This window comes from Somniosus microcephalus, chromosome 4 (assembly GCF_052327205.1).
Source record: "Somniosus microcephalus isolate GS21.2 chromosome 4, FLI_Smic_1.0, whole genome shotgun sequence".
In the NCBI taxonomy this organism is placed as follows: domain Eukaryota; kingdom Metazoa; phylum Chordata; class Chondrichthyes; order Squaliformes; family Somniosidae; genus Somniosus; species Somniosus microcephalus.
In genome coordinates, this window is record NC_140990.1 from 197,658,007 (window position 1) to 197,730,095 (window position 72,089).

The following is a 72,089-nucleotide window of genomic DNA, read 5'->3' on the forward strand; positions in this document are numbered from 1 at the left end:
AGCTCCTGTCATGGCGCGGGTGATGCGTGTGTGCTTGCGGTCCCTCGCTCGGATGATGACATAGTCCAGCAGATGCCAGTGCTTGGAGCGAGGGTGCTGCCATGAAGCCTTGTACTTGTCTCTCTGCCGGAACAAGGTGTTGGTTATGACAAGGCCATGTTCTAAGCATTTCATCAGGAGACGGGTACCATTGGAGTTGGCTTTCCCTACCCCCTCTCTGCCGATCACACCTCCCCAGAGGTCTGTGTCCTTTCCAACTCTGGCGTTAAAGTCACCAAGGAGGATCAGCTTGTTGCCCATTGGGACTCGGGACAGGGATTGTTCGAGGCTGGAGTAGAATTCCTCTTTGGTCTCGTCTGTGGCTTCCAGTGTTGGGGCGTACGCACTGATGACCGTAGCACACTGGTTCCGGGCTAGGGTGAGCCGAAGAGTCATGAGGCGCTCGTTTATACCGTTAGGGGAGTCTATGAGATGCCCAACTAGTTCATTTTTTATGGCGCAGCCTACCCCATGGAGGCGGCAAATGTAGCAATAGCAGCAGCTCCTCGCAGGTACATCCTGGGAGTCTGGAAATATCTGCACTCTGGTTCAAGACCGTTGTTGCTTCACAGTGTGAGACTCAGACTGGTCAGAAACACTAACATACACTCGCCACTTGGCACATAACCAGGTCACCATGGCCGAACTGTTGTAGAACTACTGGTATATACAACAGACCCTGAGGTTGCTGCAGTGATATATGTCTGTGGAAATACTGCAAAGAAACTCTTTATACTTTCCCTGAGTTTGTCAACAGAAATACATCATATCTCATTTGATGTTTGTTACACTATGCTAAAAAAGGAGATATTTGGAGAGGCGAATAAAAGCTTGGTGGAAAAGGTGGGTTTTAAGGAGGGTTTTAAAGGACCAGAGGAAGGTGGAGAGACAGAACAGTTTAGGGAGGGAATAAGTTTGTTTCGCTTGCCAAATTTAATAAAACACAAAACACACCACTGCAATGCATTATGCTGTTTGATCCTCCTGTGTTCCTGATTTCCAGTCCAGTAACCTGATTAAATAGACATCCAGAACCAAGACCTGGGGCTTCCCAAAGGGGAGACAAAATCAGACTGATATTCACCTTTGGCCTACTTTTGCTCAGTTCCTAGTAGTTAGTTCAGAGTGGAATCAACAGCCATTTGGGAGTGGGGTACCAGGCCATCTAATCAACCATGTGTTGTCTGGGAAGAATAGAACTGAAGAAAATAAGGAGAATTTACCCTTCAAAAAGTGACAAATCATCTCTGGTTATACTTACAAATCTGAACTTTCTTACTCTTCACTTGTATTTTCTTCCCCTCCAACACTTCTTTTCTCTTCTTTTTTTGAAGTATTTTATTAAATACATTTCAGCCAGTGAAAGCAACAACTTACATTTATGCAGCAGCTGTAACATAGACAAAGCATGCCAAGTTGCTTCACAGAGACTTAATAAAAAATGGGAGAAAAGCTTGATGAAAAGGTGGGTTTTAGAGAGGCTCTTAAAGGAATGAAAGAGAGAGGCAGTGAGGTTTAGGGAAGGAATTCCAGAGTATGGGACCTAGGCGGCTGAAAGCACGAATGCCAATGGAGAAGGCAGATGGGGATGGACAAAAGGCCAGAGTCAGAGGAACGGAGAGTTCTGGGGTGGCAGGGGTAGGGGTGGGGGTTTGATTGGAAGAGGTTACAAGCAAGTCCTGGACATCAATTTTGCGGCCAGCAGTTGAAAATCGGCCACTATGGGGGGCATTTTAAGCAAAAGAAACAAATGGGATGGGGTCACGTGGGTGGTTAAAGAGCTAAAAAGCTGAATCCCGACCCCAACCTGTCCACTTCCTAGCCAGGAAGGAATTAGCTGATTGCACAGTGTGGATCCTGACTGCATCAAACTCGGAGTTTTTCCAGCATTTTCTGTTGTTATTTCGGATTTCCAGCATCTGCAGTATTTTGCTATCCTCCTTAAGCTTCTCTATTTCTGCCTTCAAGACCCTATTTTCAGCCTGGGTCTGAGCACGCTTCCTCCACAATGCGCCTATACCCAGACAAAGCCCTTGAAATTGGTCTGTTCTCTGTCTCCTTTCATTTTGTTTCTGCTGAAACAGGAACATTTTCTGTCGACCGTCTTTTTGTCTCTGCAGACACACATTCTCCAGTGCCTGCTCAATCTCCTCCCAGCTCCCATTTAAAATTTCCTTGAAAAATCTGTAAGGACGGCCCCCCCCCCTTTTAATCCAGTCAGAAATTTTCAAAGGAACCAACTTGTTCGAGAAACCGACCATTTTGTCTGATTCCATCCTATTCCCTAGATTGCGATTCCCAGGAGCTAGTTATACCCACTATCGATGTTAAATCATACTCACTGTCCGTGTATTCATTGAACGAGTTCACGGCATGTGATGAAATAACTCTGTGTTCTGGCATTTGTATTGTAGTTGTTGTTGTTGTTGTACATGTTAATGTCTGGAATGTTCCACCGGTGTAACCACTAATGCTCCTCCCTGGCCCCGCCCCTCTTCTGGAATGTTTTACCAAGGGCTAGGTCAGTGATGAATGATGGTTGCCCTGTGTTAACTTGATGCCATGTTCTTACTTAATAAAAGCCTTTAGTTTTAAGCTTTAACCTCATGGATTCATATTTGGCACATCAATTTTATTAAGTAACAACTTTTGGAAGATGGATCGATTTTTGAAACCAGAGCGTTTGGATATCGATCACCATTCGGCAGACGGGTCGAAGAAATTTACGCATTGGCTTCGATGTTTTGAACACTTCATCGCATCGGTCGATTCAACGGTTAACAAGTTAGGTCTTCTAACCAACTTGGTAAGTCATTAAGCTTACTCGATAATTGAAGATATTACTGCATATGAAGAGGCCCTTACAGCCCTTAAGGCCCAGTACCTTAAGTCGGTTAACGAAGTATACGCCAGGTATCTTTTGTCTACTCGCAGGCAATTACCCAAGGAATCCCTGGACGATTTCCTGCAGGACCTTAAGGCTTTGGCTAAGGATTGCAACTACAAGGCTGTCTCTGCCATAGTGTATCAGGAAGAAGCCATCTGCGATTCTTTCATATCTGGCCTCCGATCTAATTATATTAGACAGAGACTCCTCGAGAACGACTCGTTAGTTTTAAAAACGGTCGTCGCTACTGCTCGATCGTTAGATGTAGCCCAGAAGAATTTAGAAGCGTATGCATCAGCCCATGCATCTCTCTCAGCCTCGTGTGTTCCGAATATGGAGGCATCCATAACACCAATGGAGCCTCCACTTAATCCTATTGTTGCGGCTGTACCCCATGGGTCTAAGTGTTATTTTTGTGGCCAATCTAAACACCCCAGGCAAAGATGCCCAGCCAGAGAGGCTACCTGTTATAAATGTAAGAAACGGGGACATTTTAGTAAAGTGTGTAAGGGTAATCCTGTACCCGATGTCTTCTCTGCTGCCGCCTATCGTTTTACTCTAGCCTCGGCTACGGTTGACCAGACCATACCGTGTTCCTTGTTGAAATCTATGATGGACATCAAGATTAATGGTCATCCTACTGGGTGTTTGATAGACTGTGGCAGTACTGAAAGTTTTATACACCCCAACCTTGTTAACTCCTGTTCATTGAAGGTGTATCCTACTCGAAGTAAAATTGTGATGGCATCCAAGTCCCTTACTTTGGAGGTAACTGGATATTGTAAAGTCACATTAACCATTAAGGATACGGAGTATAAGGATGTTAAACTCTTCATATAACCTCAGTTGTGTGTGAACTTAATTTTAGGCTTGGACTTCCAGTGTCAGCATGAGAACATTAGCCTTAAGTATGGTGGATCTCAGCCTCCACTCACAGTCTGCGGCCTTTCTACTTTAAAAGTTAGTCCACCTTCTTTGTTCATGAACCTTGCTCCTAATTGTAGACCTATAGCGACTAAGAGTCAACGGTATAGTTCAGAAGATAAAACATTTATAAAAGAGGAAGTGGAAAGGCTTCAACGGGAGGGAATCATCGAACACAGTAATAGCCCGTGGTGTGCCCAGGTGGTGGTGGTTAAAACTAATGAAAAGAAAAGACTTGTGGTCGATTATAGCCAGACTATAAACTTGTATACCCAATTAGACGCCTATCCTTTGCCTCGTATTTCTGAGATGGTGAACCAGATAGCTCAGTATCGCGTGTTCTCCACCATTGATTTAACGTTTGCCTACCATCAACTCCCCATTAAAATAGAAGACCGACCTTATACAGCCTTCGAAGCTAATGGGCACCTGTACCAATTCCTTAGGGTGCCCTTTGGAGTGACGAATGGGGTATCCATCTTCCAACGGGAGATGGATCGTATGGTGGATGAATACACGTTGGAAGCAACAGTCCCGTACCTGGACAATGTTACTATCTGTGGGCGCGACCAACGGGAGCATGATCAAAATCTCACGAAGTTCCTAGAGACTGCAAAGAAGTTAAACCTGACCTACAACAAAAACAAGTGTACCTTCAATACTACACGTTTGTGTATTCTTGGTTGCGTTGTGGAGAATGGGGTAATCGGGCCAGATCCTGAAAGATTACGCCCACTTAAGGAATTACCTTTACCTCACACTGTAAAAGCTTTAAGAAGGTGGCTGGGATTCTTCTCGTACTATGCCCAGTGGGTGGCTATGTAAGAATTCGCAATAATTTACAGTTCTGAAGATCAATTTTTTTGATTAAAGAATCCCTGGGCGTTGTGCTTTTAAATTTCCAGGGATAAAAATGGCTGTCACCACATGACCGAAGACAAAGGACTTGGAAAGCAGCTTCCTGTGTCTGGAAGTAAGGTTCAATGGAGACAAAACGTTACCACAGGACAATGCTTTGTTTACAAAGCAATCGAATGCTATTAGCATTTGTTTGTATATCGAGTGGATACATCTAAACTGCAGAAGAGACTTTTGTATCTTGAATGGGAACCGTTTAAGAACTGAATGGGTTTAAATCACCTAGCATTCTCGACAATAGAGCAGTTGTATTTCCCTTTTGTTTCAGCCCAGGGAGCTCCGGAAGACACATTAACCCAGTCCAACCACTCTGAGTTAGCCAATCACAGATTTCTCTTGTGTATTGGACCCTTTGGGCGGGGAAGTTTGCACACAGCCCTTGCAGGGCAGAACGGTAGGACCTCACCAGGTATAAAAGATAGCTGCTGAGAAGCTATCACTCTCTTTACTTCGCTGGACCACAGGTGAGCAGGGTGTTCTGACTCCTCGGCAAGGCAACCTAGCAGGAGTTAGGGTTGGTGATTTGAGGGTAATTGCTAAGATTGTTTAAGTAACATTGGAGCCATTTTATCCCTCGTTTTTGCTGTCTGCAACCCCGTTATATAGTTTTACTGTAATTACTGTGTTCGTGTGGTATAGTTTATTCTTTTGATTGTAGTTTATTTAGGTAATAAAACTTGATTTTTCTCTCATCCAAACCACTTGTCCGTTTTAATATCATTAATTATAAGTTCCTCCAATCAGAACCGAAGGAGGGGTAGCGATTCGAAACTTGCTGTTTGTAAATTGGTTTAGAGTGCAGCAGCAAAAGCCTGCTGGCCAGGTGAATTACCGTAAACCAGGTAAAAGGTTGGAATTGGTCAGAGCTCAGAGGCACAGGCTGCTGGCCAGGTGAATTACCATAAACCAGTTAAAAGATGCCCCCCTTACAAATGGCGAGCCAGGTAGGAGTGGAGGCAGTTTTTGATTTAATAAGTGGTCTGGATCTGGAGAAAGTATCAGCTCTTGTTTTTCTCGTTGTTTTCAGTATGTGGGTAGCCCTGCGGATGTTAGCAGCAGTGTGTAGGCTGACCTATCATGGTATAGGTGGCTGGGTTAAGGAGGGTGAGAAGAGGGTGCAGGAGGAGGTTAAAGATGCCAAGAATCGGGAGTCCCAGCTTGAAAAATGCCAGGCGGAGGTAGAACGCCTCAGAGAGGTGTATGAGGCCAGAGCTAGTGGTATGAGGGTGCGGGAAGAGATTGCACGCCTCACACTAGAGGTCACGAAATGCCAGGCATTTATAGAGCGCCTTGTGCAGGAAGTCACAGAGGCGAGGGACAGAGAGATGAGGCTACAAGAGGAGAATGCACACCTCACCCAAGAAGCTAGCGAGGGAGAGAGCCATGCGAGAAACGAGATAGAATTCCGAAAGTACCAAATCACTGAGGCCAGGGAAAATGAGATGAGACTGCGGGAAGAGAATGCCAGGTTTGGTGAAGCAGATCATGGCCCCTGTAGGGCAGAGATAGAAAGCCTTAACATGGCTTTAAAGGCATCAAAGGGGATGATTTGTCTGATCAGCCCGAAGGCAGGTCAGCTGGACTTTACTGGCAGCCCAAGTAGAACCATCCCACAGGCAGCACCCAGAACGGTGCTGGATTGGGAATTAGAGACCCCAAGACCGCAGCCCACAGCTCTGAGTCTTGAGGAGCTCTGGCAGCGAGGAGGGGTGGACAATGGGGTGGTAGGAAAACACCAGCAGGTCCCGCTAGGCAAGCAGGGACCAGGATCAGTGTGCCCCCTCCAACAACGGAGGTACGGTCTGCCCGTGAGGAGTGAGCCTGAGAATAGGAATCCTCAGCCCACAGCAAGTTCGAGTTCACAGGCAAGCACTGTGGCTTGTGTGGGGGGAGGAGCCATTCATGTTCAGAGTAAGCTGTTTAAGCCAGGGAACAGGGAAGGAGAGTCCTGGGACCCCTGTAGAGCAGGTCCAGTAGCAGAAATCTGGGACAAGGGAGGCACACAGGGGATAGTTTTGGCCCCAGAAAAAAGGCAGGTCCAAAATTCCCCAGTTAAAGCCACCTGGGTGAGGGAACATGAGTTTGCTGTCCATGCAAGTTCAAGTTCACCGCCTGTAAAGACAGGCACTGTGGCCTGATTAAAGGGACCAGCTTCTCAGCCAGCTTCTAGAGTGGTCCCCCCCATGATGTGGGACCCTGGGGGGGCAGGGATAGCAATCCCTCTTGCAGGAGACATAGGGGGGGGAGCTGACACCAGGTTTTAAACATGGGGAGGAAAATTTCCAGCCACCAGCAGCGGGTGGTGAGAGTATACCTGCCCCCAGCACAGGAGTGGGCAGGGAAGAGCAGACAAACCCAGAGAGAGATTTGCACCGGCAGGCTGCCAGGTACATTATACAGTGCGGGCTATTTGGACATGGGGGAGAAGGTTCCCAGCCAGCTGGGGCTGTGACCCAAGCTCAGGGTCCACCAGCCAAAGTTTCCCCCATAGAGACACCCCTCAGAAGGTCTCAGCGGGTGCCCCAGCCTAAGAAAGCATGGTCACCCACTTTACAGTGGAGTACGGCGGACTCCCGAGCCAGGGAGAAGCCAGAGAACAGAGGCCCCCACTCAACAGCCATAAGCTGCAAGGGACCAGAGACAGGAGGCAGTCCAGCTTCGCTGCAGCCAGCAGCAATCTGCGACAGTGCCAGAGATTAGCCTGGCCGTCCGGAGACGGGCGGCATTTGTATTATAGCTATGTGTGTGTATATAGCTTGCTTTAAGGTGTAAATTTTAGTTTCATATAACCAGTTTGAAGTTTAAGTTTAAAGAGTTTAAGTTTACATGTGTGCCGAATGTTTGTATTTTGGGCCGAGGTCAAGGGACCCGACCATGTCTCCACCTAAGGCAGCAGGTCCATGAGACCTGGCTGCATGTCCTTTTAAGTTTTTACAGGAGATTGGAAAATGAAGCAGCCATGTTCGCCCAGCCTGAGCTGGGCATCGAATGAAGTTATGGAGACAGAATGTTGGGGATCACCTCGCCACTGGACGAATCCAGAGGGAAACCCCACAGCGATCTTCGGGAAAAACCGGACAGGGTCCGGAGGAACTTGCCTACTCCTCCTACGGGGAGGAGATGGCCCCAGCTGGGTGGGGCACGGCCCCCAACCCAGCACTATCCTGACCGAAGTTCACTTGCGGGAGACCTTGCTGTTGAGGAGTCACGATGGGGAAGCACGGGCGCCTGGTCATAGGGACGCGTTCCCCGGGAGTGGGTGGTGATGGCCCGGGAAAGATTGTATAGGGGAGGGGGAGACCCAAGAGTCGCATGGGTGCGTTCGGGGAAGGGAGGAACTCACCCGGGGGCCCACGGGCAAAGTTAAAGGGTAAGTGTGGCTGGGAAGGATGAGTGGGTGGCCGGATCGGGGATCCAAGCTTGTGTGGGGCCAAGGAGAGCCGCCACACAGGCACCCATCATCTTTCAGCAGCCAGTCGAGGGAAGATGGGAGGGGGAGGGACTGGGAGTCATGAGCCCATACTCCCCGGTCTCGGTCTGTGCCAAGGTAATTTTATACATGAGGGGTACCCCGCCTCCACAAAAGGACAAGGGAACGGCTCGGGGCTGGCGGAGCAGGCTGGTCTGTAAATCCATTCTGCCTGTTTTAAAGTTTAAGACAATCAAAGGGGGGTGGAAGGTACTTTTACTGCCCGAGTGGGAGGAGCAATACCCACTCAAATTTCGTGACCCATCATCGGCACATGATGATCGGGGTTTATTTAAGCATGTTGTTTCAAATGTTTAATGATTTTTTGTATTTTGTGTTGCAGCCCCAGGTTGAGCAGAGGCGTAGGATCCTCCCCGTGCTTGGGACCATTTTGTGACAACCCCAAGTTGAGCAGAGGCGTAGGGCCCTCTCCGTGCTTGGGATCATTTTGATTACATTGTGTAACTAAGATTGCAACATTTTGTAATAAGTTATGATGTAAAAAAGTGATTGTAAATTTGGTTTACATTGTATAATTTTACAAGCGTGGAGGGGTATGAGACCCCTTATTGAAAACTGAAGTATCTGTAAGATGCCTACCATACCATGGTTTTTTTTCTTGAATTTAAGGGGAATAGATGGGACGGGGATCAGTGGCAGATAGCTATTAGGTAAATACAGGGGATGGTTGTTTGTGAGGGGTCAGAAATTATTGCTCATTTCTTCAAGAGGATACTACAAGCAAGCTGGAAGTATCCAAGGGCGGACTGTAAGAATTCGCAATAATTTACAGTTCTGAAGATCAATTTTTTTGATTAAAAAATCCCTGGGCGTTGTGCTTTTAAATTTCCAGGGATAAAAATGGCTGTCACCACATGACCGAAGACAAAGGACTTGGAAAGCAGCTTCCTGTGTCTGGAAGTAAGGTTCAATGGAGACAAAACGTTACCACAGGACAATGCTTTGTTTACAAAGCAATCGAATGCTATTAGCATTTGTTTGTATATTGAGTGGATACATCTAAACTGCAGAAGAGACTTTTGTATCTTGAATGGGAACCGTTTAAGAACTGAATGGGTTTAAATCACCTAGCATTCTGGACAATAGAGCAGTTGTATTTCCCTTTTGTTTCAGCCCAGGGAGCTCCCGAAGACACATTAACCCAGTCCAACCACTCTGAGTTAGCCAATCACCGCTTTCTCTTGTGTATTGGACCCTTTGGGCGGGGAAGTTTGCACACAGCCCTTGCAGGGCAGAACGGTAGGACCTCACCAGGTATAAAAGATAGCTGCTGAGAAGCTATCACTCTCTTTACTTCGCTGGACCACAGGTGAGCAGGGTGTTCTGACTTCTCAGCAAGGCAACCGAGCAGGAGTTTGGGGTGGTGATTTAAGGGTAATTGCTAAGATTGTTTAAGTAATATTGGAGCCATTTTATCCCTCGTTTTCGCCGTCTGCAACCTCGTTATATAGTTTTACTGTAATTACTGTGTTCGTGTGGTATAGTTTATTCTTTTGATTGTAGTTTATTTAGGTAATAAAACTTGATTTTTCTCTCATCCAAACCACTTGTCCATTTTAATATCATTAATTATAAGTTCCTCCACTCAGAACTGAAGGAGGGGTAGTGATTCGAAACTTGCTGTTTGTAAATTGGTTTAGAGTGCAGCAGCAAAAGGCTGCTGGCCATGTGAATTACCGTAAACCAGGTAAAAGGTTGGAATTGGTCAGAGCTCAGACGCAAAGGCTGCTGGCCAGGTAAATTACCATAAACCAGTTAAAAGATGCCCCCCTTACAGCTAACTACTCAAATAAAGTCCGACCTCTTATTAAGTCGACATCTTTTCCGCTATCGGCGGAAGCTCAGGAGGTTTTCCTTAATATCAAACGGGACATTGAGAAGGCAGTGGTATGTGCCATGGATGAGAAGATCCCTTTTCAAGTGGAAAGTGATGCATCTGATTTTGCGTTGGCAGCAACTCTTAACCAAGCTGGTAGACCAGTAGCTTTTTTCTCGTACATTGCAAGGACCAGAAGTTCGACATTCTTCAGTGGAAAAGGAGCACAGGCGATTATCGAAGCAGTCAGGTATTGGAGACATTATCTCGCTGGCCAAAGTTTTACACTCATTACTGACCAGCGATCCGTGGCCTTTATGTTCAACACTAAGCAGAGAGGCAAGATCAAAAATGATAAGATTTTAAGATGGCGAATAGAACTGTCAACATATGACTATGATATTCAGTACAGGCCTGGAGTATTTAATGAGCCATCGGATGCTTTGTCACGAGGAATATGTGCTAGTCTAGGTACAGATAAGCTTCAAAGTCTCCACGATGCACTCTGCCACCCTGAGGTTACCAGAATCAACCACTTCATTAAGTCCCACAATCTACCCTACTCTATTGAGGAGGTCTGGACAATGACCAGAACCTGTCGTGTTTGTGCTGAATGCAAACCCCGCTTCTATAAGCCATCCGAGCCAGCTCATCTTATTAAAGCAACTCGACCATTTGAGCGTTTGAGTCTCGATTTTAAAGGTCCCCTTCCATCGAGCGACTGTAATGTCTATTTTCTTAATATTATAGACGAGTACTCTCGGTTCCCTTTTGTTATCCCCTGTCCGGATATGACTAGTGCTGTTGTAATTAAATGCCTCTGCCAACTGTTTTCCTTGTTTGGCATGCCTAACTATATACATAGTGATAGGGGTTCTTTATGAGCGAAGAATTGTGACAGTTTTTGCTATCGAAAGGGATTGCAACGAGTAAAACTACCAGCTATAACCCTCGTGGTAATGGGCAGGTCGAGAAAGAAAATGCGACAGTGTGGAAGGCTATCATACTGTCTCTGAAGTCGCGAGGCCTGCCGACCTCTCACTGGCAGGATGTCCTGCCAGACGTGCTGCATTCCATAAGGTCTCTTTTGTGTACAGCGATGAATGCCACCCCTCATGAAAGGATGTTTAGTTTTCCAAGAAAAGCTACTAATGGAGTAATGTTACCCACATGGTTGATAACCATGGGCCCTGTGTTGTTGCGCAGACATGTGAGAGGCCACAAGACTGATCCACTGGTGGAGGAAGTACAACTCCTCCATGCTAATCCCCAGTATGCGTATATTCAATATTCGGATGGGCGAGAGGATACGGTCTCTATTAAAGATCTTGCACCTGCTGGAGCTCGAAAAGAGTTCAACTCTGAGAGTAGAGTTTTCAATCGTGGTATTGGACCTTCAGAGACACAAACCCTCAGTGTGGAAAATACTGATGATTCTAGGAATTCAAATGAACCGGAGTTAGTACTCCAGGAGGAGCCTCAGCAAGAGTTACGTCATTCCCAGAGGATTATCAGACCTCCTGACAGACTGAATCTATAGCAGGGGGTGAATGTGATGAAATAACTCTGTGTTCTGGCATTTGTATTGTTGTTGTACTTGTTAATGTCTGGAATGTTCCACCGGTGTAACCACTAATGCTCCTCACTAGCCCCGCCCCTCTTCTGGAATGTTCTACCAAGGGCTGGGTCGGTGATGAATGATGGTTGCCCTGTGTTAACTTGATGCCATCTTCTTACTTAATAAAAGCCTTTAGTTTTAAGCTTTAACCTCATGGATTCAGGCAGTTATTTGGCACATCATGGCACCAAATGTTAAGCCACCTCCGTTCTCCTCTGGTTCACAACAACACGTTTCAAGTAAGCATGAGACTTCGTAGTGGAGTATACGCCACAGATTTCATTGATACACAAAAAGGTGATTGACCTTTAACTGTATACAGAGAGTGACTTTACTGGTTTCTGTATCTTTCGAGTACACTCTGATAAACTGTTGAAAACCATGCTCATTTATACACCATATATATTTTGACTACATCAAAGGAAATGTCAAAATGACGTATCTATTTCCCAAATCCTCTGAAAATAGACTATCAATGTAAACAGTTTGCAATTTTTTACCTCAGAACCATTTCCTTTACACAAAGCTTCCTTTATCTACTGTTATCTTTAGCAAAAGGATCGCTACTCCTGTTTTATTACCCCACACTTATTTCCTTACAAAAGCACTTTACATATCAGAAGACAAACCATGTGGGCAGGAAACAGTGATTCTAAATGCTAATCAAGCTCTGCCATTAAATTCCCAGATTTTCCAACCACTTTCCAACACCCCCGCTCCCTGCCCACCTCCAAATTAAAATTACGGCCAATGTCTCTGGATGATGTTGCAGGGACAACATGTAGATCAGGAAGAGGGAATGGCAAAGGATGGATCCTTGCGGGACTTTGGAAGTGTCAGGGTGGGAAGAGAGGCCATTGCAAGAGATGCACTGGCTATGGATAAGCAAGAGTGGAACCAAGTGAAGGGAGTCATACTGAGCTGGACCATGAACATAGGCTTTGTAGAAGCCTCACAGATATGTCAAAGGTTGCAGAGAGGTTGAAGAGGACAAGAAGAGATAATGCACCACAACACAGTTACAGAGAATGTCGTTTGTGACTTTGATCATGGACATTTCAGTGTCATGTGAGGGATGGAAACCTGATTGGAGAGATTTAAACTGAGTGTTGCAGGAGAGATGGGTGCAAATCTGCGAGGTGACAACACTTTCAAGGACTTTGGAGAGTAAGCAAAGGTTGAAGGCAGTAATTCACAAGGGCAGTGGTTGAGGGTGGGTTTTTGAAGAGGGAGAGATGACTGTGGTTTTGAAAGGGAGGGGGACAGTATCTGTCTGCTAGCATGGGGTGAGGAAAGGAAGTTTAGCAATAATGGGGCCAAGCAAACAAGTGGTTTGTCCCATGGATGAGTTAAGTTCAAAGAAGACATGAAGAAGATGGGAAAAAAGCTAGAGAGAGATGTGAAATCACAGCTAGGGTTGGGGGAGCTGGGGGAATGGTTTTCCAGGTGCACAAGGGGAAGAGGGCAAGCAACAAAGATAGCTCTATCTCTTTCTTGATGATAAAGAAATTCGTGAGTTCCTTGCAGTTGTTGTTAGAGGTGGGGGTGGAGGGGCAGGGGAGAGGGATTTAAGGAGGTGGTTGATAGTAGAGAAAATGGGCCTGGGTTGTCTTTGCTCTCTGGGGTAATCCTGGAGTAATCAACAGTTTTGGCAGAGGAGAACCAGGCCTGAGAGTGCTTGATGTAGTCCAGCCAGATTGGGCAAGAGATGACTAAGCCAGTAGTGTGGCAGGTATGTTCAACTTGCGTATCTTGACTTGGGACCAGAAATGGGGGCAGTACTGGAGGAACAACAAGAATGGGAGACAGTAAAGGGAATGAAGGTGGTGGTGAGGGAATAGTTGAACAAGTCAACAGCTGTAGAGTATATTTCGATCCTGAAGCTAGGTGGTTGGGAGTTTGAGAGTGCCTTGGGTAAGTCACTTGGGGAACAATTGTTTTCCAGACGTGAATGTTGTGTTGGAAAATGGTAGGGGGGTGTGGGTGTGAGGGCAGCCTCATCAGTCACTGAGACCATGGGACTAGAAAGGCCATGGGGGATCTAGGGGTGACATGAATAAGAGTAAGAGAGTTTCTATGGAGGGAAAGATTTATGAAGGACAGGAGGACAGAGAATTTGGAGGGGAGAGGTGATGGAAAACTGAAATGAAGATTCAAGTTACTGAGGATGAAAAATAATTCAGTGCAGAGGATATAGGAGGATATCAGAGAGAATGTCAGGGAGAAACACAGGGTGAGTTTTGAGGGGTGGGAGACAATGAGGTTTATAAAGGACAGGCAAGGGAGAGGAACCGAGCAAGATGCTTAAGAGGTTATGCTAGAGGATTAGGGGGAGAAGCTGAGCTATGAGTTGATGATGAGCGCCACTCTGCCAATGGTTTAGGTGGGGTAGGAAGTGGAAGGTATAGCCAGATAGGAAAGTTTCAGTAAGGAGCAAAGTGTCACCAACTATGCATCAAGTTTCAATCCAAGCCAGGATACCAATAATGTCATGGATGGCAAGAGTCTCAGAGGGAAATATGGAGAGGGGCAATAATGTTGTTCTGGAGCAGAGTCCAAGGGTGGGTGAGCAGGATGGGAAGGAAGCTTAGCCTCCACCAGGTAGGCTGGGTGGGACGATCAGCAGAAGAGGATGATGGGATAGTTTGTAGTACTGCTCATAAGGAGACCGCACAATAGCTATAATGGACCCATTGGAGAATGCTGAGGGAGGCTCCTGGGATAACCATGGGCTCATTCAAGGGGAAATTCAAGCCTGGGATGGAAGCCGGAAAGAAAGAAGGAAGAGGGATAGCATTAGGATAGGGAGCAAAGTACCTCAGAGGGAAGAGATGAAAGGTGGCATCATAGCCAGGCGACGGGAAGGATGTACCTGCCGGGATTGTGACATAATATGTGTGTTTTCTCCAGGAAGTGATCTCAAAATTATATATTATTCCATTTAGCATTAAATTCAACCAAACACCTGTGAATTATGTCCCAGCTGTTTGCCTATGATGATCCACCATTTTCATCTGATGATCCACTATTTTCATCTGATGATCTGCTGTTTTCCTCTGATGATGAATTTGGTGTTGGTGTTGTTGATGTTGGCACTGGTGATGTTGATGTTGGTGTTGGTGTTGGTGTTGCTGTTGAAGTTGACATTGGCATTGTTGATGTTGACATTTGTGTTGTTGATGTTGGCACCGGTGATGTCGATGTTGGCACTGATGATGTCGATGTTGGCACTGATGATGTCGATGTTGGCACTGATGGTGTTGGTGTTGGCGTTGAAGTTGACATTGGCATTGTTGATGTTGCCGTTGTTAGTTCACTGGTTACAGTGGCTGTGGTTGTTGTCAAGTTGTTCCTATTGCATTGTATCACAACACTTGTGATCACATCAGCTCTTAATGTGATCTGGCTCGTGCAAGTAGCAGTCACCTACAGATATAAAGCATGGTATATTAATTCAGTAGCAGCTTTCCAAACCAGTGCAGATTTTGTAATCGTGAGTGAACATTAACAGCAGAATATTGACCTGATGATTACAGGTGTGGGTAGATTTTGACTTTGTACGATAGTGTAAAATGGGTGATAGCAAATTCGCAACCTGTTTTACATCTCATCGGGAGAGATGTAAAATGGGCTACCGATTCACTATCACCCATTTTATACTATCGCACTAAGTCAAAATCTACCCAAGGGGCTTTATTATCACAGGTCATTGCTTTATCATCAACGACAATAACGTGCACTTATTTAGCATCATTAAAGTAAAAAAGCATGTCAATGTGCTTCACAGAGCAGTGTAGGGAAAATGGCTGCTGAGCCAGGAAGTGAGAGTTTAGCCAGGGTGAATAAAAGCTTTGTAAAAAAAAAAGGGTTTTGAAAAGGTTTTAGGAAGTGGAGAAGCAGGAATGTTTAGGCGGTAGGACCCAGGCAGCTGAAGACTCTGGGCAAAGGGAGAGTGGAGGTACAAAAGCTAAGAGTCAGAGGGAATGGAATGCTCAGTGGGGAAATAGGGATGGGGGAGATTGCAGACAGAGGGGGATGGTTATGGATGGAGGAAGATGAGAGGCCAAAAATGAAAGCATTAGAGCAAATAAGACTGGAGGTAACAGAAGGTGGAAAGGAGTTGGGGGGGCAAATAGTGGGATATCATTACACAGGAGGGGGGCAGACAGTCGGATACCGTTACACGGGAGGGGAGCAGATAGTGGGATATCATTACATGGGAGGGGGTCAGACAGTGGGATATCATTACACAGGAGGGGGGCAGATAGTGGGATATCATTACACGGGAGGGGGGCAGACAGTGGGATATCATTACATGGGAGGGGGGCAGATAGTGGGATATCATTACATGGGAGGGGAGCAGACAGTGGGATATCATTACACAGGAGGGGAGCAGAAAGTGGGATATCATTACATGGGAGGGGAGCAGACAGTGGGATATCATTACATGGGAGGGGAGCAGATAGTGGGATATCATTACACAGGAGGGGGGCAGATAGTGGGATATCATTACAAAGGAGGGGGGCAGATAGTGGGATATCATTACACGGGAGGGGGCAGATAGTGGGATATCATTACATCGGAGGGGGCAGATAGTGGGATATCATTACACGGGAGGGGAGCAGATAGTGGGATATCATTACATGGGAGGGGGCAGATAGTGGGATATCATTACATGGGAGGGGGGCAGACAGTGGGATATCATTACACGGGAGGGGGGCAGACAGTGGGATATCACTAGATGGGAGGGGGGCAGACAGTGGGATATCATTAGTTGGGAGGGGGGCAGACAGTGGGATATCATTACACGGGAGGGGGCAGACAGTGGGATATCATTAGATGGGAGGGGGGCAGATAGCGGGATATCATTACACAGGAGGGGGGCAGACAGTGGGATATCATTACACAGGAGGGGGGCAGACAGTGGGATACCGTTACACGGGAGGGGAGCAGATAGTGGGATATCATTACATGGGAGGGGAGCAGACAGTGGGATATCATTACATGGGAGGGGAGCAGACAGTGGGATATCATTACACAGGAGGGAGGCAGATAGTGGGATATCATTACACAGGAGGGGGGCAGACAGTGGGATATCATTACATGGGGGGGGCAGATAGTGGGATATCATTACACGGGAGGGCAGCAGATAGTGGGATATCATTACATGGGAGGGGGCAGACAGTGGGATATCATTACATGGGAGGGGAGCAGACAGTGGGATATCATTACATGGGAGGGGGTCAGACAGTGGGATATCATTACATGGGAGGGGGGCAGACAGTGGGATATCATTACACAGGAGGGGGGCAGACAGTGGGATATCATTACACGGGAGGGGGGCAGATAGTGGGATATCATTACACGGGAGGGCAGCAGATAGTGGGATATCATTACATGGGAGGGGGCAGACAGTGGGATATCATTACATGGGAGGGGAGCAGACAGTGGGATATCATTACATGGGAGGGGAGAAGATAGTGGGATATCATTACATGGGAGGGGAGCAGATAGTGGGATATCATTACATGGGAGGGGAGCAGATAGTGGGATATCATTACATGGGAGGGGGGCAGATAGTGGGATATCATTACATGGGAGGGGGCAGATAGTGGGATATCATTACACGGGAGGGGAGCAGATAGTGGGATATCATTACATGGGAGGGGAGCAGACAGTGGGATATCATTACACAGGAGGGGAGCAGACAGTGGGATATCATTACACGGGAGGGGAGCAGATAGTGGGATATCATTACACGGGAGGGGAGCAGATAGTGGGATATCATTACATGGGAGGGGGGCAGATAGTGCGATATCATTACATGGGAGGGGAGCAGATAGTGGGATATCATTACACGGGAGGGGAGCAGATAGTGGGATATCATTACATGGGAGGGGAGCAGATAGTGGGATATCATTACACGGGAGGGGGGCAGACAGTGGGATATCATTACATGGGAGGGGAGCAGATAGTGGGATATCATTACACGGGAGGGGAGCAGATAGTGGGATGTCATTACATGGGAGGGGAGCAGATAGTGGGATATCATTACACGGGAGGGGAGCAGATAGTGGGATATCATTACACGGGAGGGGGCAGATAGTGGGATATCATTACACGGAAGGGGGGCAGATAGTGGGATATCATTACACGGGAGGGGAGCAGATAGTGGGATATCATTACACGGGAGGGGAGCAGATAGTGGGATATCATTACATGGGAGGGGAGCAGACAGTGGGGTATCATTACATGGGAGGGGCAGATAGTGGGATATCATTACACGGGAGGGGGCAGACAGTGGGATATCATTACACGGGAGGGGAGCAGACAGTGGGATATCATTACATGGGAGGGGAGCAGATAGTGTGATATCATTACATGGGAGGGGAGCAGATAGTGGGATATCATTACACGGGAGGGGAGCAGATAGTGGGATATCATTACACGGGAGGGGGGCAGATAGTGGGATATCATTACATGGGAGGGGGCAGATAGTGGGATATCATTACATGGGAGGGGAGCAGATAGTGGTATATCATTACATGGGAGGGGAGCAGATAGTGGGATATCATTACACGGGAGGGGAGCAGATAGTGGGATATCATTACACGGGAGGGGAGCAGACAGTGGGATATCATTACATGGGAGGGGAGCAGACAGTGGGATATCATTACATGGGAGGGGAGCAGATAGTGGGATATCATTACATGGGAGGGGAGAAGATAGTGGGATATCATTACATGGGAGGGGGCAGACAGTGGGATATCATTACATGGGAGGGGAGAAGATAGTGGGATATCATTACATGGGAGGGGAGCAGACAGTGGGATATCATTACATGGGAGGGGAGAAGATAGTGGGATATCATTACACGGGAGGGGAGCAGATAGTGGGATATCATTACATGGGAGGGGAGCAGACAGTGGGATATCATTACACGGGAGGGGAGCAGATAGTGGGATATCATTACATGGGAGGGGGCAGATAGTGGGATATCATTACATGGGAGGGGGCAGATAGTGGGATATCATTACACGGGAGGGGGCAGATAGTGGGATATCATTACATGGGAGGGGGGCAGATAGTGGGATATCATTACATGGGAGGGGAGCAGATAGTGGGATATCATTACATGGGAGGGGAGAAGATAGTGGGATATCATTACATGGGAGGGGGGCAGACAGTGGGATATCATTACATGGGAGGGGAGAAGATAGTGGGATATCATTACATGGGAGGGGAGCAGACAGTGGGATATCATTACATGGGAGGGGAGAAGATAGTGGGATATCATTACACGGGAGGGGAGCAGATAGTGGGATATCATTACATGGGAGGGGAGCAGACAGTGCGATATCATTACACGGGAGGGGAGCAGATAGTGGGATATCATTACATGGGAGGGGGGCAGATAGTGGGATATCATTACATGGGAGGGGGGCAGATAGTGGGATATCATTACATGGGAGGGGAGCAGATAGTGGGATATCATTACACGGGAGGGGAGCAGATAGTGGGATATCATTACACAGGAGGGGGCAGACAGTGGGATATCATTACACGGGAGGGGAGCAGACAGTGGGATATCATTACACGGGAGGGGAGCAGATAGTGGGATATCATTACACGGGAGGGGGCAGATAGTGGGATATCATTACACGGGAGGGGGGCAGATAGTGGGATATCATTACACGGGAGGGGAGCAGATAGTGGGATATCATTACACGGGAGGGGAGCAGATAGTGGGATATCATTACATGGGAGGGGAGCAGACAGTGGGATATCATTACACGGGAGGGGAGCAGATAGTGGGATATCATTACATGGGAGGGGGGCAGATAGTGGGATATCATTACATGGGAGGGGGGCAGATAGTGGGATATCATTACATGGGAGGGGAGCAGATAGTGGGATATCATTACACGGGAGGGGAGCAGATAGTGGGATATCATTACACAGGAGGGGGCAGACAGTGGGATATCATTACACGGGAGGGGAGCAGACAGTGGGATATCATTACACGGGAGGGGAGCAGATAGTGGGATATCATTACACGGGAGGGGGCAGATAGTGGGATATCATTACACGGGAGGGGGGCAGATAGTGGGATATCATTACACGGGGGGAGCAGATAGTGGGATATCATTACACGGGGGGAGCAGATAGTGGGATATCATTACACGGGAGGGGAGCAGATAGTGGGATATCATTACATGGGAGGGGAGCAGACAGTGGGATATCATTACATGGGAGGGGCAGATAGTGGGATATCATTACATGGGAGGGGGCAGACAGTGGGATATCATTACACGGGAGGGGAGCAGACAGTGGGATATCATTACATGGGAGGGGAGCAGATAGTGGGATATCATTACATGGGAGGGGAGCAGATAGTGGGATATCATTACACGGGAGGGGAGCAGATAGTGGGATATCATTACACGGGAGGGGGGCAGATAGTGGGATATCATTACATGGGAGGGGGCAGATAGTGGGATATCATTACATGGGAGGGGAGCAGATAGTGGTATATCATTACATGGGAGGGGAGCAGATAGTGGGATATCATTACACGGGAGGGGAGCAGATAGTGGGATATCATTACACGGGAGGGGAGCAGACAGTGGGATATCATTACATGGGAGGGGAGCAGATAGTGGGATATCATTACATGGGAGGGGAGCAGATAGTGGGATATCATTACATGGGAGGGGAGAAGATAGTGGGATATCATTACATGGGAGGGGGGCAGACAGTGGGATATCATTACATGGGAGGGGAGAAGATAGTGGGATATCATTACATGGGAGGGGAGCAGACAGTGGGATATCATTACATGGGAGGGGAGAAGTTAGTGGGATATCATTACACGGGAGGGGAGCAGATAGTGGGATATCATTACATGGGAGGGGAGCAGACAGTGGGATATCATTACACGGGAGGGGAGCAGATGGTGGGATATCATTACATGGGAGGGGGGCAGATAGTGGGATATCATTACATGGGAGGGGGCAGATAGTGGGATATCATTACACGGGAGGGGGGCAGATAGTGGGATATCATTACATGGGAGGGGGGCAGATAGTGGGATATCATTACATGGGAGGGGAGCAGATAGTGGGATATCATTACATGGGAGGGGAGAAGATAGTGGGATATCATTACATGGGAGGGGGCAGACAGTGGGATATCATTACATGGGAGGGGAGAAGATAGTGGGATATCATTACATGGGAGGGGAGCAGACAGTGGGATATCATTACATGGGAGGGGAGAAGATAGTGGGATATCATTACACGGGAGGGGAGCAGATAGTGGGATATCATTACATGGGAGGGGAGCAGACAGTGGGATATCATTACACGGGAGGGGAGCAGATAGTGGGATATCATTACATGGGAGGGGGCAGATAGTGGGATATCATTACATGGGAGGGGGCAGATAGTGGGATATCATTACACGGGAGGGGGCAGATAGTGGGATATCATTACATGGGAGGGGGGCAGATAGTGGGATATCATTACATGGGAGGGGAGCAGATAGTGGGATATCATTACATGGGAGGGGAGAAGATAGTGGGATATCATTACATGGGAGGGGGGCAGACAGTGGGATATCATTACATGGGAGGGGAGAAGATAGTGGGATATCATTACATGGGAGGGGAGCAGACAGTGGGATATCATTACATGGGAGGGGAGAAGATAGTGGGATATCATTACACGGGAGGGGAGCAGATAGTGGGATATCATTACATGGGAGGGGAGCAGACAGTGCGATATCATTACACGGGAGGGGAGCAGATAGTGGGATATCATTACATGGGAGGGGGGCAGATAGTGGGATATCATTACATGGGAGGGGGGCAGATAGTGGGATATCATTACATGGGAGGGGAGCAGATAGTGGGATATCATTACACGGGAGGGGAGCAGATAGTGGGATATCATTACACAGGAGGGGGCAGACAGTGGGATATCATTACACGGGAGGGGAGCAGACAGTGGGATATCATTACACGGGAGGGGAGCAGATAGTGGGATATCATTACACGGGAGGGGGCAGATAGTGGGATATCATTACACGGGAGGGGGGCAGATAGTGGGATATCATTACACGGGAGGGGAGCAGATAGTGGGATATCATTACACGGGAGGGGAGCAGATAGTGGGATATCATTACATGGGAGGGGAGCAGACAGTGGGATATCATTACACGGGAGGGGAGCAGATAGTGGGATATCATTACACGGGAGGGGAGCAGATAGTGGGATATCATTACATGGGAGGGGAGCAGACAGTGCGATATCATTACACGGGAGGGGAGCAGATAGTGGGATATCATTACATGGGAGGGGGGCAGATAGTGGGATATCATTACATGGGAGGGGGGCAGATAGTGGGATATCATTACATGGGAGGGGAGCAGATAGTGGGATATCATTACACGGGAGGGGAGCAGATAGTGGGATATCATTACACAGGAGGGGGCAGACAGTGGGATATCATTACACGGGAGGGGAGCAGACAGTGGGATATCATTACACGGGAGGGGAGCAGATAGTGGGATATCATTACACGGGAGGGGGCAGATAGTGGGATATCATTACACGGGAGGGGGGCAGATAGTGGGATATCATTACACGGGAGGGGAGCAGATAGTGGGATATCATTACACGGGAGGGGAGCAGATAGTGGGATATCATTACATGGGAGGGGAGCAGACAGTGGGATATCATTACACGGGAGGGGAGCAGATAGTGGGATATCATTACATGGGAGGGGGGCAGATAGTGGGATATCATTACATGGGAGGGGGGCAGATAGTGGGATATCATTACATGGGAGGGGAGCAGATAGTGGGATATCATTACACGGGAGGGGAGCAGATAGTGGGATATCATTACACAGGAGGGGGCAGACAGTGGGATATCATTACACGGGAGGGGAGCAGACAGTGGGATATCATTACACGGGAGGGGAGCAGATAGTGGGATATCATTACACGGGAGGGGGCAGATAGTGGGATATCATTACACGGGAGGGGGGCAGATAGTGGGATATCATTACACGGGGGGAGCAGATAGTGGGATATCATTACACGGGGGGAGCAGATAGTGGGATATCATTACACGGGAGGGGAGCAGATAGTGGGATATCATTACATGGGAGGGGAGCAGACAGTGGGATATCATTACATGGGAGGGGCAGATAGTGGGATATCATTACATGGGAGGGGGCAGACAGTGGGATATCATTACACGGGAGGGGAGCAGACAGTGGGATATCATTACATGGGAGGGGAGCAGATAGTGGGATATCATTACATGGGAGGGGAGCAGATAGTGGGATATCATTACACGGGAGGGGAGCAGATAGTGGGATATCATTACATGGGAGGGGAGAAGATAGTGGGATATCATTACATGGGAGGGGGGCAGACAGTGGGATATCATTACATGGGAGGGGAGAAGATAGTGGGATATCATTACATGGGAGGGGAGCAGACAGTGGGATATCATTACATGGGAGGGGAGAAGATAGTGGGATATCATTACACGGGAGGGGAGCAGATAGTGGGATATCATTACATGGGAGGGGAGCAGACAGTGGGATATCATTACACGGGAGGGGAGCAGATAGTGGGATATCATTACATGGGAGGGGGGCAGATAGTGGGATATCATTACATGGGAGGGGGGCAGATAGTGGGATATCATTACACGGGAGGGGAGCAGATAGTGGGATATCATTACACGGGAGGGGAGCAGATAGTGGGATATCATTACACAGGAGGGGGCAGACAGTGGGATATCATTACACGGGAGGGGAGCAGACAGTGGGATATCATTACACGGGAGGGGAGCAGATAGTGGGATATCATTACATGGGAGGGGAGCAGATAGTGGGATATCATTACATGGGAGGGGGGCAGATAGTGGGATATCATTACACAGGAGGGGAGCAGATAGTGGGATATCATTACACGGGAGGGGAGCAGACAGTGGGATATCATTACATGGGAGGAGGGCAGATAGTGGGATATCATTACATGGGAGGGGAGCAGATAGTGGGATATCATTACATGGGAGGGGGGCAGATAGTGGGATATCATTACATGGGAGGGGAGCAGATAGTGGGATATCATTACATGGGAGGGGAGCAGATAGTGGGATATCATTACATGGGAGGGGGGCAGACAGTGGGATATCATTACATGGGTGGGGGGCAGACAGTGGGATATCATTACACGGGAGGGGAGCAGATAGTGGGATATCATTACACAGGAGGGGGGCAGACAGTGGGATATCATTACATGGGAGGGGAGCAGATAGTGGGATATCATTACACGGGAGAGGGGCAGATAGTGGGATATCATTACACGGGAGGGGAGCAGATAGTGGGATATCATTACACAGGAGGGGGGCAGACAGTGGGATATCATTACACGGGAGGGGAGCAGATTGTGGGATATCATTACACGGGAGGGGAGCAGATAGTGGGATATCATTACACGGGAGGGGAGCAGATAGTGGGATATCATTTCACGGGAGGGGGGCAGATAGTGGGATATCATTACACGGGAGGGGGGCAGATAGTGGGATATCATTACACGGGAGGGGAGCAGATAGTGGGATATCATTACATGGGAGGGGAGCAGATAGTGGGATATCTTTACATGGGAGGGGGGCAGACAGTGGGATATCATTACACGGGAGGGGAGCAGATAGTGGGATATCATTACATGGGAGGGGGGCAGATAGTGGGATATCATTACACGGGAGGGGAGCAGATAGTGGGATATCATTACACAGGAGGGACGACGACAGAAGGACATCATTATACGGGAGGGGGGACAAACAGATGGACATTATTACACAGGAGGGGGGACAGACAGTGGGAGCGGAGAGAGCGAGCCTGAGGGGAAACAGTGCGAGAGGACAAAGTTAGAGTCAGAGCGTGAGCTGAACACGGAAAACTGAAAAAGAAATGTAAAAGGGACGTCACTGCCGCGGAGGGAGCGGTTTGGTGGGTAACAGATAAGTGTTAGTTTGTTTTATTAAATTGTTCATTTTTTCACTGTTGAAATTCACTTGATGGTAGTTTCCTTTGTGCTTTCGATTTATAGATATGGGGGGAATTTTAACCCCAAAAAACAGTTGGGTTGGGGTCAGGTGGGAAGGTGAGGCGTTAAAAAACTGAATCCCAACCAGAACCCACCTCCAATCCGCCAACTTCCGGTTTTAACGGAGGAGGGACAGCCAACCGCTCCCGGGAGGCGGGTCACCCATTTAAATATTATACTGAGGCTGGCATGCCTCAGATTTAACCATCATTTCAAATTTAACTTTGGCTGGTTGGGTTTCTCAGGCCTTGGGGAATCTGCCAGCTAAAGTAAGGCGAGGGCTGCTGGATCCAGGAGGTAATTGCCTTTACACTTAGCTCCTGGATCCAGCGTCCCTGCCTCACCCAGCCCCCATGATCGGACAACTCCCACGAGGCCTCTGACCCTCCCGACGAGACCTCTGACCAACGTCCCCGCTGAGCTGCAGGGCCGTGCAGCTGTCTGCAGATCCGGCCCAGGCCCCTTACCAGCTTTAGAAAGGTTTTTGAATGAGTCGTGTAGCCCACTATAGAGATCGTGCACCCACAAAGGAAATTAGGGGGAACATTGCCTTCGATCACCCCCCTTGCCCCTGATCACTGACCCTACGTCCCCCTCCTCCCAGCCCCGATCCTCCGACCACAATTCTGCCCCCTCCCAATGCTCCTCCGGCCCCGAACCTTTGACCCCAATCCTCCCCCCTCCCAATGCTTCTCCGGCCCCAATCCTCCGGCTCCAATCCTCTGGCCCCAATCACGCACCCCCCCCGCCCCCACGAAGCTCCTCCGGCCAAATCCACCAGCCCCGATCCTTCTCCAGCCCCCAACCACCCCCCACCTGATCTGGGGGTGCTAACGAGTGGCGCAAACCAACCCAATTTTTCCCCCTTAGGGCTTTATAGGTCAGTGCCTTAGACATCAGTGTCTTAGGTTTTTAGAGTTCAGTGTCAAGTGTTTTAGTGGTCAGGGCCTCAGTGATTTAGAGGTCAGTGGAGTGACTACCATGGCAGGCAAACGGGTCCCAATGCATGCACATCCTGTTCTTTGTGGGAACTCCTGAACACTTCATGCATCCTGGCTAACCATGTGTGCAGGAAATGTAGCCAGTTGCTCGAGCTCAAGCTCCCAGCGCAGGAATTCCCCAAGCCAGTGGCTCTCACTAACCAGTTGTCAGTGATGTGCCTCAATAATTCCGAGACTCGAAGGTAGCAGAACAAAACAAGGCTTTTATTAACTTAGAACGAAACACATAAGCGAGAGAGATGTCGTCCTTCTGGAGACTGGGGCTAGACTGAAGCTAGCTTACAAACGGGGCCAGGTATGGGCGGAGCCCTACACACAGCACATTCCAGCACATTCCAGTATACAATACAGCACATTCCAGTACACAATACAATGAGGTCTGGGGGAAGGGAAATGACACTGAAACCGATCTCAGTCACAGGCAGTGATGAATGGAAATATTTCATCACAGTCAGTTTTGAATACCGGGGACGCTGACGACTCCTGGGAGGAATGCAGTAAGAATCAAACCCCCGACACCACGGGAGATTTGACTGCACACAGGGGAAAAAGAAAGAGTAGAAATTCAGTAGTCATAGGGGATTCGATAGTTAGGGGCATAGGCAGGTGTTTCTGTAACAGCAAACGTGATTCCCGAATGGTATGTTGCCTCCCTAGTGCCAGGGTAAAGGATATCACCGAGTGGGTGCAGGACATTCTGCGAGGATAAGGGGAACAGCCAGAAGTCTTGGTCCATGTTTGAAACAATGACATAGGTAGAAAAATTGTTGAGGACATTCAGGCAGAGTTTCAGGAGCTAGGAAAGAGATTTAAAAAAGGACCTCATAGGTAGTGATCTCAGGATTACTCCCAGTGCCAGGTGCTAGTGAGTATAAAAACAGGAAGATAATGCAGGTAAATGCATGATTGGAGAAGTGGTGCAGTGGCGAGGGAGGGTTTCAGATCCTTGGGGCATTGGGACCGGTTCTGGGGAAATGGCACCTGTACAAGATCAACGGATTGCACCTGAACAAATCCGGGACCAATGTTCTCACTGAGAGGTTAACTAGTATTATTGGGGGGTGGGGGGTGGTTAAATTAATGTGGCAGGGGGAGGGGAACCAGAAAATAGCAGAAAGGAGCAGAAAGAAGATCAGAGGAGAGAAAGATATAAACAGCAGTAAAATTAGAAATATCCCAAAAATTGCAGGGACCAGATTGAAGAAAATAGCAAAAGTGATGAAGGAGGTATTAAATTGTATGTACAATACATCAATATCCGTAGTGTAACTAATAAGATTGCTGAGCTGCTGACAGAGATTGCAACATGGGATTATGACGTGGCTACATTAACAGAGACATGGCTCAAGCAAGGCCAGGAATGGTTCTTAATATTCCTGGTTACCAAGTATTCAGGAATGATAGAGAAGGAAAAAGAGGCGGGGGTGTGGCAGTATTGATTAAGGATGATGTTACAATTCTAAATAGAAAGGAGATACTAGAAGGCTCTAGGACTGATCTATTTGGCTTGAGTTGAGGAACAGACGGGGAACTGTTTCACTATTGGAAGTTTTTTATTGAGCTCAAAACAGTGAGAAGGAGCTAGATGAGCAAATTTGTCGGCAAATTTCAATGGTGTATAACAAAAATAGGGTAGAAATATTAGGCGAACTTAATTACACTAATATAGACTGGGGAAAACATAGTGCTAAGGATGGGGAAGGAGAGGAATTTCTGATATGTGCACAGGAGAACTTTCTTGATCAATGGCCCAGTAATTCCGGGCCCAACGCGTGAGTATGGACAGGGTACTCACGCGTGGGCCCGATGGAAGTGTCGGTTTTCAGCATGCACAGCGCATGCGCGGAAAACCGGCATTTCCTTTCCTCTGAACCAAGGGGTTCAGAGGTCGAACGCGTGCGCGTGCGCGCTGAAATTCCTTCTTTTTTTAAGCTTTGCCCGTGCATGAAGGCCTCCGGTTTATACGCGTGAAAAAAGCAGACGTAAGGACTTAGTTTTAAAAGGTAAGTGGTCTATTAATTAAAGTTAGAATTTTTTTTCCACAGGTTTATTATTTTTAAAGAATTTACAGTAAGGTAAGTGTATTTTTAGACCCGATTTTTAAAAAAATTAGTTTTTTCAAAAATTTGAATAATTGTTTAAATTAGTTTTTTAGAGTTATTAATAGTTCATTAGTGGGATTTTTTAAAACTTTTATTTGAAGTTTAAGTACTGTTTTGGGCGCCCGGAGTTTTCATGAGTTTGACAGTTCTTACTATCAAACTCATGAATGAACTTTTGCAACCTCCGATTGGTTGCCCAGTGCGCACGTGATCCCAGCCGGCTCATCGAACTAACTACGCCACTGGATCACGCAAGCACAGCGCGCCGGGAGCTGAACCGGGCCACTGACAGGAAATCCACGCAGGGCCAGGCTTCAACTGTCGGCACGCTAGTTAAGTGTAGGTCGGGGGCTTGCACCCGCGGGAAGCCCCCGACACCAATTTCTGGGCCAATATGTCTCCAGTCCAACGAGGAAGGAAGCAGAAATAAAAACAGAAAATGCTGGAAATACTCAGCAGGTCAGGCAGCATCTGTGGAGAGAGAAACAGAGTTAACGTTTCAGGTCGATGACCCTTCGTCAGAACTGGCGATGGGGTCATCGGCCTGAAACGTTAACTCTGTTTCTCTCTCCACAGATGCTGCCTGACCGGCTGAGTATTTCCAGCATTTTCTGTTTTATTTCAGATTTCCAGCATCCGCAGTATTTTGCTTTTGTAAGGAAGGAAGCAGTGTTGGATCTGGTTCTGGGAAATGAAGTAGGACAAGTGGAGGGTGTTACAGTAGGAGGTCATCTAACTAACAGTGACCACAACATAATTTGGATTAAAGTAATTATGGAAAGAGACCAGAAATATCAAAGGTAAAATGTTCAACTGGATAAGAGCTGATTTATGTGATTTACGAAGGGATCGCGCACAGGTAGATTGGAAAAGGTGGTTGCAGGGTAAAGCAGTAACAGAGCAATGAAAGGCATTCAGGGAAGAGGTAGTTCAGGTACAAACTAGACATAGTCCTTTGAAGGGAAAAGGTAGAGCATCCAAAGCTAATGCGCCCTGGATCAATGTTCCATTTAAGCTGCATGGCTACGCGGCTGCATGCTTCAATGCTCTGGAGGTCCCGCGCTGCTGGTGAGCTGGCTTTTAAATGGAAAAACCGCACATGCGTGGAATTTTGAATGGGTCATGTAGTGCCTTAAAGGGGCCATGCGGCTCCCAAAAAATTAGAGGGAACATTGTCCTGGATGACAAAGGAAATAAAAGTTAAAATAAAACAGAAAAAGGAGGCTTATGAGAAATGTCAGGAGCAAGATTTAGTTAATAACCAGGAAGATTATGGAAAGTACAGGAGGGAATTGAAAAAGTTAATACAGGAGGCAAAGAGAGGTTACGAGAAAAGATTAGCAGGCAACATTAAATTGAAACCTAAAACATTTTATAAACATATAAAGTGTATAAGGTTGCTAGGGAAAAGGTTGGGCCAATTAAGGACCCATGTAAAGTCAGAGGACATGGCTAAAGAATTAAATGAGGACTTTGCATCTGTCTTCACAAAGGAAGCAGATGATGTGAAGGTTACACTATAAGAGGAGAAGGAAGTTATGGACAGGGTAGTAATAGATAGAGAAGACGCACTAAAAAGATTAGCATTACTGAAAGTTGGTGAGTCACCGGGTCCAGATGGAATGCATCCTAGGTTGCTGAAAGAAGCAAAGGTAGAAATAGCAGAGGTACTGGTCACAATCTTTCAATCCTCATTGGATACAGGAGCAGTGCTGGAGGACTGGAGGGTTGCTAATGTTACACCACTATTCATGAAAGGGGAGAGGGATAAACCCGGAAACTACAGGCCAGTCAGCCTGACATTGGTGCTGGGAAATTTATGGAAACCATTATCAGGGACAACATAAACTTTCATTTGGAAAGGCATGGGTTAATCAAGGAGACCCAGCATTGGATTTGTTAAAGGCAAATCATGTCTGACTAACTTGATTGAATTCTTTGATAAGATAACAGAGAAGGTTGATCAAGATAGTGCAGTAGATGTTGTATATATTGACTTTCGGATGGCATTCAACAAAGTGCCGCACAGGAGGCTTGTTAAGAAGATGGCAGCACATGGAATTAAGGGGAATGTGATGATATGGATATGAAATTGGCTCAGTGAAAGGAAGCAAAGGGTGGTGATGGGTGGATGTTTTTCAGACTGGGAGGTGGTTTGCAGTAGGGTTCCCCAAGGGTCAGTTTTGGATCCATTATTCTTTTCAATTTTTATAAACGACCTGGACTCAGGTGTAGGGGGCAGCATTATAAAGTTTGCAGATGATACCAAACTTGGCAAAGTAGTAGATAATGATGAGTATAGTTATAGGCTTCAGGATGACATAGACATGATGGTGAAATAGGCAGAAGCATAGCAGATGCGGAGAAGTGTGAAGTGATGCATTTTGGGAGGACTAATATGGAAAGACAGTATACGATAATGGGCATGATTTTGGAAATGATGAGCAGAGAAACCTTGGTGTCCATATAGACAAATCCTTTAAAGGCGGCAGGGCAAGTTGATAAGGTGGTTAAAAAAGCATATGGGTTACTTGGGTTTATAAACAGAGGAATAGAATATAAAAGTAACAAGATCATGCTAGAACTTTATAAATCACTGGTTAGGCCTCAGCTGGAGTATTGTGGACAATTCTGGGCACCACACTTCAGGAAAGATGTAAAGGCCTTAGAAAGGGTACAGAGGAGGTTTACCAGCATGTTACCAGGGATGAGGGACTTTACTTATGAGGAGAAGTTGGAAAATTTAGGACTGTTCTCCTTGGAACAGAAATGATCTAATAGAGGTTTTCAAGATGGTGAGAGGTTTTGATAGAGTAGATAGAGAAAAATTATTCCCTCTGGCGAGTGGGTTAATAACTAGAGATCATAGATTCAAAATCATTGACAAAAGATCTAGAGGGGAGGTGAGGAGAATTTTTTTCATTCAGAGAGTTCTCGGGATCTGGAACGCTCTACCTGAAAAGGTGGTGGAAGCTGATTCCATAAATAATTTTAAAAGGGTGTTGGACAGGGACTTGAGGATGAGGAACTGACAGGGTTATGGACAAAAAGCGGGGATGTGGGACTAAGCACGACTGCTCTTTCAAAGAGGCAGCACAGGCACGACGGGCTGAATGGCCTCCTTCTGTGCTGTAAATTTCTACGATTCTATGATTACATGGGACGGGGACAGACAATGGGACATCATTACATGGGAGGGGGATAAACAGAGGGACATCATTACACAGGTCGAAGACAGACAGTGGGACATCATTACAGAGAGAGGTATGAAAACATAGTCAGATACCAGCTATCATGATAGCGGCAACCCAAAACGAAGACACAACTACAGAGACAACCCTGACATCATTACAACATCAAAAACTATGAGACGAAGAGGGCCCAAGATCTCACTGCAACAGCAACTTGCATTTGTGCAGCACCTTACATTGGGAAATATTCCAGGTAATTTACTGGAGAAGGGGAGCAAGAGTCCAGTGAGGTAACCAAAGATGTGGTTGAAGTGGTAGCTTTTTGAGGAGGCTTTTAAAGCTGAGGAGAGCTAGCAAGGCAGAGGGATTTGGCAGTAAATTTCCAGAATGCAGATGCATGATGGCTGAAGTAAGGTGGAGCGAGGCTGTGGAGCTATTTGTAACTGCAGAGGGATGCAGAAAAACCATTATTAGAGAAGGAGAAAGAAAGAGACAAATAATATCACTGGAAAGAAAGACTGAGATGGTGAGACATTGATTGCACAACATGGAGCTCCCACCTCCCCACCCCCCCCCACACCTCCTCCTCCCACTATGTGTATATCCCACTATCTATAGAACACTTTCATATACATATAGGTGTCAGGAAACATCTACTTCAGTGAAAGAGAAATGTACCAATTCCAAGGGAGTGGGGGATTCATAAGAGATATGTCTTGGAGAAACACAGATTTGTCAGGATGAAACTTCAATGTTTCATGGGAGCTCATTGTGCCATTTTACCATCACACTGAAGCCTCCAGTCTGAGGATTAATTACAGCAGAGAAGCAAACAGCAAATGTTGTAATACTCACAGTATCCGGGAAAGGTTTCAGTGTACATTGTGTCGGATCCTTTCCAGAACCTTTGGGACACACAGTTTCCTGGACATCAATAACTAAATCCACCCGAGTCACACGTTCTCCTAAATTAGTAATCTAACCAAAGGAATAGTGTTAGACTTAATGAAGTGTGTTTGAGATAATAATACATATAAATGATGATACAGTGTCAGATAAATAATATGAGTTTCCTGCACATTATTATGCTCCTGTGAAATGCCTAGGGACATTTTACTATGTTAAAGGTACTATATAAATGCAAGTTGTTGTTGTCGTACAATCAGTTAGTAGAAGTTATTGTGGTGATCGTTTGATTTGTGTAAGTTATACACTGAGCAGAGAGATTCACGGATGATATTTATTAACATATTTACAAGGACAGTAACATTAGTTGATCTTTCCTTGCATTGCACACACGGATTCAAGGCCTGTACAGTGTGGAAATCTTTTATTTTGTTCTTCCCAAAGACCTTGTTGACAATACAGTGTAAACCAGTGGAGAGCAGAGATGCTACTACCAGAACACAAAGATCAAAAAATACCGCAATAAAATGGAGGCCTTCAGTCAGAACAAAATGTGTTGCTGTTTTTTCATACCAGTCTATTGCAACAGGAGAACTGAACCCACAGAAACTAGCACAAACCACAAGAATGATGACTCACAGGCACCACTAGAGGATGTTGATCAACATCGCAGCATAGCTCAGACAGCACAAGTGAATTAACAAATTGATAGAGCGGTGGGAATCAGTGATTACACCATATTTGTCACTGTTGCCTGCCCATCCCTTACATCGTGACACAGTAAGAGCTGGGCAGAGCAAGATGAATATCCAACAGTTTGTCTGAGTGTACAACTAAAGTAAAGTACACCTCCATGTAGCAGACGTATTTGCTATACAACTGCTGTAAGTAGCACCCACAATGTCATTTCCCAGTAGCAATTATTATTCAAGATATTGATTACCTTTCGGAAGCTGGCAATTCCAGCAGGGCGCAACTAAGGAGTGAAAGTTTTGTCTTTGGCCCCTCACCCTCCCTCGATGGAACGCAACAACTTTCTGCTTTCATTTGATTGGACTTTGGTAAATGTGCGGCTATATTTTTTTTATTCATTCATTTGGGCATTGCTGGCAAGGCCAGCATTTATTGACCACCCCAAGTTGTCCTTGAAAAGGTGACCCGCCTTCTTGAACTGCTGCAGTCCGTGTGGTGAAGGTACTCCTATAGGCTGTTAGGGAGGGATTTCCAGGATTTTGACCCAGCGACAATGAAGGAACATCAATATATTTCCTAGTCAAGATGATATGTTACTTGGAGAGGAACTTGGAGGTGATGGTGTTCCCACGTGCCTGCTCCCCTTGTCCTTCTAGGTTGTAGAGGTCATAGGTTTGGGAGGTGCTATCAAAGAAGCCTTGGTGAATTGCTGCAGTGCGTCTTGTGGATGGTACACACTGCAGCCACGGTACACCAGTGGTGGAGGGAGTGAATGTTTAAGGTGGTGGTTGGGTGCCAATCAAGCGGGCTGCGGGATCCTGTAGAGAATCTTGAGATTTGTTGGACCTGCACCCATCCAGGCAAGTGGAGTGTATTCCATCACACTCCTGACTTGTGCCTTGTAGATGGTGGAAAGGCTTTGGGGAGTCAGGGGATGAGTCACTCACCACAGAATAGCCAGCCTCTGACCTGCTCTTGTAGTCACAGTATTTATGTGGCTGGTCCAGTTAAGTTTCTGGTCAATGGTGACTCCTCAGGATATTGATGGTGGGGGATTCGGCGATGGTAATGCCATTGAATATCAAGGGTTGGTGGTTAGACACTTGTTGGAGATGGTCATTGCCTGGCCTAAGCCTGAATGTCGACCAGGTCTTGCTGCATGCAGGGGGCCGGGGTGGGTGGGGCAGAGGATTGGCAGGGGTTGGGGATCGGGGGGTGGAGAGAGGATCGGCAGGGGCCTGAGATCGCCGGGGTGGAGTGGGGGGGGGGCGGTGGGAGTTGGTCGGCCAGGGATCACGGGGGGGGACAGGGATCATCGGGGGCGGCATGGAGGGTGGTTGGCCAGGGATCGGCAGGGGAAGAGAGAATTGGGGCTGGCCACCAGAGGATCGTGGTTGGCCTCAACATCATCATTGGGGGGTGGGGGGGGAGACCTGGCGGGGGGGAGGCCAAGGAAGGCGATCGGAAGCCCGGGGTGGGGGTGTGCAGGGTCTCCGATCTTGAGGTGGTGGGTTAGGCAGGGATCCTGGATCCAGGATGTAGGTATAAAGCCATTTACCTCCTGGATGCAGCAGTCCCTGCCTCTGTTTAACTGCCAGATTTCAAGAATTGTGTGAAACCTGTCCACAGGCAGTTAAACACAAAATGGAAGTGAAAAAAAAGGTTTCCAGCCTCATTACAATATTTAAATTAAGGTGCCGCCCCCTGGGAAATCATTGATCGCCCACCCCCCATCCCACCTCTATCAAAACTGAAGGTGGGCGGGTTGGGGCGGGATCAAGTCGAGAATCCCATTTTTAACACTTTAACTGCCCCCATGCTCCAAACTCATCCATTTTTTAGGGGAAAATTTCAGCCATTATCTCAGGAGTTGCGAATGGAACTGAACACTGTGCAATCATCAGCAAACATCCCCACTTCTGATCTTATGTGGAGGGAAGGTCATTGATGAAGCAGCTGAATATGTTTGGGCCAAGGACACTGCCCTGAGGAACTCCTGCAGCGATGTCCTGGGGCTGAGATGATTGTCCCCCAACAACCACAACCATCTTCCTTTGTGTTAGATCTGACTCCAGCCAGTGGAGAATGTTATAAATCTCATCATTCATCAAGAAACTACTTGTGAAATAATGTTGGATGGCCAGTTGGTGGTGCCAACCAAGGAGTATAAATACTCGGGCGTCGGCCCCAGCTTTCCAGGGACATTTTGTAAGACAAGGAACTAGTGAAGTACAACTAGACCTCCGTGTTCTGAAACAAGTTGATTAAATTGACGTAATAAAACTCACTATGCACTTGGTTTGAGCATAAAGCAAGGCTTTAATCAACTTGTTTCAGAACATGGAGGTCTAGTTGTACTTCACTAGTTCCTTGTCTTACAAAATGTCCCTGGAAGCTGGGGCCGACGCCCGAGTATTTATACTCCTTGGACGGCGCCACCAACTGGCTGTCCAGCGTTATTTCGCAATTAGTTTCTTGATGAATGATGAAATTTATAACAGAGAGTTTTCCCCTAATTCCCATTGTCTTCAATTTTACTAGGTCTCCTTGATGCCACACTTGGTCAAATGCTGCCTTGATGTCAAGGACAGTCACTCTTACCTGACCTCTAGAATTCAGCTCTTTTGTCCATGTTTGGACCAAGGCTGTAATGAGGTCTGGAGCCGAGTGGCGTTAGCGGTGTGAAGGAATAAGCCATATAACCTATTCAGAAAAATACACTATCTTGTGAAATAATTCGGGCCTTATTAAAACATGACAAACTGGGTTTGGAAATATGGAAATTTAGAAACCTAACTCTGAAATAGCTATGAAAGCATTCTGGCTATTGAGATAAGACAGTTGTTGACCCTGAATAAATAACCTTATTGAAACAGAAGGTGAAGGGCTCCAACAGGCTGAACTTTTGGGAACGAAACAACGGTTCACACTGGATAAGGTATTCTAATTTACACTTCATAAAGAAGCACATAAGATAAGGAACATCTGCCCTTGTAAAAATGACATAAAGTAAGGAACACCTGCCGTCACATCGTTTTTATATGGTAAGTTTCGAACACCTAGAGATGAGACATGATTCTGTATTGCTACCAGCTCAGGTGGCAGTAAGAGTTGCAGAGGTCAACAGAAAAATGACTAGAGATAATTAGCTTGCATCAGCAGAAAACCTTAAAGGAAATACCACTGGAAAAGAGCATAAATATTGAACTCTCAAATGGGATAACAGAGTCGCTTTAATCGGGCAAAGTGATTCTCAGCTTCAGAGGCGGCTCTGTAGTCTCCAACTCTTTGTACCGCGAGGATCAAAGGTATTTGATATTGGCGGATATCCTGTATAAGAACTTTAAGAACTGTAATACTGTAGTGAAGTTAAGATTTAAAAGTAAGATTCTCTGTTAATAATAAGATAGCATTTTTTCTCTTTTTGGAACAGCTAATGTTACGATTGATTGATTCACTAACTGTAAATTGCATGTCGATTCTTTAATAAAGCTATATATTTTTAGAATTGTCTCACATAAGACTTCTGTATCAAAAACTCGCGAACTCAATCTCTGTACACTCTTTGGTGGAGAATTACAGAATTCTGGGGGAGTTTTCTGGACCCTCATAATATCCGGAACATTACAGTCTAGCTAAACTTATTGAAAGCGCTATCTGGAGGACGGTAACATTCTCGGGTTGTTCCTTTCCTTTAGGGAGAGATAGCCAGGACTTTTAGACGCAATCTTTAGGATCTGGCTACCTCAAACTTTAGTTGAAAATGAACGTCTGAGAAATACGCCTGATCCGGGGTAGCCCTAAAGGGGCTAGGACTAGTAAAAATCCCTTCAGCAGGACCTAAACTGAACATTGGTGAGCAGGTTATTGATGAGTAAGTGCTGCTTGATAGCACTGTCAGCGACACCTTCTATCACTTTGCTGATGATTGAGAGTTGACTGATGGGACAGTAATTGATCGGATTGATTTTGTCCTGCTTATGTGGACAGGGCATAGCTGGGCAATTTTCCACATTGTCGGGTAGATTCCAATGTTGTAGCTGTACTGGAACAGCTTGGCCAGAGGTGTGGCTAGTTCTGGAGCACAAGTCTTCAGCACGACATCCAGGATGTTGTCGGGGCCCAAAGCTTTTGCTGTATCCTGTGCGCTCAGCCGTTACTTGATATCACATGGAGTGAATCAAATTGGCTGAAGACTGGCTTCTGTGATGGTGGGGACCTCGGGAGGAGGCCAAGATGGATCATCCACTCTGCACTTCTGGCCAAAGATGGTTACGAACACTTCAGCCTTGTCTTTTGCACTCACATGCTGGGGTCCACCATCATTGAAGATGGGGATATTCATGGAGCCTCCTCACCCCTTTAGTTGTTTAATGGTCCACCACCATTCACGACTGGATGTGGCAAGATTGCAGAGCTTTGATCTGATTCGTTGATTCTGGGATCGCTTGGCTCTGTCTATAGCAGGCTGCTTCTACTGTTTAGCATGCATGTAGTCCTGTGTTGTAGCTTCCCCAGGTTGGCAGCTCATTTTGAGGTATGACTGGTGCTGCTCCTGGCATGTTCTTCTGCACTCATTGCACCAGGGTTGGTCCCCTGGCTTGATGATAACGGTAGAGTGAGGGATATGCTGGGCCATGAGGTTACAGATTGTGGAGGAATACAATTCTGCTGCTGCTGCTGGCCTACAGCACCTCATGGATGCCCAGTTTGGAGCTGCTAGATCTGTTCTGAATCTAACCCATTTAGCACGGTGGTAGTGCCACACAACACGATGGAGGGTGTCCTCAGTTGTGAAGACGGGACTTCGTCTCCACAATGACTGTGAGGTGGGCACTCATACCAATCTGTCATTAACAGATGCATCTGTGACAGGTAGATTGGTGAGGACAAGGTCAAGTAAGTTTTTCCCACGTGTTGGGATCAAGGGATATGGAGAGAAGGCAGGGACAGGGTACTGAATTTTGATGATCAGCCATGATCGCATTGAATGGCGGTGCAGGCTCGAGGGACCGAATGGCCTACTCCTGCTCCTATCTTCTATGTTTCTATGTTTCTATGTTTCTATCTTCCGCAGGCCCAATCTGGCAGCTATATCCTGCAGGACTCGGCCAGCTTGGTCATTCTTGGTGCTACCGAGCCACTCTTGGTGATGGACATTGAAGTCCCCCACCCAGAGTAAGTTCTGTGCCCTTGCTACCCTCAGTGCTTCTTCCATGTGGTTTTCAACATGGAGAAGCACTGATTCATCAGCTGAGGAAGGATAATAGGTGATAATCAGCAGGAGGTTTCCTTTCCCATGTTTGACCTGGTGCCATGCGACTTCATGGGGTCCAGAGTCAATGTTCAGGACTCCCAGTGCCACCACCTCTAGTGGATCTGTTCTGCTGGTGGGACACGACATACCCAGGGATGGTGACGGAGGAGTCTGGGGCATTGACTGAAAGGTATGATTCTGTGAGTATGACTATGTCAGGCTGTTGTTTGACTAGTCTGTGGGACAGCTCTCCCAATTTTGACACAAGTCCCCAGATGTTAGTAAGGAGAACTTTGCAGGGTCGACTGGGCTGGGTGTGCCGTTGTTGTGTCGAGTGTCTAGGTCGATGCCGGGTGGTCCGTCTGGTTTTATTCTTAGTATACTTCTTTGTAGCGGTTGGTTACAACTGAGTGGCTTGCTAGACCATTTCAGAGGGTAGTTAAGAGTCAACCACATTGCTGTGGCTCTGGAGTCACATTGGCCAGACCAAGTAAGGACGGCAGATTTCCTTCCCTAAAGGACATTAGTGAACCAGATGGGTTTTTACGATAATCCAGTAGTTTTATGGTCACCATTACTGATACTAGCTTTTTATTCCAGATTTTATTTAATTATATATCAGTTCTTATACATTTCAAGCTGAGTCATCGCTCTAAAATTCCAGAATCCTCTCATGAAACGAACACCCAAGGACCATTATAAATGGTGGAGATTCCCATCACTTTTGTCACCCCATCCCCAGGGATTTGGGATGGGTGCAGCACTGGGGAAAAGAGGCATGCTGAGGTCCTGACCTGCTAGCTCCCCTCATGCCCTCTCCGAGTTCATCTTGTTTATGAGACCCACCTCCTGCTCTCTCAACTCTAAACCTATTAAATTTAAAGTGTCAGCTGTGGCTCAGTTGGTAGCACTGGTGCCTCAGAGTCAGATGGTTTGTGGGTTCAAATCTCACTCCAGAAACTTGAACATAAAAATCTAGGTTGATACTGCAGTGCAGTACAGAGGGAGAGCTGCACTGTTGGAGGTGCTGTCTTTCAGATGAAATGTTAAACTGAGGCCCCACTGCCTCTGTGTTGTCAGACTGCTTATCCAACATTCAGTCTTGGGTGAACCTAAGTATACTCCAATTAAACATTGTGAAGACGAAAGCCATTGTATTTGGCCCCTGCCACAAACTCCATTCCCTGGCCACTATCTTAGGCTGAACTAGTTTGTTCACAACCTTGGCATCCTATTTGACCCTGAGCAAAGCTTTCTTCCCCATAGTCTCTCCATCAAAATGATAGCCTACTTCACCCGTATTGGCCCACCTCAGACCATCTGCTGCTGAAACCCTGATCCATGCTTTTGTTACGTCCAAACATAATTATTCCAATGCTCTCCTGGTCTGCCCCTCAGCATCCACCCTCCATAAACTTTAGCTCATCCAAAACTCTGCTTCCCATATCCTAACCCATACAAAGTCTCGCTCACCCATCATCCCTGTACTTGCTGATCTACATTGTCCACCAACACGTCAAATTTAAAATTCTCATCCTCATTTTCAAATCCCTCCAAGGCCTCAAACCTCCCTATCTCGGACACCTCCCCCAGCCCTAAGATCCTCTGAGAACTCTACATTCCTCCAATTCTGGCCTCTTATAAATCCCCCACACCCTTTGCCCACCATTGGCAGCCGTGCCTTCAGCCACGTAGGCCCTAAGATCTGGAATTCATTCCCTAAAACTCTCCGTCTCGCCACCTCTACCTCCTCCTTTAAGACCCTCCTTCAAACCCAACTTGTTGACCAAGCTTTTAATCATCCCTCCTAATAACTCCTTCTTTGGCTCCATGTCAATTTTTGCCTGATTATGTTTCTGTTACCATGGTATATTTCCCTAAAAGGCACAATATAAATGCAAGTTGTTGTTGTTGTTGTGCCGGGGTAAGCAATCATTACAACATTGAGTACACTTCAGAAAAGTACTTCATTGGCTGTAAAGTGCTTTGGGCGTCCCGAGGTCATGAAAGGCACAATATTAATCCAAGTTCTTCCTTCCTTTCTTATTGCCGCGATAAAGAACATAAGAACAGAAGAAATAGGAGCAGGAGTAGGCCATTCGGCCCTTCGAGCCTGCTCTGCCATTCAGTAAGATCATAGCTGATCTCCTACCTCAACTCCAGCTTCTCTCACTATCTCCATATCCCTTGATTCCCTTAATATCCAAAAATCTATCGCTCTCTGTCTTTAATATACTCAATGACTGAGCATCCACTGCCCTCTTGGGTAGAGAATTCCAAAGATTCACAACCCTTCGAGTGAAGAAATTCCTAAATGGCCGACCCCTTATTCTGAGACTGTGACCCCTGGTTCAAGGCTACCCAGCCAGGGGAAATATCCTCCCGGCATCTATGCTGTCAAGCCCTTTAATAATTTTATATGTTTCAATGAGATCACCTCTCATTCTTCAAAATTCTAGGGAATATAGGCCTAGTTTCCTCAATCTCTCCTAATAGGACAGTCCCCCCCCCCCATCCAAGAATCAGTCTAATGAACTTTAATTACATTCCCTCTAAGGCAAGTATATCCTTCCTTAGGTAAGGAGACCAAGACTGTACACAGTACTCCAGGTGTGGTCTCACATAGGCCCCAGATAATTGCAGTAAGACTTCTCTACACTTATACTCCAATCCCTTTGTAATAAAGGCTAACGTACCATTTGCTTTCCTAATTGCTTGCCATACCTGCATGATAACATTCAGTGATTCATGTACAAGGACAACTAGGTCCCTCTGAATACTAACGTCATTGAAAGTGGTGATATTGTCAATAACAATGGGGAAATGGTGGACTTGTTGAATAATTACTTAGCGTCAATTTTTACAGTAGAAGAAGGGGGTAGCATGCTGGAAATCCCAAAGAAAATAATATTGAATCGGGGACAAGGACTCAATAAAATTAACGTAAGTAAAATAATAGTAATAAAGAAAATAATGGCATGAAAGAGTGATAAATCCCCAGGGCCAAATGGTTTCCATCCCAGGGTTTAAAGGAAGTAGGTGAGCACATTGCAGATGCCCTAACTATAATCTTCCAAAGTTCTCTCAATTCAGGAACCGTCCCTTTAGATTGGAAAATTGCACATGTCACTCCGCTTTTTAAGAATGGCGAGAGGGGGAAACCAGTGTAATATAGACCAGTTAGCCTAACATCTATTGTCGGAAAATTACTAGAGTCTATAATTAAGGATAGGTTGACTGAACACCTCAAAAATTTTCAGTTGATCAGAGAGAACCAGCATGGATTTCTGAAATCTGATTGATTTCAAACCTGATTGAATTTTTTGAAGAGGTGACTAAAGTAGTGGACAGGGGAATGTCTATGGATGTTATTTATATGGACTTCCAGAAGGCATTTGATAAAGTCCCACATAAAAGATTGTTATCTAAGGTAGAAGCCCACGGAATTGAGGGCAAATTATTGACCTGGTTAGGAAATTGGCCGAGCGGCAGGAGACAGGCAGTAGGGATAATGGGTAGGTACTCAAATTGGCAGGATGTGACTAGTGGTGTCCCGCAGGGATCTGTGTTAGGGCCTAAACTATTCACAATATTTATTAACGACTTAGATGATGGCATAGAAAATCATATATCCAAATTTGCCGATGGCACAAAGATAAGCAGCATTGTAGGCAGTGTAGATGAAAGCATAAAATTACAAAGGGATATTGATAGATTAAGTGAATGGACAAAATGGATTTCAATGTACGCAAAATGTGAGGGCATCCACTTTGGACCTAAAAAGGATAGAGCAGGGAACTTTCTAAATGGTGAAAAGCTAAAAACAGTGGTAAAAGTTTAGAACTCTCTTATTCAAACAGCAATTGATGCTAGATCAATTGTTAATTTTAAATCGGAGATTGATAGCTTTTTGTTAACCAATGGTATTAAGGGATATCTTTTTCTTTTTCTTAGGCAGTCCCTCAGAACCGAGGATGACTTGCTCCCACGCTAAAAATGAGTTCCCAGGTGACTGATGAGTCCAATGCGGGACCTACAGTCTCTGTCACAGGTGGGGCAGACGGTGATTGAAGAGGCTACCAGTCCCAATTGGGCACAGACCAAACAGCATAAAACTACCAATAATTGACCATCACAAAAATGCAAGTTGTTGTTGGCAGTGTAACAGCCCAACTGGAATGTCCAAGCTGTGGTCTTTAACTTAAGTAGAGACTTTGCTATCAAGAAGGTTGGGTTCAGGCATCAGAGCATAGTGAGATTAGAAGTTGCAGGAGTTTGGGTCACCGTATGGTCAGGGGTGATGGGTTAGAAATCATAGGTCACTATGTGGGGAGTGTAAACCCGAGGTGATAAGCTTAAGGCAAGCCACGATTTAAGCAAGGAAACCTCAGATTTAGTAAGCATCAATCTATAATTGGGTAGCCACGAATATTAGTGGGAGACCAGTAAACGGGTATGGGGATCTCAGGCACCCCATTTATTGGGTGAAAAAAACAAAAATGGATTTTAAACACCCAAAAGATGGAGAAAAACACACAAAAATTGCAAAAAGAAATTTCTCTTGGGAGTTGGGAGACAGGAGTTGAGAAACTGACAGGCTGCAACACAGTGCCAATTCCAATTCCAATTCCAATTCAAATGCTTTATTGGCATGAAAGTTTACAGAGAACCATATTGCCAAAGCTTACATAGCAAAAAGGTACAGTTTTCCAACATTCTGTAGGTGTCAATCGATTTGACATTTGTTGGGTACATACAATATTACTTTTAAACAATATTAATTTTAAACAGTCTTTCTACTTCATTTGGTACATTCAATATTAATTTTAAACAGTCTTACTTTTAAACAGTCCTCAGGTTGTGACATGTTGTTACATATTTGGCCCCAAGGTATGGTCTGTCTCCTTCTCCCAGGACTAATCTCAATTTTGACAGGTCATCCAATTCCTTGAAATCTGGGGTTGTTTGGCTTAGCTTGTTGAATAATATGTTTCTTGATGTGTTGAATTTTTCGCATTTTAGGAGGAAATGCATTTCTGTTTCAACCTCGCCGGCCAGTCATTGATCGCATATTCTATTCTCTCTAGGCTGCCAGGATTTCTTGTATCTGCCTTTTTCAATTTCCAGTTGGTGGTCGCTTAGTCTGTACCTGGTGAGGGTCTGTCTCTGTTTTGTGTCTCTGATGGTCGTGAGGTAGTCTGCCAGTTTATATTCTCTTTTTAGGGCCCGGTAACATTCTAATCTGCTTTGGCTTTCGGTTATTTTGTTCCAATGTTCCAGGTAGGTTTCTTTGCATTGTTTAATGATTTGGTTCACTCGGATTGGTGTTTGGACGGCTGTGTTGGTCTGGGGCTGGTCAGGGTCCGGCTGAGTACTTAGTTTCAGTAGCAGCTGACTCAGGGGACTCTTTTCTGGGTTTAGCTCTTGGGTCTGAAAGGCTTTGAAATGAAGGGTGTCTGGGGAGCTAGATTTGAGGTGATTTAGGAAGTTTAGTGCTCGTTTTTGGATGTTTATTATCAGTGGGTATCTGCCTAGTTCGGCTCTGCATGCATTTGTTGGCGTTTTTCTTTGGGTGCGAAGGATGCTTCGGCAGAATTCTGCATGTAGGGCTTCTATTGTGTGTTTTTCCCATTTAGTGTAGCTTTGGTGATTTAGCGGGCCCCATACTTCACTACCGTACAGTGCAATGGGCAGGATTATGCTGTCAAATATTTTGAGTGTCCTGGGCCTGCTACTAAATCATGACAGGCAGCTATAGTTTACATTGGGATGTTTACATACTGATTCCCAATCTAAATGTTAACTTAGGCAGTTTTGATGTTAAATGTAGACATAAAAAACACAACTTAAAAATCATGACACAGGAAGTAAGGTTAATTGTCATAAAATACATGGCTAATGCAAGAATTTTGATAATACGCTAGTAGATATCCTATCAAGTTGCTGACAGGAAGTCAGGGGAACAGAGTTATTCCCCAAAAATCTGTGAATTCAATAAAAGTAGTATTTATTTGATGGTAATGAGGTTCATCATGTAATGAAGCACATGTGCACAGGGAAGGGATGGGCAGGCAGGCAGGTGGATGACTGATTATGCGAGTGGGAAGCATGAATGGGAACAGAAATAAGAAAGTTAGAAATATATATATTTAAAAATATAAATAAAAAGTTAAAAGTGTGAAAAACTAAATGAGTCACTTAGCAGACCGAAACAGCAAGATGGTGGAGAGAGTTGGACTCCGGCAAATTAAGAATTGCTCCACAGCGCAACTGGTGGCCGGAGCCTGTCACTACCGCCTTCTGGAGTGGAACTGCAGCCTCACAGCAGTTGTTTGCAAAGGGAAACCCCATTATAATGTTTATAAAGGGAATTTCAAGGTTAAAAGTTGACATAAAGGCATGAGAAAAAAATTGTGACAACCAAAAGTAGTTTAGTAGATAGAAAATGCAGTCAAACACATTATTTTTAGTAAGATGTAGATAGCTAATTGTACCATTTCAAACAGTGTGGATAGCACTTTTCTAAAATGCTACACATTATTATTTTCTGTCTCTCAACAGTTGTATGATTTCTCACAGTAATATTCTTGTAAACGCAACAGAAGAAATTAATGTTAATGATGTTTATTACTAGGCAAGAGACAAAAATGAATCAGTTGGATTTGGTGGCACTTACCTCAATTGTTTTACACTTAGTCACAGTAAAGAGGTTCGTAATTGTGGAATCTTTATTCACCTTGGTAATTGTAGCATTTAGTACTTTACTTAGCTCTGAAAAGGTCGAATTTTCACATGTTTCTGCTAAATCAAAAAGAACAGGGGTTTAAGGATCAATTCATTTTTGACTAAAGGACATTTGGGATAACACCAACTGATCATCAGAACCACAAATCAAACTCTAATCATTCAACTTCAATACTTGCCAGAGCAGTAGAGGATCTGGACGGCAGCAAAAATGACGATAATGATTCTCATTTCGTCTATACGGATTGATGGAGGACACTTCAATTTCATTCCTCTCTTTGTTTCTGGTCTGGTTCTATTCAAAGTTTATATACTTCAGGTCAGGCAAAGCATAGCGCAAATGATAGAACAGTGACGTAATCTGACTACAATCACTGCACTGACTCCGCTCCCTTCATTTCCTGCAAGCTCTTACCAGTTGTCATCTCCATGTCGTCCAAAAATATTGTTGGCTGTTGCAATATGTTTTGTAAGGTGTGATGTGTGTCAATTTCCAGTTTCATAATCAAATACATTCCAGGCTGCTAATTATTTTGTTAACCTTGCAAATTAATTATGATGAACTGCGATGGAAGAAAGAAGTGGTGAATTTTCAAATGATATGAATGAACTCAGAGACATAGAACTTCTTGCTCACTGTTAGGTCACTGGGCATTTCAGTGTGTGGCAACAGTAGAATCATAGAATCATAGAATGGTAACAGCGCAGAAGGAGGCCATTCGGCCTGTCGAGCCAGTGTCAGCTCTCTGCAAGAGCACTTCAACTAGTTCCACTCCCCCATCCTTTCCCTCTAGCCCTACCATTTTTTTTCCTTCAGGAATTTATCCAATTCCCTTTTGGAAGCCATGATTGAATTTGCCTCCACCACCCTCTGAGGCAGTGCATTCCGGATCATAACCACTCACTGCGTAAAAATGTTTTTCCTCATGTTGCCTTTGGTGCTTAAATCTATGTCCTCTGGTTCTAGACCCTTCTGCCAATGGGAACAGTTTCTCTCTATCTACTCTGTCTAGACCCATCATGATTTTGAACACCTCTGTCAAATCTCCTCTCAACCTTCTCTGCTAGAAGGAGAGCAACCCCAGCTTCTCCAGTCTATCCACGTAACTGAAGTCCCTCATCCCTGGAACCATTCTCGTAAATCTTTATACGAACATACGAATTAGGAGCAGGAGTAGGCCACTCGGCCCTTCGAGCCTGCTCCGCCATTCAATAAAATCATGGCTGATCTGATTACTCCACATTCCCGCCTACTCCCGATAACTTTTCATCTCCTTGCTTACCAAGAATCTATCTACCTCTGCCTTAAAAATATTCAAAGACTCTGCTTCCACCGCCGTCTGAGGAAGAGAATTTCAAAGACTCACGACCCTCTGTGAGAAAACATTTCTCCTCATCTCTGTCTTAAATGGGCGACCCCTTATTTTTAAACAGCGACCCCTAGCTCTAGATTCGCCCACAAGAGGAAACATCCTCTCCACATCCACCCTGTCCAGACCCCTCAGGATCTTATATGTTTAAATCAAGTCACCTCTTATTCTTCTAAACTCCAGCAGATACAAGCCTAGCCTGTCCAACCTTTCCTCATAAGACAACCCACTCATTCCAGGTACTAGTCTAGTAAAACTTCTCTGAACTGTTTCCAATGCATTTACATCCTTCCTTAAATAAGGAGACCAATACTGTACACAGTACTCCAGATGTGGTCTCACCAATGCCCTGTATAACTGAAGCATAACCTCCCTACTTTTGTATTCAATTCCCATTGCAATAAACAATAACATTCTATTAGTTTTCCTAATTACTTGCTGTACCTGCATAGTAACTTTTTGGTGATTCATGCACTAGGACACCCAGATCCCTCTGCATCTCAGAGCTCTGCAATCTCTCACCATTTAGATAATATGCTTTTTTTTTATTCTTCCTGCCAAAATGGACAACTTCACACTTTCCCACATTATACTCCATTTGCCAGATCTTTGCCCACTCACTTAGCTTATTTATATCCCTTTGTAGCCTCCTTATGTGCTCTTCACAATTTACTTTCCTACCTACCTTTGTGTCATCAGCAAATTTAGCAACCATACCTTCGGTCCCTTCATCCAAGTCATTTATATAAATTGTAAAATGTTGAGGTCCCAGCAGTGATCCCTGTGGCACACCACTCGTTACATCTTGCCAATCAGAAAATGACCCATTTATGCCTACTCTCTGTTTCCGGTTAACTAGCCAATCTTCTATCCATGCCAATATGTTACCCACTACACCATGAGCTTTTATTTCCCGCAATAACCTTTGATGTGGCACCTTATCAAATGCCTTCTGGAAATCTAAGTATAGTACATCCACCGGTTCCCCTTTATCCACAGCACATGTTACTTCCTCAAAGAGCTCCAATAAATTGGTTAAACATGATTTCCCTTGCACAAAACCATGTTGACTCTGCCTGATTACTTTGAACTTTTCTAAATGCCCTGCTATAATGTCTTTAATAATAGCTTCTAACACCTTCCCTATCACAGATGTTAAGCTAACTGGCCTGTAGTTTCCTGCTTTCTGTCTCCCTCCCTTTTTGAATAAAGGAGTTACATTCACTATTTTCCAATCTAATGGAACCTTCCCCAAATCTAGGGAATTTTGGAAAATTAAAATCAATACATCAACTATCTCACTAGCCACTTCTTTTAAGACCCTAGGATGAAGTCCATCAGGACCCGGGGACTTGTCAGCCCGCAGCTCCAACAATTTGCTCAGTACCACTTCCCTGGTGATTATAATTTTCTTGAGTTCCTCCCTCCCTTCCATTTCCTGATTTACAGCTATTTCTGGGATGTTATTTGTATCCTCTATAGTGAAGACCGATGTAAAATACCTGAGCAATTCAACTGCCATCTCCTTATTTTCCATTATTAATTCCCCAGACTCACTTTTTATCGGACCAACGTTCAGTTTGTTAACTCTTTTCTTTTTTAAATATCTATAGAAACTCTTACTATCTGTTTTTATATTTCTAACTAGCTTTCTCTTGTACTCTAATTTTTCTCTCCCTTTTAATCTTTTAGTCATTCTTTGCTGTTTTTTTATATTCTGTCCAATCTTCTGACCTGCCACTCAATTTTGCGCAATTATATGCTTTTTCTTTAAGTTTAATACTATCTTTAACTTTTTTAGTTAACCACGGATGGTGGGTCCTCCCCTTGGAATTTTTCTTTCTTGTTGGAATGTATATATTCTGTGTATTTTGAAATATCCCCTTAAATGTCTGCACCCTCTCTAAGGCCTTCACATCCTTCCTAAAGTGTGGTGCCCAGAATTGGACACAATACTCCAGTTGAGGCCGGACCAGTGTTTTATAAAGGTTCATCATAACTTTGTTGCTTTTGTACTCTATGCCTCTACTTATGAAGTCCAGGATCCCGTATGCTTTTTTAACCACTTTCTCAATCTGCCCTGCCACCTTCAATGATTTGTGCACATATACCTTCAGGTCTCTCTGTTCATGCACCCCCTTTAGGATTGTACCCTTTAGTTTATATTGCCTCTCGTCGTTCTTCCTACCAAAATGTATCACTTTGCACTTTTCTGCGTTAAATTTCATCTGCCACGTGACTGCCCATTCCACCAGCCTGTCTATATCCTCTTGAAGTCTATCACTAACCTCCTCACTGTTCACTATTCTTCCAAGTTTTGTGTCATCTGCAAATTTTGAAATTGTATGATATATATCAAGAAAAGCAATGGCCCTAGTAGCGACCCCTGGGGAATACCACTGTGTACTTTCCTCAAGTCTGAAAAACATCCGTTCACCACTACTCTCTGTTTCCTGTCACTTAGCCAATTTCGTATCCATACTGCCATTGTCCCTTTTATTCCATGGGCTTCAACTTTGCTGGCAAACCTATTATGTGGTACTTTATCAAACGCCTTTTGGAAGTCCATGTACACCACATCAACCGCATTGCCCTCATCAACCCTCTCTGTTACCTTATCAAAAAACTCCATCAAGTTAGTTAAACACGATTTGCCTTTAACAAATCCGTGCTGGCTTCCCTTAATCCATACTTGTCCAAGTGACTAGTAATTTTGTCCTGGATTATCATTTCTAATAGCTTCCCCACTTCCGAGGTCAAACTGACTAGCCTGTAATTGCTGGGTTTATCCTTACACCCTTTTTTGAATGCTGGTGTAACATTTGAAATTCTCCAGTCCTCTGGCACCACCCCCATATCTAAGGAGGATTGGAAGATTTATGGCCATTACTTCTGCAATTTCCACCTTTACTTCCCTTCGCATCCTAGGATGCATCTCATCCGGTCCTGGTGACTTATCTAATTTAAGTACAGCCAGCCTTTCTAGTACTTCCTCTTTATCAATTTTTAAAGTAGTATTTTTGAGGTAGTATCTCAACTATCTCCTCTTTCACTATGACTTTGGCAGCATCTTCTTCCTTGGTAAAGACAAATGCAAAGCACTCATTAGTACCTCAGCTATGCCCTCTGCCTCCATGTGTTGGTCTCCTTTTTGGTTCCTAATCGGCCCCACCCCTCCTCTTACTACCCATTTACTATTTATATGCCTATAGAAGACTTTTGGATTCACTTTTATGTTAGTGCTGTTACAGCTTTAATTCCTATTGTGGTATCAAGCTCAACAATAGTCCGATAACCTGTTAGCTGCTTGTCTGATTTAATCTACACCCATCCCCGCTCCCTTCTCCTCACCATTGGCAGCAATGTCTTCAGCCACCTAAGTCCCACTCTCTGGAATTCCCTCACTAAAGTCCTCTGTGTTGGACATCTTGGGAGAGTTGTATATTGAACATCTTGTACAGTTGAGGGTTAATAATCAAACTTCCATGTATCTTGGAGCAACAGGCTTTCCAAGATAAACAGGATAGCAGCGGGGTACCACAGAAGAAAGCATGGCTTATTTTCTGCTCCAAATGCCTGAGTATTATCGACAAGAAATGCTTGTGCAAGGAAATAAGTGACTGGGGCAACATCAACCATGAGTGATTAAAGTATAACTTTAGTGGCCAGTGTAATAAACATAGGCAGAGAGGTCATTTAACCATAGTATAGGCGGGATGTTTTCGGAAGATAAGCTGCTAATAAAACTACTTCTCAAAGGTTTCAAGAACAGATAGGTCAGGAAGTCTTGTTTGAGGGAAGTATCTTTGAAGTAAACATCTAAGACTGTTCATGTAAATAGACGGTTCTCAAAGGATTCAGGAACATGAGGTTTTATCTGTGACATGTACCTTTGATGTCGGCAAACTTAAATGTATAAAGGAGCAAGGTTTTCAACGATAGAGAAACTTTAAAATACTCTCTCTGTGTACAGCATAGATTGATCACCTATGCTGTATATGAATAAAGTCTGTAAATGAAAAAGTCTGTTCCATATACTTTGCCATCAAGTGTCTCGTGCTTACTCAAAGTGTGTCGTTGTGAACCATAGAAGAAAGGAGGTTGACTAACACTTGATCCAAAACTCTGCGTCTCCACTTCTTAATCTCTTGCTTTAAGACCTTCCTTAAACTTCACTATTTAACAAGTTTCTGGTTACTCCTTCCAATATCTGTTTTTATAGCTCAGAACCTAATTTCCTGACACATCTATGAAGTGCCTTGCATCACTTGTCTACGTTAAAAGTGCTATAACAATGCGAGTTACTGTTGTTACCACGAATCTTAAGGGAACTTAGTTTAGACCATTATAGTGAAGACACAGGAATGGCACAGAAATTCTGGCCATTGATATGAATTTGGCATTTTGCCTCTTAGAGTCAATGGGCTAAAAATTCAGTTAGGGGCGCCAAGCTCGCCTGGGCGCCGGAATTACCGCTGCGCGCGGAGCCACTTGCGCCATCGGGATATTCAGTTTCAGCGCCCCAAGTGGAAGCCGGCCGCTAAACAAGGCTTTCGGCGCCCCGCTTGGGGGCGCTGAAACTGAATATCGGCGCGCAAGGTGCCGCAGCGCCACCCGCTGCGGCACGGCAGGCTGCAGTACTGCAGGCCTTCCTCCCACTGTTAAGGGGGAGGTGCCTGCAACAGCGCGATCCCCGCTCGCGAGTGCCGGCAAATGAGCCCGGCACCAAGGAGAAGTGCCGGGCTCTCGGGAAACAGCCGGCAATGCTGCGGGGCGGGGGGGGGGTGTAGGAGGCCGGGGACGGAGGTGCGGGCAGGCGGCCGCCGAAAAAGCGGCCGGCCGCACCTCCACCTTAACTCGCCCCACTACCGCCACAGGTAGGCCCCTGTGTACCATTCGCTATTTGCGGCCGGCGCGGAAGAGGCGGCCGCGACCTAATATGGCACTCGGGGCGGTAGCGGGGTGCTGCGCACACCGATGACGTCATCGGTGGCGGCGCAGCGCTACAGGCTAACGCCGCCATTAGCGCCCCGCTAAATATCGCGGTGGTTGTGGCCAGAGGCGCTAAAGCCTCTGAGTGGCCTCTTTGGGCGCAAACTGGTGGCGCAAGCAACTGAATTTCTAGGCCAATGTGTCTTAATATAGTCTCCATTATGGCCCTAGAAATGTCTGATCTCTCCATTTTACATGCCATTTGTGTTGACAATGAGGCACAGAGCGGGTGTTGGAAGCTCTAATCAGGAACTTAATTTAAATGTGGAGCATCCTGCAATCTATTTCCCAACATTTGTGCACAGCATAGGCACCTTGAGGAAAATATACATTCAGGGTAGCTAGGAACTGAGAAGTCAGATGGAAATGATCCTTTTTTTATTCATTCATGGGATGTGGGCGTCGCTGACAAGGCCAGCATTTATTGCCCATCCCTAATTGCCCTTGAGAAGGTGGTGGTGAGCCGCCTTTTTGAATCACTGCAGTCTGTGTGGTGAAGGTACTCCTACAGTGCTGTTAGGGAGGCAGTTCCAGGATTTTGGCCCAGCGATGATGAAGGAATGGCAATATATTTCCAAGTCAGGATGGTGTGTGACTTGGACGGGAACTTGGAGGTGGTAGTGTTCCCATGCGCCTGCTGCCCTTGTCCTTCTAAAACATAGAAACATAGAAGATAGGAGCAGGAGTAGGCCATTCGGCCCCTCAAGCCTGCTCCGCCATTCAATGAGATCATGGCTGATTATCCAAATTCAGTACCCTGTGCCTGCCTTCTCCCCCTATCCCTTGATCCCTTTAGCCTTAAGAAATATATCTAACTCCTTCTTGAATATATTTAATGAATTAGCCTCCACCACCTTCTGTGCTAGAGAATTCCACAGGTTTGCCACTCTCTGGGTGAAGAAATTCCTCCTCATCTCTGTCCTAAATGGCTTTCCCCTTATCCTTAGACTGTGACCCCTGGTTCTGGACTCCCTGGCCATCGGGAACATCCTTCCTGCATCTAGTCTGTCTAGTCCTGTTAGAATTTTATAAGTTTCAATGAGATCTCCTCTCATTCTTCTAAACTCTAGCGAGTATAAGCCCAATCGACCCAATCTCTCCTCATACGTCATTCCTGCCATCCCAGGTATCAGTCTGGTTAATCTTTGCTGCACTCCCTCCATGGCAAGAACATCCTTCCTCAGATAAGGTGACCAAAACTGCACACAATACTCAAGGCGTGGTCTCACCAAGGCCCTGTACAACTGCAGCAAGACATCCTTGTTCCTGTACTCGAACCCTCTCGCTACGAAGGCCAACATACCATTTGCCTTCTTAACCGCCTGCTGCACCTGCATGCTTACCTTCAGTGACTGGTGCACAAGGACACCCAGGTCTCATTGCACTTCCCCTTCTCCTAATCTATTCTAGGTGGCAGAGGTCACGGGTTTGGGAGTTGCTGTTGAAGAAGCCTTGGCGAGTTGCTGCAATGCATCTTGTAGATGGTACACACTGCAACAACGGTACGCCGCTGGTGGAGGGAGTGAATGTTTAAGGTGGTGGATGGGGTGCCAATCATGAGGGCTGCTTTCTCCTGGATGGTGTTGAGCTTCTTGAGTGTTGTTGGAGCTGCACTCATCCAGGCAAGTGGAGAGTATACCATCACACTCCTGACTTGTGCCTTGTAGATGGTGGAAAGGCATTGAGGAGTCAGGAGGTGAGTCACTTGCCACAGAATACCTAGCCTCTGACCTGCTTTTGTTGCCACAGTACTTTTGTGGCTGATCCAGTTAAGTTTCTGGTCAATGGTGACCCCCAGGATGTTGATGGTGGGGGATTCAGCGATGGTAATGCCGTTGAATGTCAAGGGGTGGTGGTTAGACTCTCGCTTGTTGGAGATAGTCATTGCCTGGCACTTGTGTGGCGCGAATGTTACCTGCCACTTATCAGCCCAAACCTGAATGTCGTCAAGGTCTTGTTGCATGCGGGCATGGACTGCTTCATTATCTGAGGAGTTGCGAATGGCACAGAACACTGTGCAATGATCAGCGAACATCCCAATTTTTGACCTTATGATGGAGGGAAGGTCATTGATGAAGCAGCTGAAGATGGTTGGGCCTAGGACACTGCCCTGAGGAACTCCTGCAGTGATGTCCTGGGGCTGAGATGATTGACAGCTGAGGCTGAAGCTCTGGCTGCAGGAGGTGGCAGTGCTCTTTGATGTAGGGGGGCATCCTTTACCTGGTTTACAGTAATTTACCTGGTCAGGCAGCCTTGCCACTGCACTGTGACCAATTCCAATCAGCGGTTTCAAATCGCTAAACCCTCCTTCCAGTTCTAACTGGAGGAACTTATAATTAATGATATATTAAAAACGGACAAATGGTCTGGATGCAAGAAAGTCAAATTTTATTAAAACTAAAGAAACTACACCACACGATCAAAGTAATCATGGTAAAATTGCTTAACAGGGGAAGGCAGACGGCAAAATGAGGGATAAATGGCTACAATGTTAATTTTACAATTTTGCAACAGTTTCCTTAAGTTACCACCCCTTTACTTCTCACTAGATTGTCTTGCTAGTGGGTCAGAAGCCTTGCTCACCTGCAGTCCAAAGAGTAAAAGAGAAGAGAGAGATGCTTCTGGGAAGCTATCTTTTATACCCCTTTTTTGGGGCCCGCCCAGATCTGATGTTTCTGGGCTAAAACAAAAGAGATTCAATAGTCCACTTGATATACAAACAAATGCTAATAGCGTTCAATTGCTTTGTAAACAAAGCATTATCCTGTGGTCATCTGGAACCGCAATTGATTGACAGTCTTGAGTGCTTAGCAAACAAAGTCCCTTTGTTCATGCTGGCAGTTTCAAGCACTTGATCTTAGAGTCAATTTCAGTGAATGGATGTGTGTAAACAACCCAGTGTGCTTGCTGTCCGATGATTGGCTGATTCAAACGGGCTACTCCCCAGTGTAAACAAACAGCATGTAGGTTACCGGACCCGCCCAATACCACAGGGTGACTGACAGCTCGGGCTCCATTCAAACCCACTATAGGGCAGCGCTGAGCTTTTTCATATGCTAACAGCCTGTCTGTTTCATAAGCTAACAGTTTATCTGTCCTTTTAATTTCTGTTTTCATGAGGTCTGTTCAGCCATTTTAACAGTCCAAAACTCAAGAGTACATCTTTTAATAAAATGTACAATCTTAAAGTGTGCGATTTTCACGAAGTTCTTTGGTTCCAGTGTCCAAGTGCTGCCCAGCTTACAAGCTTTTTAACACAGCCTTTTGTGGTCTGGGTATGTTTTAAAGCATTGTCCAACCCAGAGACACTTTAAATCACGCAGGTCTTCATGCATGATGTAGATTAATATTTCCCGATCTTCGGGGGCTGAGGGGATTTCGCGACCCCTACATTCCTCCCTTGGATACTTCCAACTTGCTTGTAGTATCCTCTTGAAGAAATGAGCAAAATGTTCTGACCCCACACAAACAATCATCCCCTGTATTTACCTATAGCTACCTACCACTGATCCCCCGACCCGTCTATTCCCCTCAAATCCGAGAAAAACCATGGTACGGTAGGCATCTACAGATACATCAATTACAAAATGTTACAATAAGGGGTCTCATACCCCTGCACCGCTTGTTACATTATAACATATTACAGAATATTACAATCTTGGTTATACAATGTAATCAAAATGATCCCAAGCACGGAGAGAGTCCTACACCTCTGCACCACTTGGAACTGTAAAACAAAGTACAAAAAATCTTCATTAAACATTTGAAACAAATGCTGAAGTAAACCCCGACCATCACGTGCCAATGATGGGTCGCGAAATTTGAGTGGGTATTGCTCCTCCCAGCCGGGCAGTGAATGTTCCTTCCACTCCCCCTTTAATGGTCTTAAACTTTTAAAACATACAGAATGGATTTTTACAGAACAGTCTGATCCGCCAGCCCCGAGCCATTCCCTTGTCCCTTTGTGGAGGTGGGGTACCCCTCATGTTTCACAGACTGCGACCGGGGCGTATGGGATCGCGACTCCCAGTCCCTCCCCCTCCCGTCTTCTCTCGACTGGCTGCAGAAAATGATGGGTGCCTGTGTGGCGGCTCTCACTGGCCCCACACTCAAACTTGGATCCCCGATCCGGCCACCCACTCATCCTTCCCAGCCACACTTACACTCTAACTTTGCCCGTGGGCCCCTGGGTGAGTTCCTCCCTTCCCCGAACGCACCCACGTGACTCTTGGGTCTCCCCCTCCCCTTTACAATCTTTCCCGGGCCATCACCACCCACTCCCGGGGAACGCATCCCTATCTGACATGGCGCCCATGCTTCCCCACCATGACTCCTCAATAGTGAGGTCTCCCGCAAGTGAAATTCGGTCAGGATAGTGCTGGGTTGCCCACCCAGCTGGGGCCATCTCTTCCGTGTCGGATGAGTAGGCAGGTTCCTCCGGACCCTGTCCAGTTTCTCCCGAAGGTCGCTGCAGGGTCTCCTCCTGGATTTGTCCAGTGGCGAGGTGATCCCCAACATTCTGTATATCTTCATTCGATGCCCAGCTCAGGCTGGGCGAACAGGGCTGCTCCTTTGTATACTCTCCTGCAAAAGAACTTAAAAGGACATGCAGCCAGGTCTCTCACTGACCTGCTGCCTTAGGTAGAGACATGGTCGGGTCCCTCGACCTCGGACCACAATACAAGCATTTGGCACACTTATAAACTTAAACTTTAAACTTAAACTCAAAACTACTAGTTACATTCTAAACTTAAAATTTAAACACCTTAAATGCAAGCTATAAACATTGGTAACTTAACACAAAGCCATAATACAAATGCCGCCCATCTCCGGATGGCCAGGCTAATCTCTGGTGTCACTGTCGCAGATTACTGCTGCCTGCAGCGAAGCTGGACTGCCTCCTGCTTCTGGTCCCTGGCAGCTTATGGCTGCTAGTTGGGGACCTCTGTGATCTGTTTCCTCCTGGGCTCGGGAGATTGCTCTTTGTGGCGGTTATTCTGGTGACCATCTTATCTTGGGCTTGCGGACCCGCTGAGACCTTCTGAGGGGCATCTCTGTGGGGGAAACTTTGGCTGATGGACCCCGAGCCTGGGTCACAGCCCTAGCTGGCTGGGAACCTTCTCCCCCTGGTACAAACAGCCCGCACTGTTAAATTGCCTGGCAGCCTGCCAGTAATCCGGGTTTGTCTTTTTTTCCCTACCCACTCCTGTACTGGGGGCAGGTATCCCCTCACCACCCGCTGCTGGTGGCTGAAAATCTTTCTCTCCAGGTCCAAAACCTGATACCGGCTCCTTCCATATGTCCCCTGCAAGAGGGTTTGCTATCCCTTCCTCCCCAGAGTCCCACACCATAGGGGGAACTACTCTAGAAGCGGGCTGCGAAGCTTGTCCCTTTAAACAGGCGACTGCGCCTGCGCGAACCTCCTCCCCGGAGTCCCACGGCAGAGGCTGTGAAACCTCTGTCTTCAAACAGGCGACTGCACCTGCGTGGGAAAACTGAAGAGGAGCCGCTGTGGTCATGGGCTGGAGAACTGCGCCTGTGTGAACCTCCTCCCCGGAGTCCCACGGCAGAGGCTGTGAAACCTCTGTATTCAAACAGGCAAATGCGCCTGCGTGGGAAAACTGAAGAGGAGCCGCTGTGGTCACGGGCTGGGGAACTGCACCTGCGCAAACAGGCCATTCAAAAGACTGGGGAATTCCTGTCTCCAGACCAGCGACTACGCATGCGCGGGCAGCCTCTTCAAAAGGCGGCTCCTCTCTGGAGCCCCCCAAGCGATTTTCTGTGAATGAACTCGCAGCAGCCTGCAGATTTCTACTCTCAGGCTGCGGTTTCTCTGTTTCTGAACGAAATAACTGGTTCAAATTTAAACTTTGGCCAAAACTTAGGTCCCACTGGGGCGGGGAAGTGTCCCAATTGGTGGGCCGGACAACTTTTCCCTTGAAACAAGCCACAGTGCCTGTCTTTACAGCCTGTGAACTTGAACTTGTATTGTCAGATTTATACAATTTACATTGGTTGGCGTGGAACCACTTTGTGCACCGAGGTAGTTTTACTGCATAGACCATGGGGCTGGCCCTATCAACTATACTATAGGGTCCCATGTAGAGTGGCTCTAAACTTCCCACCCGGGCATAGTTTCTTACCATCACTAGGTCTCCTATCTCCCACTGGTGGCTCTTGCTAGGCTCGAGCAGCAGCCGGTTATTCCGATGCTGCTTCCCCATGCTGTCTGCTGCCTGCCCATAAATTCGTTTGAGGTGTTCTAGGAGGGTTCGGCCAAATTTATCCCAGTTTATTTCCTGTAGTTGTCCTTCAGTGAGGACTGGGGCAAGGACATGAGTGGGGGTCTGATGCGCTATCAATTACTCATAAAAGACGGAGAGTTAGGAGAGTAACTAAAAGGCTTTTATTAGCAAAGAACAGAGCATGCCTCTCATGGTTGACTGGGTTCCAAGAAGGCAGGGGGCTGCAGAGCAATCACCTTTATACCTGGGCCTGTGGGTGGAGCCAGGGGCGGAGCCAGCAGAGACATGCTGAGGCATGCATAGGTACAACAGTGTGCAACAACAACAACGGTGAACAACAATAACAGTGGTTTACCACATTCACCCCTTGTTTAAAATTGAGTCCGGCGGGGTGAAGTGTACTAAAGGTTCGTGTAAGTAAGTCTATCAGGTGGCCTTGTATGCCGTCCTGATCGTCGTGGTGGCGGCAGTGATGGTGCAGCATCCAATGTTGAATCTGACGTCTCATTGAGTGGTTGGGTGGTCAATGACGGGTCTTGGGGCTGCGGCATGCCGTCTAGCGGGGTTGGGTTGTGGGTAGTGGCGGATGGCAATGGTAGTGTTTCAGGGGCACCCGAAGGTGCGAGATCTCGTGTGGGGGCTGTGTCCTCCCGCCCGTCCGGGTACGCTACGTAAGCGTACTGGGGGTAGGCGTGGGTAGTGGTGGGTGGCGAGGGAGGTGTTTCGGGAGCACCCGAAGGTGCGAGGTCTCGTATGGAGACTGTGTCCTCCCGCCCGTCCGGGTACACCACGCAAGCATACTGAGGGTTGGCATAGAGGAGGTTCACCCTCTCGACCAGGGGGTCCGTCTTATGGGACCTCACGTGCTTCCGCAGTAGGACGGGTCCTGGAGAAGTCAGCCATGTCGGTAACGAGATCCCCAATGTGGACTTCCTGGGGAAGGAGAACATTCTCTCATGAGGGGTAGCATTGGTGGCTGTACAGAGCAGTGACCGAATGGAATGGAGCGCCGCAGGGAGGACTTCCTGCCAGCGAGAGGTCGGAAGGCCCTTAGATTTCAAGTTTAAAAGGACTGCCTTCCAGACCGTCGCATTCTCCCTTTCCACCTGGCCATTCCCCCGGGGGTTGTAGCTGGTGGTCCTGCTTGTAGCAATACCTCTCGCGAACAGGTACTGCCGAAGTTTGTCGCTCATAAAGGATGAGCCCCTGTCGCTATGAATATAGCTAGGGAAACCGAACAAGGCGAAGAGGTCATTCAGACATTTAATGACCTTGGTACTGGTCATGTCTGAGCAAGGGATGGCAAACGGGAAGTGGGAGTACCCGTCAATTATGTTGAGGAAGTACACATTGCGGTCGGAGGAGGGGAGGGGCCCTTTAAAATCGACGCTCAGCCGTTCAAAGGGGTGCGTGGCTTTGATCAGGCTTGCTCTGTCTGGCCTATAAAAATGCGGTTTGCACTCGGCACAGATTTGGCAGTTCCTGGTCATGGTCCTGACCTCCTCGATGGAGTAGGGCAGGTTACGGGATTTGATGAAGTGAAAAAACCTGGTGACCCCCGGGTGGCAGAGGTCATTGTGGAGGGTCTTTAGTCTATCAACCTGCGCATTGGCGCATGTACCACGTGATAGGGCATCTGGGGGCTCATTGAGTTTCCCGGGCCGGTACAAGATATCGTAATTGTAGGTGGAGAGTTCGATTCTCCACCTCAAGATCTTGTCGTTCTTGATTTTGCCCTTTTAGCAGATCGATAGCCGCCGCGTAGGTCGTCGCGTCCTGGAATATTGTATAAACTTGGTGGCTCACCTTTGAGGCCAGGATTTCCAGCTTGTTTTCGTCCAGGGTCACAGTTGAGGCTTGCAGGTAGGCCTTGAAGCATCGCAGCCAATGCGCGAATTTGGTAGCCGAACCCGATTCTTGGGGGTCTAGGTCCAGGCATGTTGGTCTGAGGGCTCGCAGCAGCTCCTGCTGCTCAGCGTTTGGTGCAGCAGCCTGCTGCTCAGCGTTTGTTGTCGACATTTTGTTTTTGCTAATAAAATTGATGCGCTATCAATTACTCATAAAAGACGGAGAGTTAGGAGAGTAACTAAAAGGCTTTTATTAGCAAAGAACAGAGCATGCCTCTCGTGGTTGACTGGGTTCCAAGAAGGCAGGGGGCTGCAGAGCAATCACCTTTTTCCCTGGGCCTGTGGGTGGAGCCAGGGGCGGAGCCAGCAGAGGCATGCTGAGGCATGCATAGGTACAACAGTGTGTAACAACAACAACAACGGTGAACAACAATAACAGTGGTTTACCACAGGGTCCTCATAACTCTGCCGGTCATGAGCTCATGTGGTGAATGCCCTGTACTTTTGGACTGGCAGGCCCGGATCCCCATGAGGATCAGAGGTATGGTCTCTGCCCATTTTTGGGGCGACCCCACGGCCTCTTTCCTCAATCTTTCTTTAAGGGTACAGTCCATATGCTCCACAATCCCTGAGGACCGCAGGTTGTAGGCTACGTGCCACTTCCCTTTGATACCGAGCAGCATGAGGGTGTTCTGCATGACTTGGCCAGTGAAGTGGCTTCCCTGGTCGGATTCCACGAACTGGGGCAGTCCCCACCGCGAGAACACCTCCTTCACCAAGATCTTTGCAGTCCCCATTGCTGTGGCCATCCTGCAGGGGAAGGCTTCCACCCACTTGGAAACACATCCACCAGGACGAGGCAGTATTTGTAGCCTCCCTGGATGGTGGGCAAGAGCCCTATATAGTCAATCTGGATCGACTGCCATGGTCCTTCCACCCTCCTAATGTGTCCCATGGGCACCTTCCTTTTGTGGGGATCGGGATTATTTGCTGCACACACAAGACAGCTAGCACAGAACTCGCGGACATCATCCCGGAGTCCTGGCCACCATCCTGCCTGTTCCACCCATTGCCAGGTGGTCTCAGGCCCGGGGTGTCCCACTCCCGGCCCCTCATGCGCCAGCTGAAGGAACTCCCTCCGGTGTTGCTGGGGTACTACCCACTGTTCTGCCTTGAACAGCATGCCCTCCCTTACGGTGAGAGGGGCTGTGCTGTAGGGGCACTCTATCATTTGCCCTCCATCACTGCGCTAATTATTGCCTTTAGGACGGGGTCCTGTGCCTGGACCGTTTTAAGGTCTTGGGCCAACACTATTCCTGATTTTCCCTATGTCCCATCCCTGCCTGTAATCGCTGCCACTGGCCCGGACTCATATGGGTCCCAGAAAGTGCCTGCACGTGCACCTTCCTTGGCCAGCATATCGGCTTGCTGGTTGCCCTGGCTACGGGGTTCTGTGGAGGAATGGGCTTTCACCTTATGGATGAAAACTGCACCTTCCTCCCCCACAGCTGCCAGGATTTTCTCCAGCAGGGGCTTTACTGTCAAGGGCTTCCCGTCGGCGGAGGTATACCCATGACGGGACCAGATGGCCAGGTACTCCGTACACGAGTTGCAAGTGAACATATTGTCAGAGCAAATCGTATAGGGGTAGGGAAGATGTCGGGGTGTGTAACCACGTACATCACCGCGGACAGTTCAGCCTGCTGGGCACTCATGGTATTAGGGAGCCTGATTGCCAAGGCAATGTCTGCCGTTGGATCAAAGATCCCGCAACCCGTGAGTCGTACTCCAGCGGATACCATGCTGGAACCGTCTACATAGATCTCGCGGCCCGTGGGATGTATCCCGGCCCGTAAACCTATGTTCACTTCCCATACCCCATCTATGGAACATCGATGGGCTGTTCCAGGGTATACCATATTGGCTGCAAGCTTTGGCTCGCAAAGGTCCTTTACCTTCAGATCCATCTGTGAGAGGAGAAGGGTCCAGCGCGTAATGCGGATGCTGCTGACTGTCCCATCTTTAATCCTCCCATCCAAAAGCATCTGAGTGGGTGTGTGGTGTGTGAGGAGGGTGATGGGAGAGGTGCCTGCAAAGATCCGGGATTTCTTCACAGCCCAATATGTGGCTAAAAGGTGCCTTTTACATATTGAGTAGCTCCTCTCTACATCGGTAAGTATTCTGGAGGAATAGACCATGGGTCTCAGCCTACCGTGCCGCTCTTGGAGCAGCACAGCACTCAGGCTATCCCCACTGGCCGCTACCTCCAGAAAAAACTCCCTTTTCCCATCTATCGCACCTAGGGCTGGTGCGGTCTGCAGGTCTCCCTTTAACTTAACAAATGCCACCTGGCATCCCTCATCCCAGGACCACTCCACTCCCTTGTGTAGGAGACGGAGCAGAGGGGCCGCTGTGGCTGCATAGACCTCTATAAAATCCCTGCAGTACCCCGTCAATCCCAGGAACGACCTCACCCCTCTTACTGAATTGGGAATCGGTAACTCCTGGACCACTTCCCTCCTTGCCTTATCTATGGCCCTCTCTCCTGTGCGGACAGTCAGACCCAGGAATTTAACCTCTTGCTGACCGATCTGCGCCTTCTTGGGGTTGACTTTAAACCCCTTTCTCTGCAGCAGCTCCAGCAGCTCAGCCAGTAGTGCGCCATGCTCCCCAACCGAGTTGGTAAATAAGAGCAGGTCATCCACATACTGCAGTAACTGAACGGGCTGACTGAACTCTTTTAAACTATCCTTCATGCATTGGTGGAAGATGCTGGGGCTGTTGTGGAAACCCTGTGGCAGACAGGTCCAGGTATACTGCTGTCCCTTAAAGGTGAAGGCAAACTTATATTGGTCCTCCTGTTTTAAAGGGATGGACCAGAACCCATTCAAAATGTCCAGCACCGTGAATGTGTTCGCGGATGCTGGAATACTGCTAATAAGATTAGCCACTGCTTCTACTGTGGGGGCACACGCGGGGATATTGCTGTTAAGCACCCGATAGTCCACCGTGGCTCTCCATGAATTGTCCGGTTTCCTAACCGGCCAAAGTGGAGAATTAACATGTGTGGCTATGGGCTTCAACACTCCCTGTTTAACTAAGGAGGTGATGGATGCCTCCATGTCAGGTTCTGCCTCCTTGGGGAAATTGTACTGCTTCTGTGGTCGGGCCATGGTGTCCCCGTCTATTTTAACCTCAAACCCTGTGATCCTCCCGCAGTCGTGTTTATGGGTGGCAAACGCTGTGAGGTTTGCCTGCACGACTGCCTGCAGTGCCTCCGGGACACCATTTACCATGAGCCCGAGGTCGTAACCTTCTTTGGGCTTCACAGTACACAAGGTCCCCTTACCCTCCTTGCCCGGGATGACCACTACACCTTCTTCCCTGTCTGTGCTAGCCCCCCAAAGGCAATGGTTGCAGAGATCCACGAGGATCCCATGGCTCACCATGAAGTCGGCCCCTAGGATCCCCTTTCCTTCCTCCTTATTTCACTTTGACAGGATGCACGTCCACTTAGTTTGGAGCATGCCCAGACGGACTGAGAGGGGTCTGGAGTTTAACCCCGCCTGCTCCTGACCAGTGAATCCCGATAGTATGTATGGGACCCCGTTAGACAGAGGTGAGGTGGTGGGATTATCCGTATGGATCACGGTGCATGATGCCCCCGTATCCAATAGATAAGTCCCTGTAACCTTCTCTACCTCCATCTGTACGAGCGGTCTCTTCCATTCATCGTAATGGAGATTACACAGGTAGACAGGCTGCGCGGGCTCCAGTCATTGTGGGGTGGCAGAGGTGGGCGAGGGGGCTGCAGCACCACTGATGGCTGCTACATTTCCCTGATTGGCCCTGAGGAAAGATTTTATCGACTCCATGACGGACTCGACAGTATCGGGAGGAGTTTCTGTCTCTGCCTTCTGAGTTGTGGCTGTGGGGGTCCTGGCTTTATCGTCTCTCCCAGGCTTTTTACAATCCCTGCACCAGTGGCCATCCTCCCCGCACCTGTAACAAGTGACCTTGTTCTGGGAGGGACGGCTCCCCTCCTGGCGCCACTCTTCCTTGTATTGAGCCCCAGGTTTAACCTCGTGGACCTTACCCTTTTGCTGGGGGGTCCCACTATTCCTACCGTTCCTATATGCTACCGTGAGCTGCCGGATTACAGTCTCTTCGGTTGCTAGGGGGTCTCGGTGGTCAAACCAAGTATCAGCCTTTGCTTTTATCTGGGGCAGGCAATTGGACACCAGGCAACGAAGCCATTGGGTCCACTGTCGCTGGTTCAGGTGTGCCCTATCTTGTCCCCCTGTACACGCACTGTTGTAGACTGGCCACAGCCTGTCTGCAAATGCCTGTGGGGTCTCCCCTTCCTTCTGCAGTGTTTTCCCTATGCGATCGAATGGACTGCCGTCGTTCGCACCCATGGCTTCCAGTATTTCCTCCTTTAGGTCCTCAAAGCCCTTTTGCCCTCTCTTAGCCTCATCCGAAAGGGTCTGATAGAGCTTACTATCTACAGAGAAAAGCAACATTTTGGCTTTCTCTTCGTCATCACAGCCGTTAACACAGGCTGCCTGTTCTATCTCTTGGAAATGCGTTGAGGGGTCTCCCTTTTCAGAGAGCAGGGGAATATGTTTCACCAGGCCTCTGAGCTGTTGGGTATCATAGGGTACCAGAGAGGTATGCTGAACAACCCCTGGGTCATTATCGTTCACGGGCGGACCATACCTCCGTTGTCGGAGGGGGTACACTGGTCCTGGTCCCCGCCTGCCTAGCGGGACCTGCTGGCATTCTCCTACCACCCCATTGTCCACCCCTTCTTGCTACCAGAGCTCCTCAAAACTCGGAGCTGTGGGCTGCGGTCTTGGGATCTCTAATTCCCTATCCAGCTCTGTTCTGGGTGCTGCCTGTGGGGTGGTTTGATTTGGGCTGCTGGTACTGTCCAACGGACTTCCCTTTGGACTTATGAGACATACCATCCCTTTAGTCCTTAATAGCTCCACACCCAAACTCTCTATCTTTCTGTTACATGGGGTATGATCTGCTCCACTAAACCTTTGGTCGCAGGCCAGCTTATAAGCTGCCTTTACCTCCCTAACCATTTCCTCCTGCTCTGTTACTTCTGAGGTGAGGCGGGCATTCTCTTCCCGCAGTCTCATCTCGTTACTCTTTGCTTCTGTAATTTGGCACTTTAGGAAATCTATCTTGTGCCTCGCGTGGCTTTTGCCCTCGCTAGCTTCTTCGGTGAGGTGTGCGTTTTCCTCCTGTAGCCTCATCTCACTGTCCCTAGCCTCTGTGACTTCCTGCACAAGGCACTCTATCTCTGCCTGGCATTTCGTGACCTCTACTGTGAGGCGTGCATTTTCTTCCCGCACCCTCATCCCACTAGCTCTGGCCTCATTCACCTCTCTTATGAGGCATTCTACCTCCGCCTGGCATTTTTCAAACTCTGACTCCCGATTCTTGGCCTCTGTAACCTCCTCCCGCACCCTCATCTCACCCTTCTTAACCCAGTCAGCTATACTATAATAGGTCAGCTTACACACTGCCGCTAACTTCTGCAGGGCTACCCACAGACTGAAAGCAAGAAAAGCAAGAGCTGATGCTTTCTCCAGATCCAGACCACTTATCATATCAAAAACTGCCTCCAGTCCTGCCACGGTCGCCAATTTGTAGGGGGGCATCCTTTACCTGGTTTACGGTAATTTACCTGGTCAGGCAGCCTTGCCACTGCACTGTGACAAATTCCAATCAGCGGTTTCGAATTGCTAAACCCTCCTTCCAGTTCTGACTGGAGGAACTTATACTTAATGATATATTAAAAACGGACAAATGGTCTGGATGCAAGAAAGTCAAAAAAATTTAAAACTAAAGAAACTACACCACACAATCAAAGTAATCGTGGTAAAATTGCTTAACAGGGGAAGGCAGACGGCAAAATGAGGGATAAATGGCTACAATGTTAATTTTACAATCTTAGCAACAGTTCCCTTAAATTACCATCCCTTTACTTCTCACTAGATTGTCTTGCTAGTGGGTCAGAAGCCTTGCTCACCTGCAGTCCAAAGAGTAAAAGAGAAGAGAGAGATGCTTCTGGGAAGCTATCTTTTATACCCCTTTTTTTGGGGCCCGCCCAGATTTGATGTTTCTGGGCTAAAACAAAAGAGATCCAAACTGTCCACTTGATATACAAACAAATGCTAATAGCATTCAATTGCTTTGTAAACAAAGCATTGTCCTGTGGTCATCTGGAACCGCAATTGATTGACAGTCTTGAGTGCTTAGCAAACAAAGTCCCTTTGTTCATGCTGGCAGTTTCAAGCACCTGATCTTAGAGTCAATTTCAGTGAATGGATGTGTGTAAACAACCCAGTGTGTTTGCTGTCCGATGATTGGCTGATTCAAATGGTCTACTCCCCAGTGTAAACAAACAGCTTATAGGTTACCGGACCTGCCCAATACCACAGGGTGACTGACAGCTCGGGCTCCATTCAAACCCACTACAGGGCAGCGCTGAGCTTTTTCATATGCTAACAGCCTGTCTGTTTCATATGCTAACAGCCTGTCTGTCCTTTTCAATTCTGTTTCCATGAGGTCTGTTCAGCCATTTTTAACAGTCCAAAACTCAAGAGTACATCTTTTAATAAAATGTACAATCTTAAAGTGTGCGATTTTCACAAAGTTCTTTGATTCCAGTGTCCAAGTGCTGCCCAGCTTACGAGCTTTTTAACACAGCCTTTTGCGGTTCTGGGTATGTTTTAAAACATTGTCCAACCCAGAGACAATTTAAATCACACAGGTCTTCATCCATGATGTGGATTAATATTTCCCAATCTTCAGGGGCTGAGGGGATTTTGCGACCCCTACAGCGACCACCTCCTTGCTGAAGCGGAGCCCTCTAAAGCACTGCTCCTCTGACAGATTAATATATGAGAATTGCTCCCGGAATACCCTGGGAGGATGAGGTCTCCTGTGGAGAGCCCTGTTGTACCTCCTCCCTCTGGCCATGTTTTCCAATCTTTCTCTCCACCTCCGCTGTCTCTGATGGTGAAGCTGGAGGGCGAGGCCCCATGTCAGTACAGCCCCCATTAACTGTTGTAAATGTTGCAGTATCAAAAGTAAGAGAAATGGAACCTGATAATTTTTTGTCATGAGCAAAACTCCTTCAAGTAGCAAACCGTCAAATGTGTCCAAATGCCTCTCTGATTCTGTCAACGTGCGAAGGCAGCATTGATTGCTGACAGGATAAAACAGGAAGTGTTTAAATAACACTCCCCCAGCTCTCAGCCGACTGCAAACCGCCTCCTCTACCTGTTGTTCCTAGCGGCAGGCGCTGAGGCAGGAGGCAAGAATCAATTTCCGGTCCGGAGCGCTGCTGGGGCGATGCGCGCTTGGATGATGTCATGATCTCTGGGTGGTGGTAGTTTTTAGCGCCACTGCAAACCAGCAGTTGAATTTCACAGGCAGCGCTAAAATCACCGAGCCTGGGCGGTATGTCATTAGCGCCCCATTACCGCCCCACAGAGGTGCTAACAGGAGGCGCTAACCAACCGAATTTTTCCTCCTATGTGCCTATCCTTACATTACAATGTCCTTCTCCAATGTTCAGTGTCATTTAAGGGAAAATATAGGTTTTGCGAGCGCACAGTTTAATTCTGTCTAGATTAGCTGTTCTTTCATTGTTCTGTAGTAGAATAATGTAAAACATATCTATATTCTTACATTAGGTTGTCTCAGAGCTTTCTGACAACTATTCACAAAAAAAGGTATTGCCTCCCCAACATAATTATTAGAAATAGCATTTCCCAATAGGAATACCTCTATCTAAGATGTTAGGAAGAAGAAGGAGGTTCTATTGCAAGAATGCCAACAGACCAGGCTGCACACAAATGTTCCACTCCAGCACAAAATCTAGGCTGATCATTTAGTGCAGTATTGAGGGAGTACTCCATTGCCAGAGGTGCCATTTTTTGCATCAAATGTTAAGCCAAGGCCCTGACTCCTTGAACAGGTGGATGTAAAAGGTCCCATGGCACATTTACGAAGCAGAGAAGACAGTTCTGCTGGTGTCTTGACCATCATTCATCCCTCAACAATCACCACCAAAAGAGATAAACTGGTTACATCTAATTTGTTGTTTGCTGGTTTTATCTCAATTGCTGGATTCAAGCCTGCCTCCACCTCCTTGCAGATAGTATCATGGATGTCCGTAGGGATAAGGAGGGGGAAGGCTCTGGCCAGGATTGGATGAGGGGGAGGGGGAAGGATTTGTCAAAGTTCTGGCGGGGGTAGCAAGATGGCCCAAAGCTTCCTTGTGAGGCTGAGAGGAGCACTCTTGCCCACACGGAAACCTAAAACTAAACTTTTTTGTAAAAAAATTTGCATTGTCACTGCTTGGTTGGTAATCTGGTGGGATGGATCGCCCACTTTCGTGGCTGTATTTGCTGACACCACTGTGGTACAAATAAAGGTCAAGCATATTCTCACAACTAGGAAGTGGGAAGTCAATACTCATTCAAAACCTTGTCTGGAATGTGTAATTTGATCTATGAAAGAATTCTGGCCTTATTAAAACATGACAAACTGAGTCTGGAAATCTAGAAACCTAACGATGAAAAAGCTGTGATAGCATTCTGGCTATTGAGATAAGATAAGTTGTTGACACTGAATCAATAACCTTACTGAAACAGAAGGTTAAAGGCTCCTGAAGTCTGAACCTTTGGGAACAATACAATAGTACACCCTGTATAAGGTGTTCTAATTTACACCTTGTAAAGAAGCACATAAAAGTAACAAACATCTGCCTTCATAAAAAAAGTAACAAACATCTGCCTTCATAAAAATGATACCAAGTAAAGCGCACCTGCTGTTACACCATTTTTATGATAAATTTAGAACACCTAGAGAAGAGACATGGTTCTGTAGTGCTACCAGCTGAAGTGACTGTAAGAACTGCAGGGGTCAGCAGAAAAATGACTAGAGATAATTAGCTTACATCAGCAGAAAACCTTAAAGAAAATACCACTGGAAAAGGGTATAAATATTACATAAGAACATAAGAAATAGGAGCAGGAATAGGCCAATCGGCCCCTCGAGCCTGCTCCACCATTCAATAAGATCATGGCTGATCTGATCCTAACCTCAAATCTTCTATCACTGTGCATCCACCTGAACCCATGTGATCTCCCGGGAGAGGCGAAAAACCAGATAAAGACCCAATGGCCAATTTGGGAGAAAAAAATCTGAGAAATTCCTCTCCGACCCATCTAGGCGATCGAAATTCTTCCAGGAGATCACTCTGTCCCTATATTTTCTACAGTACTTACCTTCTGTAAAGGCGATCTCCACCCCAGCCAGGAACAGGAATAAAACCATCTCCTGAAATCTAACACAGAATTAGAACACAGTAGGAGCAGAACCAGGCTACACGGCCCCTGGGCCCACTCCACTACCCACAGGGCCATGACCATTCCGAACCTAGACTCATGTCCAATTTCCTGCCCACTCCCCGTAACCCTTAATTCCCTTTACTTCTAGGAAACTATCTATTTCTGTTTTAAATTTATTTAATGATGTAGCTTCCATAGCTTTCTGGGGCAGTAAATTCCACAAACCTACCACCCTCTGAGTGAAGAAGTTTCTCCTCATCTCAGTTTTGAAAGAGCAGCCCCTTATTTTAAGATTATGCCCCCTAGTTCTAGTTTCACCCATCATTGGGAACATCCTCACCGCATCCACCCGATCAAGACCCTTCACAATCTTATATGTTTCAATAAGATCACCTCTCATTCTTCTGAACTCCAATGAGTAGAGTCCCAATCTACTCAACCTCTCCTCATATGACCACCCCCCCATCCCCGGGATTAACCGAGTGAACCTTCTTTGTACTGGCTCGAGAGCAAGTATGTCTTTTCTTAAGTATGGACACCAAAACTGTATGCAGTATTCCAGGTGCGGTCTCACCAATACCTTGTACAACTGCAGCAAAACCTCCCTGTTTTTATATTCCATCTCCCTAGCAATAAAAGCCAACATTCCATTGGCCTTCTTGATCACTTGCTGCACCTGCATACTAACTTTTTGAGTTTCGTGCACCAGGACCCCCAGATCCCTTTGTACTACAGTACTTTCCAGTTTCTTGCCATTAAGATAATAACTTGCTCTATGATTTTTCCTGCCAAAGTGCATAAACTCACACTTTCCAGTATTGTATTCCATCTGCCAAATCTCTGCCCACTTACTTAGCCTGTCTATGTCCCTTTGCAGGTTTTTTATGTCCTCCTCACTCACTACTTTCTGTCCCATCTTTGTATCATCTGCAAACTTTGATATGTTACACTCGGTCTCCTCCTCCAAATCGTTAATATAGGTTGTAAAGAGTTGGGGACCCAGCACTGACCCCTGCGGAACACCACTAGTTACTGGTTGCCAATCTGAGAACGAACCATTTATCCCAACTCTCTGCTTTCTGTTAGATAGCCAATCCTCCACCCACGCCAGAATATTACCCCCAATCCCGTGATTTTTTATCTTGAGCAATAATCCTTTGTGTGGCACCTTGTCAAATGCCTTTTGGAAGTCTAAATACACTACGTCCACTGGTTCCCCTTTATCCACCCTGTATGTTACTTCCTCAAAAAACTCCAGCAAATTTGTCAAACATGACTTCCCCTTCATGAAACCATGCTGAGTTTGTCCTATTAAATTATGTTTATCCAAATGTCCCGTTACTGTCTCCTTAATAATGGACTCTAACATTTTACCAACCACAGATGTTAGGCTAACAGGTCTATAGTTTCCAGCCTTCTGCCTACTACCCTTTTTAAATAAGGGTGTTACATTAGCAGTTTTCCAATCTGCCGGGACCTTTGCTGAGTCCAGTGAGTTTTGGAAAATTATTACCAATGCATCCACAATCCCTACTGCTACTTCCCTCAAGACCCTAGGATGCAAGCCATCAGGTCCAGGGGATTTATCCGCCTTGAGTCCCATTATTTTACCAAGTACCACTTCCTTAGTGATTTTAATCATATTTAGTTCCTCTCCCCCTAGAGCCCCCTGTTTGTCCAGTGTTGGGATATTCTTAGTGTCCTCTACTGTAAAGACTGATACAAAATAATTGTTCAGTGTTTTTGCCATCTCCATATTTCCCACCATTAATTTCCCGGTCTCATCCTCTAAGGGACAAACATTTACTTTAGCCACCCTTTTTCTTTTTATATAACTATAGAAACTTTTACTGTCTGTTTTTATATTTTTTGCTAATTTACTTTCATAATCTACCTTCCCTTTCTTAATCAATCTTTTAGTTATTTTTTCTGTCTTTTAAAGACTTCCCAATCTTCCATCCTCCCACTAGATTTGGCTACCTTATATGCCCTTGTTTTTAGTCGGATACTATCCTTAATTACTTTACTTAGCCACGGATGGCTATCTTTTCTCTTACACCCTTTTTTCCTCAGTGGAAAATATTTTTTCTGGAAGTTGTAAAATAACTCCTTAAATGTACACCACTGATCATGTACCGTCTTACCCTTTAATCTATTTTCCCAGTCCACTCTAATCAATTCCGCTCTCATACCTTCATAGTCTCCTTTATTCAAGCTCAGCACGCTTGTTTGAGATCCAACCTTCTCACCCTTTACTTGAATATGGAACTCAACCATGTTATGGTCACTCATTCCAAGGGGATCCTTTACTAGGACATTTTTAATTAATCCTGTCTCATTACACAGGACCAAATCTAAGGTTGCTTGCCCCCTGGTCGGTTCAGTTACATACTGCTCAAGAAACCCATCCCTAATACACTCAATGAACTCATCCTCAAGGCTGCTCTGCCAATTTGATTTGTCCAGTTAATACGATAATTAAAATCCCCCATAATTATAGCTGTTCCCTTATTACAAGCCTCAACTATTTCCTGATTAATACTCCGTCCAACAGAGTTGCAACTGTTCAGAGGCCTATAGACTACACCCACTAGTGTTTTTTTCCCCTTATTATTCCTGATCTCCACCCAAACTGTTTCACTATCCTGCTCCTTTGACCCAATATCATTTCTCTGTATTATAGTGATTCCTTCCTTTATTAACATAGCCACCCCACATCCTCTCCCTTCCTGCCTGTCCTTCCTGATTGTTAAATAACCTGGTATGTTTAATTCCCAGTCATGGTCACCCTGCAGCCATGTTTCTGTAATGGCCACAAGATCATACCCATATGTCGTTATTTGTGCCGTTAACTCATTCATTTTGTTACGAATGCTACGTGCATTCAGATAAAGAACTTTCAAATATGTTTTGTAACACTTAGTTCCTGTTTTTTTCCCTTTTTAGTACTTTACTTTTTGCTCCATACCTTCTGTCCCTTCCTGACACATTCTGTTTTTTAATTCCCCCACTGCTACCTAAGTCTATGACCTTCTCTATTGTCATTTCTAATATTTGCTCTCTAGAAACCTCCCCCCCAACTAATTAGTTTAAAGCCCTCTCTACAGCCCTAGTTATATGATTCGCCAGGACTCTAGTCCCAGCACTGGCCAAGTGGAGTCCGTCCCAACGGAACAGCTCCCTCCTGTCCCAGTATTGGTGCCAGTGTCCCAAGAAGCAAAACCCATTTCTCCCACACCAGTCTTTGAGCCACGCATTTAACTCTTTAATTTTATTTATCCTAGCCATATTCGCTCGTGGCTCAGGTAATAACCCAGAGATTATTACCCTTGAGGTTCTGTTTTTTAATTTGACCCCTAGCTGCTCATACTCCTTTAACAGAACCGTCTTCCTTGTCCTATCTACATTGTTTGTACCAACATGGACCACGACAACTGGATCCTCCCCCTCCCACTCCAAGTTTCTTTCCAGCCCAGAAGAGATGTCCTTAACCCTCGCACCAGGCAGGCAACACAGCCTTCGGGACTCCCGCTCTTGACTG

General features: G+C 46.6%; 1 protein-coding gene across 1 annotated transcript; it reads right to left on the reverse strand.

Moving 5' to 3' along the window:
* Positions 1 to 14,683: 14,683 nt before the first annotated feature.
* Positions 14,684 to 44,945, reverse strand: LOC147120120 (uncharacterized). The gene is made up of 4 exons (XM_085984205.1): positions 44,894 to 44,945; positions 44,647 to 44,771; positions 31,970 to 32,092; positions 14,684 to 15,118 (listed from the first exon to the last, which is right to left on the reverse strand). The coding sequence occupies exons 1-4, from the start codon at positions 44,943 to 44,945 to the stop codon at positions 14,684 to 14,686; spliced, it is 735 nt and encodes a 244-aa protein (XP_085840331.1).
* Between the last annotated feature and the right edge of the window lie 27,144 nt (positions 44,946 to 72,089).

Bases quoted from the DNA above. Each gene is read 5' to 3' on its own strand.
- LOC147120120 (XM_085984205.1), bottom strand. From the start codon at position 44,945: ATGAGAATCATTATCGTCATTTTTGCTGCCGTCCAGATCCTCTACTGC. The intron at 44,772-44,893 runs GCAAGTATTGAA...TTTTTGATTTAG, and splicing joins CCAGATCCTCTACTGCTCTG to CAGAAACATGTGAAAATTCG. The intron at 15,119-31,969 runs GTGAGTATTACA...TTATATCTGTAG, and splicing joins TGAAACCTTTCCCGGATACT to GTGACTGCTACTTGCACGAG.